The sequence below is a fragment of the Papilio polytes genome, unplaced genomic scaffold, assembly GCF_000836215.1.
Source record: "Papilio polytes unplaced genomic scaffold, Ppol_1.0 DF823879.1, whole genome shotgun sequence".
NCBI lineage: Eukaryota > Metazoa > Arthropoda > Insecta > Lepidoptera > Papilionidae > Papilio > Papilio polytes.
The window spans coordinates 993,038-1,063,429 of record NW_013525325.1 but is presented as its reverse complement, the minus strand read 5'-3'; the positions used below and the strand labels follow the sequence as shown (position 1 = coordinate 1,063,429).

Here is a 70,392-nt window from a genome sequence, read left to right as displayed (position 1 = left end):
CTCTACACGCGCTGTCTCATGAGGATTTTTATAAAAGAATAAGGCAAAGAAACGGAGGGGACAATAAGGTGAAAAACTCCACGGAAACCCGCAATAATAAAGCATTGAAGAGATGGCCCGCTTGCTTCTTGAAAAACCCTGACTAGTAAAGGTTTGCTAAGGATAAGACTAAAATGGGGCATCCGATATAAAACACCTCAGAGTAAAAGTAGAAATATATTTCTATTGCTCATGTCTCCTGTGAAGCAATGGTATGTCACCGGTCGTAGCCGCCTAATCGTGTAACAGATGTTGCCTCTGCGAACGACATTTATTCATCTCATGTCCTATACTACTATGTAAACATTTTCAACAAAAGATAGTAAGTTAATCTGTAGATTCCTCTTGCGAAATAAGCATAAAGGGGAGCCCTTTGTGTACCTGCATGTAGTAAGTAAACTGTTGCGTTCAAAGTCGAGGCACTCCATTACGGTTTAGCTTCGCATATAAATGATGCGTGATTTGAAAACATCCTTGTACGCAAGTAGAATTAAGTCTCGTCTCTAAGATGACATATGAGCTTTAGTTAAAATCACTCATGTTATATTCAGGTAACGTAATGCTAGACAGCTTCCGTAGTATTCAGTGTAATAACACGTCCGCATGCGACGATATCGCGACCGCAACATGTTGCTGTTTCCATTGTCTAAAGAAAACATACAACAACTTGTTTCGCTCTCTTTGTTGCTTCATAGATAATTAGGGATTTTAAACATGTACAACTTTAAATGTTTATAAACTCGGTAACACTGTGTTTCAAGAAGACAAAGAGATCTTCTCTCCTAATTTAATAACTTAAACAATCTCCTGTCTTTCTTTAAATTAAACATATATATAGCTATCAACATTATAATAATATTGTCTTAGACGTAATGTAAAATCCGTACAAGCTTGGTACAATTAAGTTTAAGGAACGGGCGGACAATGCGAGTTGATTTGATGACAATCTCTGCTAGAATTCCACAGAGTGCTATGTCTGTGAGTACGTGACTGGCTACGGAACAGATACTGAGCTAGAATCACAACACTGCCTATCATTTACCTTATTAAATGAATTTTACACAATTTTGTTCTTTAGATTTTAACGACCAGAAAACTAGATCGAAAATTAGTAAGAGACTATTCGTAACGCCATAGACATTTTCTAAGCGATTTGTCTGACTACACAAATATGATAAAAAAATCACTCCATGGTGTATTATTTATTTACATTCAATTTTCCTATGGTTTTTGTCATACTTTATTTAATCTATAATTTGCTTGTCGTTAGTACACTTGTAGTTCACGTGACTTTAGATTATGTATTGACAAATCTTGTTGATTTCTATGTAATTAGCTATTTTTATATGTGAAAGGGAACTTGCAACGGGTACAGGAATCCAGTTCACACTGAAAGTCGATGATAGTTTTATTTACGTTAATGTTGGCCGGGCGATTTTTCAAGATTTACGAGAAGACGACAAATTGAATAGTATCTGTTGTGAAGCTGGATCGCCGCCAATGTCCCTCTCGTTTTAGTCTTTGTGCAATCGCCCTATTTTTTTAAAGTGTTACACTTGCACGCGACACAGCCGTGCGTCGATCTAACGCTAGCTTCGAAAATTAATACAATAGGTTTTCTTTCACATATTCTAAATTTGCTTCTTTATTTTCACGTGTAATGTTTTTAATTGTTCAACTTTATAAGAGGCTTGATGAGCCACCATTTATTCATATTACGACCACTTTTTTCGACTAAATGTGTGTAAATACGCATTTTATAAATTAATACGTTTAAATTAAATGTGAATGAATAAAAATAGACAATCTTTCTATTGAAAAGTCAACTATCGTAAAATTTTAAAGACAGCTAATGAACTAACGATTTGCTTTATTACTCCAAAAACAGTTATTTTATTGATTAGTTAAATACGCGTTTTAACTCTTTGATTGCCGTCAATTGATATCATAGATTAACGTGGTTCACTATAAATATGTGTCACAACACTAATTTCGGTACAAATGTTATATTCATTTATTATTCTAGATATTTTCATAATAACCATGTTTGGTCATGTTTGTTTGTTAAAGCCCTTTGTTTAACAATATAAGCAGCAATAGCTATACAGAAATTAAAACAAAGCCACGGTTCATTAAAACATGCCAAGATATAATTGTACACTTCAGTGTCAACTCATGACCATAAACAGCAAGACAATATCACGTCTCGGAGCGTTCATTACTGCATTAACACTAATTATCCCCGGCCGGCGTCTCGGTCGCGTGCCCTCGCTTTTGACTCACGCTCTCCACTAATGTAATAAACAGCATAATAGAAAAAAAGCGGATACTCTAATTGACTGACAAGTGCAAGACCCTGACCGCTGTGATGAATATTGAACGGAATTAGTTGCCTCATCGAAACTATAAGACGTTACGACGTTCCATTTGCAATAACCTTGTCTAGTGGTATTGTGCCCCACAGAACGTACTATACCATGTCAGACGGCAGACCATCAATCTTTTATTCATTCGACAACCATAAAACACTTCAACGGCCATCGCAGTATGGGGCAGTTTGATAATAATCATGATTTTATTTAAATGTTCTGCTAAAATCCTACCATTAAGCCGGAAAAGTGTGCCAGTAGCTGGCACACTTTTATGAAAGCTAGTCATGCCAGCTACAGTCGTGTGTAAATACTACGAGATATGCAAGTAGCAATAGAAGCAAGTGCGTGGTCTCTGTCTAGTTCTGTAAAAATTATAGGCGCCAGCGATGCTTCCTGCAGATGCACCGTTATTATTCCAAACGCGAAACCGAAATTCAAAGTGACCTCTTTCGCCAATAAAAGTAACACATCCGTTGTGTCTTTAACGATGTCGGACCACTTTCGATGACCTTTGAACTCGCACTTTCAGTAACCAATCGACTCGCTGAACTGCTTTCACACAAATCTTACCGCTCCATTTTTTGCCCGCGCACGTACTAACCGGAGAGGGTTTCGAATCTACCCTCCTTTGCGGGCGAATAACTATAAGCACGGTTACCCGTAATAACCCGGACCACGAAATCTAGACTATATGTTTGCCACTAAGATCCGTATAGAAAACCCGCCTTTAGTTTACACTGTATTTATATTATGTTCCTTAAGTGATCGCAAGTAACGTTTACGACGTATAGCTGCATCAATCAATTTTATTTTTTTCCAATTAAATTAAATGTGACATTTACAAATGGCATTATTAATTTGGGTATAGCAAAAATGTAGTGTCTGTAATAAAGTTTTGAATAAGTGCACATTCTAATAAATATTTCAATTCGGGTGTAATAACTGTCACCTTGTTATATGATTGCCAGGTGGCACGGTGGTAACATCTGACACATTTTTGGCTGGATTAGTGGACGATCGTTGTGTAACGATATTCCAAATGTTTTATTAGGTCAATAAAACCAACAGAGTTTGTTTAATTTATGAGTTTTACTTTTTATTTCGGGAATGAAATTTTTAAATGCCAATACCACACCTCTACGTGAGACAATATTTGTTAACTCGTACATACATATGTGTACTCTGTATTGCAACCGATGTTAAATTTAAATTTTATTTACATATGTGTAATTTATCTTACATGATTAAAAAAAATAAAGCACATGCTGATCAATTCAGCGATGCCTTTCTGTGTGAAGACACAAGTATCTACCAAGAGGAAACATATGTACCAACTATAAGGTTAGATTTTTGTAAACATCCGATGATGGTATAAAAATTGAAGCCACGAAACTGAATCAGATTCTACAATGAACTAAATAATTGCAAATGTGCAGCAAGAAGTAACGTCAGCGCAATCACAACAAAGCTGAAGGTTTGGTGACCGAGTTAACGGAGTGAGTCACGGGTTCTCTGGCGAGTGGTGTCCTATATCGCTCATTATTTATGGGTTGCAGAGCAGCAGTAATTGCGGTCGGGACCTCGCAGTACACCGTTCGTTTATCTAATTAGCGTGGCCGGCGCGCCCGTCTGAATGTCTGTCTGCGCGTGCGCATGCTCTGCGACAGCATGCTTACTCGCACGATTGATTCCCGACCCGCACCATACCAGATGCTAATTCACATGTTAAAAACGCTAATTTTACTAAGTATATTGCTAAATTTTTTTAAGATAAATCGAAACTACAAATACTAGCAAATTTCATCAGAGAAAGTAAACATTTTGAACATGTCAAATGTTTATCGTCCTTAGAAAAAGATAGATATAAAGAATGAAGAAAAAACAAACTATTCTACAACCGAATATCTTGGTCGCAGTAGAAAATACGGTAAAAAAAACTCTATCAGTTAGTTTTCTAATGGTTCCTAATCGAGAGGATATTTTTAATATGTTGATAAACTAAGCACAGTAAGAATTTATCTAATCTTCAAGGATACTACTTAAGTATCATTCAATTAGAACTAATTGATACGACACTTGATCTGAACGACTTTCAAGTCAATAAATATCTATTTGATTTTTTTATTACTGAATTCCATTCGGAAAAAATCGAGAGACGTTAATAACATCTCTTCGTTGCTTGATTATTACGGGTTCTTAGAATTAACTGAAAAAGGTCATTCTATATAATCCCAAAGACGAATTAGCTTCGATATTAAACTATGTTAAATTATCCCTGCGAAAGTTGAATAAAGCTTATTTACAAATTAAAGTTATGAATATAGGTTAATTAGTAGAAATATACATGAAACCTTCCATAGCTTCACCAAACTAACTCAGTTGGATAAATAAACATGCAAGTACCCTAATTATTTTTACTCTTTATTAATGCCTGTCATAAAATCAACTTTTTTCATTGTTTACAATAAATCTTTGAATAAAATAGTTACTAACTTTCGCCTGCGTGGAAATAAAAATCGAAAGAAAGTTGCCTATATGATCTTCCAAACTATGCTATATAACTATGCCTTTTATCGCGATCCATTCAGTCCTTTAGGTAACAAACTCTAACAAACCAAACATGCATCCATCCAAACTTTCACATTTATAACATTAATAAAAAATAAGATTTTAGCATAATGGCATGTTTTTTCTTATAGCAGCCCCTTTGTACACAAGGCAACGGAAATCTGAGATTTTAGTGTCTAAGTTGCTTACGCAATACAATCTTGTGTGTCGCCGTCGCGAAACTCTATGATAGACCGCCAGATACCATCATCCACAACCGCGTTGAATGTTCATTCCTCGGCGGTATTTCCAAACTATAACTATACTAAGCGTCCTTTAAGAAACGAACGACACTTTCCCAAAGGCCAGTAACATATTTGCAGTTCCTCTGTTACACCGATGTGGACTGATGTTCACCTCGCTGTTCCCGTTGCTCGTTTCTTCTTCTGTTATCAAGAAATATGATACCATCTTACCACAAAGCCGAAAAGACAAACCATAACCGAAGCGACGAGTAACGTGAAGATATAATAATGGTTGTCCATAAACTCTTATAAAATGTTGTAAAGCGCTTCAATTTATTAGAAACTTCTTGAGCTATTTCCGTAACATAAATCGAAGAAAATTTGTATAATCCACGCCGTTTATGAATTAATTCTAAATAAATAGCAAAATAACATTGACGAATATATTTATTCGCCTACAATTTTAAGGAGAAACGTGTTTATAAACATAAATGAATACTAGTAGCAAGTAAGTAGAAGTATCATCATATGCAGCCACAATCAGGGTCAGTTATGGTGAAATGCAGATTTCTTATATGACTAGCTGTTCTCGTGCGACTTCATCCGCATATAATTATAAAAATTTATGTTATTGTTTACATGTGTCGTATTATCAATTGCAGATGTCAAAATGACATGACATGATGACAACCCATAGCAACCTTGCTTCCTTAACGTTGGCAGCTAGTTCATGGTCCCTTTCCCACATGAAGGTTTTTCTAATTTATTTTTCCCCTAAGTTAAATAGCGTAAAAACATTTATATACCCTAAAACGTGTCGTAAGTGTACGCCTTTTTATTAAAGAAAGCATTATTCAAAAATATGCTGCGATTGCTGACATCCTACGCCACAAAGTAGTGTGTGTTTACGCTTTATTACATTAGTATAGAAGTTAAAATATAGATATAGATAAGGGATTCCCATAGTGGCTAAAGAGCCTGACTGCGGCAGTTGGACAATTTTAAACTAGCTGAATGGGTACAGTTGTATCGTGTAGGCGATAATGTCAATGGTGTACTGTAGGCGGGAAGGTTATAAGGCAGTCACGGCAAACCAGAATAGATCATCGATTGTTAATAAACGTAGTGGTGTAAATTGGTTTCTAAGACAATGCCCGCAATAAACATGCATTTGAAAAGTTAGATTTACTACAACATAAATCATTGCACCAAACTAGAGAGAGTTATGAGAATAAGCCTTCCTAATAAATATGATTTTGAGAGAATAAGCTTCTAAAGTTCAAAATAAATGTACATAACTAGAAGAAAAAGAATTTTAGATTAGATCACTTCGCAAGATTATATTGAAGGCAAGTTTGCGTGGGCGAAATTTCCTAATACGTTTTAAAGAAGCATTCACAGGTTTTGGCCTCAGTCGCTACGCAAAACTCACATGAGCGACAGCTGGCAGCAGCCGGCAGATGGTAACCGTTGCGTGTTGGCGGCAATGCTTCTAATCCGAACCTGCAGACCTTACCTTGACTCCTACGTACGCTTCGCTGTGCCTTTTACTGAATGAAAACAGCATCCGCGCCATAATATGCGCATAACACTGTCGTGAAGTTCTTTTGGATTTTAATATTTTTTTAAACTTAATATGTCTATTTAAAACATTTCATAGGATTTATTATTGTCTTCTATAATATTAATTAGGGTTTCTGCTTCAAAGGCTTCTTAAATACTTTGCAAAGGACTAAAAATAAACTTATTAAAAATGTTTCCATTCAATTAACTTTCACCAACTTCTGAAATTTATGAAAAATCACTAATACATTTAACATGCATTCTTATAAAGATGAGACAATTTCAAAACAGTTATTACATAAAAAGAGCAAATATGAGAAAATAGCACTCATAGATATCAAACTAGAAATAAAGATAAAATAAAATTATCGAAACCCCGAACAAATTATGATCATAAAAGTATTTGCAGGAGTAAAGTTATCTAATACTTTTGGTAGATGTAAACAAAATGTCATTATTTAAAACTTAAAAAAAAATGTAAGGAAAACAAAAACTTAATATAGGTTTACGTACCCAAATATTTATAAACTTAAAAATGTAAAAGACTACTGGTATAAAATATGTATAAATATTTTGCCTCATAACTGTTTCTCACGCAGTGAATTTTGTAAATTCTTAGATAAGTATCTTAAAGCACAGTTTAGTTAGTTGTCTAATTCTTAAGTATTACATAGCGTATGTTTGGTACAGATCGCACGGGTTCGCCACATTCGGTGGTGAAGATGTAGTTTAAATTTTGCAGCCTGTGTTAATGCGGGTAACCGGGCGCGTTTTTACTCTCCCGCACTTGTGGGTTCGAATCACAATCGGGCGCGGGGCCTGCGGAAGGTGCGAAAAAAAGAGTCATGTGCAAGCTGCCAAGCGAGTCGGTCGGTTACAGAAGTGAGAGAGAGAGAGAGAGAGTGGAGAAGTTCAAAGGTTATCGGAAGTGCTTGTCGAACATCGCAAAAGATACAAAGGGCGTGTCAATTTTGTTAGCGAAAGGAGTCGCTTTGAATTTCGGTTTTGTGTTTGGAACAATAACGGTGCATTCGGGTGCATCTGCAGGCAGCATCACTGGCGCCTATACTTGCCAGAACTAGACTTGGTTCGATTGACACCAACAGAGACCTGGCACGTAGGAGGTGAGGCAGACATCGAACTGGTGTGTATCATTATATCCTCCTTCACTCATGTTTACAGTATTATGTCCTCCGGTGCATGCGTAGTCTAAGGGTAGGTTGCGCCGCGAGACCCGAACCCAATTTGTACGGCACTCCGTATTACTCAAATAATCTATTGCACACTCGAATCAAAATAATGATTTCGAATAAAGTGTAGATTCAATAACTGGTGACATGTCTATGACTATAAAATAATTATTAACCAAAGTAAACATTAAAAACCTTTGCGTTGTATGTTAATACAAACTCATGTCCCAATCAGGTTTACTGTATAATTAGTGGTACAGTTTCCTTGTGTTATTATTCATGAGCAATGGCCTCTAAGCTAATGAATGAATGAATGGAGCACGCTTGCGCCGCCCACTGCGGGTTCATTCATACGTAGCCGAGCGCTCTACCAGCCTGTCAATGTCGACTCGACCTACAGTGTGTACGAACCATAATGTCAATATTGAAACCATAGAGCATACAAGTATTCTCTTTTAAATTGTCTAAGACGTAAGTAAAAAAGTTAGAAGATCTGTATTCTTCAAGAGCACTGTAAACAATAATTACAAATAGTTATTTGATATCATTCTCATTCCATGGCTAGAATAACGTTTGAAACACTTTTTATTTTTTACAGTTTTGGATTTATAGTCTGTTGTTGTTGTTTGTTCATCGTTGTCTTAGTTAATTTGAAGTTCCACCAGAAAACGTATTCTAAGATCTTAACATCATTAAACCTTGAACTTTTTATAAAATTTGAGGAAAGTAAAATCAACAAGTATGAGGGCAAAGGTCGTGGTCGATAGGTAAATGGCAAAGTTGACGATACACTTTATACGGCGGCGGTCGCCGGTTGCCGAACGATGAATGGAAGTGAGGGGGAGGTTGGGGTGGGGAGGGCGAGTGAGTTTGGTTTAGTGGGGTGGGTAGGAAGGGTTTTCGTGGCCATGGCCACAAGATGACGTTGAGGGTAGCGCACGCGCGGAGAGTGCGGGTTCAAGGACGCATCATCGATCAGTAGCTAGACGCGGCAGTGGCGCGCCGGGCCGGCACGCGGCGGAACTTCCGATCGATGTCGTCGCAATGCCAGGGTTAAGTGCTTACCCAGGGCCTCTTCACACACAGACTGTTTAAAGATTTCGGAAGTAAATTGGGCAGACGATCAGCACGAAACGTTTGCTATAAAAATAACATTGTACGCAAACTGATAAAAACTGACTGTATTTAGTGGTATAAAATTCATTTAACTTCCTCTAAACTACTGGACCTACTGGTAAACATTAGGTCTTGCTACTTACAAACAAATAAAACATAAACTCGCAAACAATTTTATTCAATTAACCGTAAAGTGTATTAAGAAAGCATAAAGTACAAAGTCAAGATACATAATCGTCTCGTTAAAACAAACATAAATTGGTATCATGGCACCGTATCGAATGGCGGAGTTACAAATGTGATGTTTAAGACATAATGGCACGTTATCTTGTATGTAGCACAGGCGACGTGTGCCACACTAGTGCTTACTTTTCTGCGAGCAGAGACTTGATTGCGAGCGTAATCCGCCGTAAATAAGAGGCGCGTGCGCGTGCCCTTCGCTGATTGCATTACTGCACTACCCGCACTACGATGGCCATAGAGTCGCTATATTTTTTTAAAGTAAATACAATCAACAACAATAACACTTCTGATTAGCTGATACAACTATATTGGACATATACCTACATATTGGAAAAGAAGAAAATTTATTGATTGAGTTAAATTGCATAACTTATTTGGTTGTCATTTTATTGTCAAATCTTACATACCAATTGTTTACTTTCATAAGGGAGGTCCACAAAGAGTATAAAGATAATTTGGTATGTTTGTATATTGCATTATGCACAAACATTTTTTATTTGAAAGTTCAATGCAATATTGTGTTTGTGTATTATATAAGTGTAGAAATATAAAATAGTCGAGTCAATGGTTTCATTCGCTGATTTCAAATGCAAGTGTCGCAGGCGCGTGTCAAATCGCGGCGCGCCCACGCCACTCGGTCCGTATTGCCCGCGCCTGCGCCTGCGACTGCGCCTGCGCATCCTATTCCCCATGCTTCTATTATCTTCCGGATATTCCCATCGCAGTATTGTAAAATTATACGTATATGGAGTTGTTTTGTAAATGCATTAACGACATGACTAACGCACAACTAAAGCTTTATTAAATACAATTTTAATAACTTTATCTACATATCATAATGGAAAAATGACATTTTTTTGTTATATCCACGTACAATAATTTATCAAGCAATTTCTGTTATACGTTTTTTCCTATCAATAACTTTGTCTTATTTTGTATGCACGCTGTAATGGTTTGTTTTAAACACGAAACATTGTCCTTTAATCCAAATAAAATTTGGTCACCCATCGGTGTTGGTTGCATCGATAATAATTTTGTTTTGCTTCTTTGTGTTCGCCTATTTGTATCATCGTTTAATTTAGTTTAGAAACCACATGTTCAAGTACGACAGTGACACTCGCATTCTTAAGACTGTAGTACACAGCCAAAGCAAGTCGCAAACGCAAAACGTAATGCTTGTAACACAAACAGAAAATACAACGCAGTATTTGCCCTCAGTTCACTTTCGCGATTATCTGCCTTATAATTCGGCGAAACTGATCAAACCAAAAATAACAACTCCTTTAAATTAATAAATCCCTATTATTTTGCGAATCAGCTTGATCTTTTCCGTCCGCATTATCTCTTCTTACCTCTTTTCTACACGAAACGTTATTCAAGTAAGCGATGTGCCTTTGACATTTGAGTTGTGCTGTGCATGTGTGCGACCGCTAAGTGTAAACAGTCCGCGGTGGTGTGTGCGCCATTCATGAAATTTCCCACCGGTTCACGGAACCGAAGCTGTGGTGTGAGGTGCTGAGGTGGTGGAGGCAGAGATAGGCGAGGGGGATGGGGCGACTCCCCATTTATGAATGAGGCCGTACGTCATCAACATCGATCCGCGCCGGTTGCGGCCGTGGCCGCGCGCAAGGCCGGCTCACTAAGAGCCACAGGTGTCGGTTGACGCAAGCCGCTCAGGACTTTTCCGCAAAACTAATTTTTGTCACTTGTGCAATGTCGTCATAGCAATTGATAATCGACCACAAATACGTTCATACTTTCGCGTTATCTTTATAAGCTCCAGCGATAAAAGTGCGCTTGTCTTTATTGACGCAACCGCTAGCGCAGCTGACGATTTGTTGACTCGATCTGTACGCAAAACATTCGCTTCTAACCTTTTCAGAACAACGTTCCGCAGCACCTTTATGTATTTTTTACAATGTTTCCCAAAATTAGCTTTCGATCTAATACAAATCTTGCTTTTAATGTCATCTCGTAACAAAGTCTCAACATACCTCCTAATCCTCCTGGGTAAACATATGCTAGGTGAGTGCAGTATTTTGTTTGTATTTTAGTAGCAATATTATGGCGGTAAACCTGCACATATCTGCCAAAGAATTTGGACTGGGCTAGCATGGCTGACTAAGATCTAGTAACCCCTACCTATCTTAGGCTCTGAGCCACTCAGCGGCGATGAATGGCATGGCGTACACGGCGAGATTCGAACCCAGATCACAACTCTAGTGTTCAAACTGAATCTGTTACTCTATTCCAATTGCCGTGAGTTAGATGTTAGATGACATACTTATACTTATGTTTGGCTTTAAAGAATAGTAATTTGCCGACTTAAGTTAACAGGATTGTAATTTATATATTGTTGACAATAAGCAAGTCAGCTGAAATGTATTCGGAGGAGCGGCGTTTGTGCGTCATGAATACTTAGCAAGGGGTAGGGATGGGGACTTGTGGGGATGAAGATCACCGCGTCACGTCACGCCACTGGCCACCCCGTTTCACTCCCGCCCGCAATAAATTACGCTCGATTGCTGCCGTTAAGTTAAGCAGGGAGGTTGTTGTTTTAACACACACTAGGGTTTGTAATATTGAATGAAATAAATCGTCTGATTTGGAGATACTAACAAATTAGCATTATAACTTTTGCGATAATAAATAAAAATGTAGTTTGGAAAAGTAATACTAGGATAGATTTCCCTTTTCAGTTGTGCTGTTTATCGCCGTACCTTACTCCGCCGCGGGCAATCTTCTCAAAACTACGTAAGAATGGTTACGTAGCCGCTTCGATTACACAGATTCTAAATGTGGCAATATAAACATTTGCAAGCTTTTCCGAGCGCGACCCACGTCATGGGCTGATGTATGTGTTTCGAGATTAGTTTTCGAGTGTCCGTGTAATTATAAGCGTGACAGCGTGACGTGCCTCGGCCTGCGTCACGTCGCTTGTCCGATGAGCCGCGCTAATCACGTCACGTCATGCCATTTTAGCAGCAACTTATCGGTCATCTGGATTTTTGTTTTCAACTTTCACAATATCGACAAAATCGTAAATAGCAATGAAAGTAAACTCAGTATTTTAAACGACTTTAAAAAGAATATTATCAACTCGGTTATTTTTTTCTTAAACTTGGACAACCTATTTTATAAAAAAAAATCTATTTCGTTTATGAATTTCCACTGTCTTCATGTATAAATTGTTTAAATCCTGCAACATTTCCTTCGATTATAGTATCAAGTCAGAAGACACTCAGAATCTAAGGGATCTACACGAATAGTGCTACAAACTAGGCCTCTGTAGATTAATTACATTTCTAGGCCGCAGTTCTTACTGCGTCGTAAATCATGCGGCAATGAAATTTGGGTTATGATCCACGCGTCTCACCGTTAATGAATTTAGAGATGATATTTATTGAAATACATTCATCAAAGCTATATTTATCATTAGAGCATCGTCAACTCGGATTGCATTTGCAATGTGAGTATTATTAGCGTTGCTTTAGCCTCGCCACCTCGCCAAATGACCCACCGCTAGTTATTTTGATACCACTTTCTATGCGTTAAGACACAGTTACAATGTTTATTGTTTCAAAATTATACTAACTAACCGAGAGTTTCCAGTGATTAAACATCTCAAAAACATGTATTTATGAAAGGGTAGGAGTGATTTCAATAAAGAACTTAATGTATGGTGTATCTGAACCTAGATAACTTTTTCAAAGTTAGTTGAAATACATATATCTCGAAACTCTAACCAATCTAGCCGATCTACAGCTTAAATAACATCTTAGATACATTTAATATGCAAAATATTTTTGCAGTCTTCAAATCCGGATACCTTTTTCAATGATGAAAAACATGTTTACACGACTTATGTAGCTTATTGGTAATTACTTGATGTAACGGTAAATTACATTGAAATTAGTACTCAATTGCCTATGTCAGATATTTAGCAGTGTTTTGTTTATAAACATAGCCATCGTTGATGTCACTGAAATAATCTCTTGTGAATTCTTGACAGTTTCAATTGCTGACAAGATCAAGTTACGATATGAAACCTATTATAACAGTAATAACGTCAGTGGATAATAGTAACAGTAAATTCAGTTACGATGCGTGCGAAAGTCCCAGTCTGTGACATCCACACACCAATAAGTGTCTCTCGGCCGTGGGAAGCCGCCCGTACGCCGGCGACGCTACTCGTGGTAAATAGTAAACACTCCGAACATGTAGGTTGTACTTCTTCCACTCCATTACCACCAATATGATGTCATGACATTTTTGACACACCGTGTACGAGATACCCTCGATTATCATATTGTCGACTTTGCTTACCTATACATTATTGAAATTGAAGAAGGTAACTTAACTTTGTTTTTTTTTTTAGTTTCTGTAGAAAAGAAATGTTTCTAAATTATTTTCATAGCATACATAATTTTGCGCTTTAACCCCTATGCTAGAAGCTACTCACATAACCTAATCTATTTCGAATATTTACGCAATTTAAATCATCAAATAACTTGTACAAGTCGATAATATTAATGATTCCTCAAGAAACTTAGCAAATGACGTTCAAGATATCGTATAAAAATGTAGACGAGATTAAACACTCGCGCGTTACAAATAGACAACGCGCATTGAGGTAACGGTCGGAAATAGAACCCCGCCTCCGGACTCCGAACCAAAAGTAGTCAAGTTAATTTTAGAGCGATCCCAGCTGGGACGTTTCGGTAGTGTGATTCACCTGCTGAAGAGTCGATTGTTCGCGTTGCACGTCAATCGGCCGCGTGGTGTTTACGCGCTCGTCAGCTGACGGCCGGGAATAGCCCTGACGCCGCGGCCGAGCAATGCGCCGCGTGCGCCCGCGCCGCCGCCCGCGCCCGCGCACACGCAAATAGCGCGCTATAATTAGATGTCGGTGAAATCGTGGGTTTGTTATTTTTCTTTATCGTGTCCGTTATGCGATAATTGGGTTAGCGGCTGCCGGCTGCATGTGGGCCTGGGCGCCGGCGCCGGCGTCGGCGTGTCTCGTGCAGCGAGAGTCCTGGCGCCTGCGGTCGTCCTTCCTCATCGCACTTTGCTAACACTTTTGTCATGACGCAGTCTATTTCAATAGTTCGTTATCTGCCAAACTATTTTTGTATGCGTCACGTACGCCGCATAAACGGATTCTACTTTAGTCTTTAGTGTTATAATTAAAAGTCATGACAAACTATGAGGAGATGGAGTCATTCCGAAGTCAATTTATTTTTGGTTTAATGATGAAATGCGAATTTGCGACATCTTGGAAGAAAATTAAATTACCATATGATTTAAATCTTATCTATACTAATATAATAAAGCGTAAACACACAGTTCTTTGTTGCCTAAGATGTCAGCAATCACAGCATATTTTTTAACAATTCTTTTTTAATAAAAAGCCCTGAACTTAGGTCACGCTTTAGGCTATATATTTTCACGTCATTAAACTTAGGGGTAAATATTTTGGATAAAAACCCTAATGTGGGAAAGAGACCATAAGTTGTTCCCAACACCAAGGAAGCAAGGTTTTCATGGTCTGACATCATGTCATGTCATTTTGACATTTGCAATTGATAATTTGACAAATGTAAACATTAAAATGAAATATTTATAATTCTATGCGGATGAAGTCGCATGGGAACAGCTAGTTTAAGTATATTCAATGTTTTAACATTGATTGATATTTATATCAAAATAATCTTTTGATAGATATTGAAGAAAAAACCGGTTTACATGTACATAAAACAGTAAGTGGTTTTAAAGTTTCTATAGGAATATAATTTAGTCGCTTACAATTTAGCGATCAAAGTGGAGCGAGGCGGCTCCGTTTACCTAATTAAGGATATTTGTATCCACTGGACAAGGTTATTTACTTCATGTAGACAATGATAAAATATTAATATTACCTGTATTTAAATTCAATAAATTCATTTTACTCTCGTAATATAAAAAAAGCCTTTCAAACTTGATATTCTGTTAGACCTTTTTTTGCAGAACTGTTTTCGTAACTTTGATTTAACTTCTTAGGTAAAAATTTTCTTCTATAGCAGTAGAGTCTGGCCACTGATGAGGTTTTAGTGGATTCATAACCCTGTGTTCCCTCAGAAGGCAGGGTATACTCGTATTTACAGATTCAAAGATTAATATTTGACTTATTTGAATTTTTTTATTTTAAATCTTCAACTTAATAAAAAGTATCTGTAAGTACATTATGAGTTTGTCTATCGTTTTCAATATATTTTTGTTTTTCATACTTATTTGCGTCATATCAATCAGAAAAGAAACAAACTGTCTTACTGGAAGTGTTCATATTTAAATTATAGGTGCTTACTAAAATAGAGAAGGAAAAGCACAAAGAAGAGTTGTAGTTGATTACACATCGTGTCAATTTTTTTTGTACCTGTCACCTATCTGATTGGATTATATTAGTTTGTTATTATCGCAAAATAGTCATCGTGAACGACGGATTTTAAATATAACAAACGATATCATATTATTATTAGATATTACCGTCCTGGGTCACATATGGTTTGGTAGTTTTGGTGTGTTCAGCTAACCAATGAAATTCGTTTTTTACTTATGGAACGATTAGGCAATAAAAACAAATACAATTTATTGTTTTCTAGATAATGTGTAGCAGATCCTCTGACCAACTGGTGTAGGTTGTTATTTCGTGCACAATTTTTATTTTCATAATTTTGGTAGAAATAAACTTACGATAAAAACATTCAGTAAAGTAAATATGAAAGCACAAAAACGAAAAGAGACTGCCGCGCCACCGTAGCAACTAGCGAACTAATCAATGACTTCAATATAACATTCAAACTGTAAAGGCGTTCAAAACAAACAAACAGAAACGCCGGTCGTCACAGAGCAGTGTGAAGCGAAGCAAGCCCGAGCGCTTGGCGCGGAGGCTCGCGGCGAGACGGGCGTGCGGCGGCGGCGGCGAGCGGCCCCCGAGGGGGGCGAGGGTGGCGGGTGGCTCAGGGCGGCGGGGGCGGTGGGCGGACCGGGCGGTGACGTCACGCGGGGGGGCAACCGCCGTGCGATTGGCCGGCCTGCGCGCGCCGCTACCGAATATGGGACCGAGTCTTCATTGATAAAACGGGCGCGCGGCACGCGCGGCGCCAGTCCTCGTCGCGCCGGCCGCACGTTCGGCTGTTTTCACACTGGCGCTGTTCGTGATACCGCTTGGCCCGTGGGCCGAGGAGCAGGTGGTGCCGGACGGCATGGGCACGGACGCGGAGCCGCCGGCCGGGCCGCACCTGCTGTCGCTGGCCGACATGGGCGCCCTCGGCTTCGACTGCGCGCTCAAGCCAGCGCCCGCGCTGCCCGGCGGCATCGGCGGCGCGCCCGCAGACCTCAACACGCCCGTCTCCACCTCCGACCTGCCGGCCTTCTTCCCTAACCTGCTGGAGCCGCCCCCCATATCAGGTGCGCCGCTCGGCTATTGTTGATGAGCCGCTGCAGTGACAACGTGCAGTGTATCACCCGACGGTGCGTCGTCGTCGTCCGGCTCGCGCCCGCGCGCTTTCCAGTGTTCTTTCAGTGATTGCCATTGTCATTCATGTTCAGTTTACTAGTGACGTAATGAAATCGAGGATTCGGTAAATATATCTATGCATTTCATTCAAATGTTATCATTCTACTACGACGACTACTACTAGAGAGTTAATGCTGGCTGATGAAACTATTTTTAATTCATTTTAAAGCCTTATAACAATTATGAACTTATAAAAAGAAATGACGGTCTAATTTAAAAGTAAATTTATAAGATTGCATTATTATTACAGTGCATTAAGTAACATCTTCTTGCTTCTTCTTGGTAGCGTAAAAATAACTTCTTATGTAAAGAAATAAATAAAGTGGTATGTTTCATGATTTCCTATTTTACAAAATTAGGTATTTATCAAATCACAATAACAAAATTAAATATAAATAAACATACTTACCTATCTTATTACATTTGAACGGCAAAATTATGTTCCTGTCATTATAAAGACATAGAAACGTTAAATTTCATAAGTAGTGGCCCATAGGCTGTTGTAATTTAGGCAGAGAAGCGATGTAGTATAATTTGGACAGTTATGTTATGTGAGAAAAAGTGTTTTACCGGAAGAACTTTATAATACATGGCTTTACCATAAAAACATAGATAGTGTTTAAAATACATTTTAGGTGAAACATACGTCAACTCTTTGAACTTGATACCGGGATTCTAGCGCCCGGCGAAATATTTTAACGAATCATGATTTTGAGACATTAAGCGTACGCTTGCGAAATGCCATTTTACATACATATTTATGGTAGCAATCAGTCCGAGTCAAACAATAACACGATACATTAAAATAAAATAAAATATAGGATAAAATATTAGTAAACAACACTTGCATCTTGTAGTTGTAGATATTTGATTTCTACTAACATCAAATAACAACAAAAATAAACAACTGATTTTTTAAAATAAAGGTACGTTTTTATAATTCCTTAGCTTTTCATACGACTAATTAACTTCTTGCAACTTAAATTAATTAAATGCATTAAGTAAACATGGCATTAAGATTTATTGTTTGAAACTCTAAGCTAAATAAAGAAATAATAATCTTCCCGTTTGTCACTGAGGTCGTTGATCTCATTCTCAAAAGCGCGAAAACTGCAAACTACAGTGAAATTGGATTCGCCTGTATGGTTGGACAGTAGTGCTCAAAACAGCGCTGGCATACAAGTAGTATAGTGTAAACGCTATTTGGCGACAGTAAACCATAACAAACCATCCCAGGCCAGCTCCAATGTCATACTAACATGGTATTAACCAGAAATTATAATAAAAATGAACATCCGCCGTATAGATTTACAAGATTTTGCCCGCGTGAAATTTGAAAGTAATAATAAACAAATGAAAAAATATATCCTATGTTACACATAGAAAAATTAACTTTCTAACGGTGAAAGAATTTTTAAAATCGGCCCAGTAGTTTTTGAGTCTATTCATTACAAACAAACAAACAAAGTTTTCCTCTTTTATAATAGCTATTAGTATAGAAAAATGTAATGAAAACTGTTCACACTTATCTGTTAGTATTATAACCAAGTGGAAATGTTAGTACTTGAGTTGGCATACTCTTTTATATAAGTTAAACTTACTTTGTATCCATAAGTAAAGTACGTTTAACTCAAGTTAAAAATACAAATATCCGATTATGCCATAAAAATTATACAGACTCTTATTAACACACATTGTGATATCTATATCTATACTAATATAATAAAGCGTAAACACACGCTAGGATAGATGGCGTAGGATGTCAGCAATCAGCGCATATTTTTGAATAATTCTTTTTTTTAATAATAAGCCTTACATTACACTAACGACACGCTTTAGGCTATTTTTACATGCTATAAACTTAGGAGATAAATAAATTGTAAAAAACCTTTATGTGGGATAGGGACCATAAACTACAATCTGCCAACATCAAGAAAGGCAGTTTGCCAAAATTTGTCATTTTGACATTTGCAATTAATAATTTGACAAATGTAAACAATAAAATTACTTTTTTATAATTCCATGCGGAAGCCAGACGGGAATAGCAATTCTTTTTTTAAAGGGAATGTTAAAGATGATATACACAACCAACTGCTAAGCCCATCATAATTTATTTATAACAAGCATTAATTGTATCGGTGATGGTCGGAGTGCATTGGTAACCGCGGCACCTCGTACTGATACCGGCTATCGGCTTCCGGACACACTTATCACCGTTTCCCGCACAACGCTCGGCACGCGAACGACTACAACAATTACTAAACACAGCTAAAAGTATACATAACTCTTTAAAATTAAAGAAGAAGGTTAAAGAATTATAAACCCGACATCGACTTGTCAAACTACATTTATTTTCTTGTTTTTATTGTTATAACAATAGCCAGTACCTTACTGAATAAACTCCTAAATGGAACACTAAAAATTTGAAATTACAAAGAATCTACCGAGAAATACAAAAACATGATACTCTCGTCATGTTCATTAACAACTCAGCCTTTTAAATACGGCTACGGAGGATGTTTCTAATTTTATTTAAAGTAAATTATTGCATAGCGCTGTTAAAAACAGTAAATACATAATTTAATATCGATGTACGAATACTAAAGTTATTTCATAATCTAAATAAGGCTTTATTTATAATAGAGACTTGCCTATTATTGATATATATATATATATATACCTTGAATAATGCAAGAGCCACGAGAGCGCATTTTTAATAATTTTTTTATATTCCTCATCTTGTTATACGTTTTCCGCATAGAGTCAGCCGATAATTAAACTCTCAGTCAGATTATGACATGCTACGTACAAATTAAAATGTAACAACAGGTTTGACAACAGGTTAGGCGACAGGCTAACGTTTTATATTCAGGGCATAAGAGCGATCGTGTACACATCACGTACTATAGCGCATTAATTTTGGTGGAGATGGTATCTGGCACCGCGACGCGAGCATTGAGCCTAATTAGCTCACGCCGGACGTTAGACGAACAATGACTAATGAGAGACAATGTACGGCGAAAGCATGTTCCACAACGAATCTTACGTCTTCATTTGCCCCTTTCTAATTAAGATTGATGAACGAATCAAAAATCTGCATCACTGTTGGGTACACCGAGCACTAGTTTGACATCTCTGTCATCACAAATCCGGGCAGCCCTTCAGCGCGTTACAGTCTGACGGAAAAAAATTCTACTAAATCGATAGAGACGTTTTCAACACAAATGCAATAAATATTTTACGATACAACGTTAAAACTTATAAGTTTTAATGATTTTACCTATCATAACTTTGAAAATGAATGTACCGACCTGTACAAGCTTTCAAATGGCAGAAATATTGTATACGATTATAAACGGTGTCGATACCAACTATAATATGCGTGTTAAATTTCCGGTCATAATCGTACGCTAGCTGGCACGTAGTAATGTGGGATTTTCGCTTGTTGCAGGGTCTCTAGCTGGCGACGAACTGTCGCTGGGGTGTTCCCCGCGGCGCCACAAGCACGAGGCATCGTTATCCCCGGGCGCGCGCGCTGAGGACGCCAGTAACGCATCTAGTGCTAGCGCCAGCGCCTCACTGTACGGCCCCCCGACCGCCAAGCGTGCGCCCTCGCCGCCGCTGCAATGGCTGCTGCCACCCGGCCCCGGACCCGGCCTCGACAAGTACTTCCAGCACGAGTACGAGGAGCGCGTCGACCTGATGCCGCCGGAGTGCCAGCCACCGTACTGCCCGCCCCAGCCCTGTGCGCCGCAGCACTGCGAATACCGTCCGCCGCCCCCGCATCACGCCCAGCACCCGCCGCATCAGCCACACGCGTCTCACCAGCCGCACCCGCCGCACCCGGTTCAGCAGCACTGGGAGGCGCAGGAGTACTCCGCGCCGCCGCAACCCGCGCCCGGCCCATCCGGCGTGCCCAAACGCGAGCCCTACCCAAGTCCTGCGGGCGACCGGCCAGTGCAGCTCGCCGAATACAACCCTTCCACGAGCAAGGGCCACGAGATCCTCTCTCAGGTGTACCAGCAGAGCGCGCAGCCTCTGCGGCTCGTCGCCGTCAAACCGCGCAAGTACCCTAACAGGCCGAGTAAGACGCCCGTGCACGAGCGCCCATACGCCTGCCCTGTAGACGGCTGCGACCGCCGCTTTTCGCGTTCCGACGAGCTCACGCGCCATATACGCATCCATACGGGCCAGAAGCCTTTCCAATGTCGCATCTGCATGCGCTCCTTCAGCCGCTCCGACCACCTCACGACGCACGTGCGGACGCACACCGGTGAGAAGCCGTTCGCGTGCGACGTTTGCGGTCGTAAGTTTGCACGGTCCGATGAGAAGAAACGGCACGCTAAGGTGCACCTCAAGCAGCGGCTGAAGCGCGAGCGCGGCTCAGCGCCGCCGCACGAGCCTCTTTAGCGCACGCGCCGCTCCGCGCCCCGCGCTCCGCCGACACATTCCACTCGCGCCGCGCCATCTCCCAGCGGCAACGGCACACGTTGAAGTTATCAAATAATTTCATCGCTTAGGTGTAAGCACGGTCTTAAATGAAGCTTTATTAAGTCTACATTTGTAAATTCACTGAAATTTATATGTAGGTATATAACTTTTATACACATTTGTTATTAATATGTTGGATGTGGTCGATCCGAAGTATTCGTTTGACATCAGATTTTATCGATCTGGACCGGGAACAAGTGTAGACTGGAAGCGGTGCGGCCTAAAACTATGTTGTGATTAAACGCATCGGAAGTATTGTATAGGATGGTCGCCACGGATCCTCTGCGCAGCATCCTCACATATCTAGATTGAGCGGCGCGCGCCTGACGTAGTACGAAACGTGTTTTATAAACTAATTTGTTTAAATTCGAAGTGAGTGTGACATGAACTGAGCCTTCACATGAATAGTAGAAATGTGAAGGGCAAGTCGTCCGGGTTGGTAAACTTCAGCCGCGAGTCGACACCCGGTCGGCAAGCTTTGTTTAACTTTGTTAACTATTTAAGTATTGTATTAAATATTTATTAATCTTATATACTTGACTAAACTAACGTGAAATTGTGCCATTCGTTTAACTTTATTCCGCGTGCCACGGCAGTTTGAATGATACTAAATGTAACACGACTGCTATGTAAGTGATAGGTGTAATGTTATACCTGGTGTAAATGTAACGCTACTTGTTTTATTTTATAATATTTCTAGTCGAAGATGTGAACGAGCGAATGTCGACTATTGTTTTTCTTCATATACTTTATTTTATTGTTTTATTTTTACATTTTATATTAATTTTCGACAGTCACTGTCAACCTTTATTCTTGCTCAATTGATTTGTTTTAACAAAATTTGCTCAAATCTCTCTTACACAAACATTATTGCACTAACGCCTGTTTTAGTATAAAGCCTTCTTCTCTATTTTCTTCGTTTCAACATATTAATTGTCTTGTTTCCTCCCAGTGGCATACAGTGCTTGTATCGTCGTGCGTTTAGACTAATCTAGCAAAAGTAATTAACATGTAGGTTTAAAATTATGATCTCTTAATCTTTATTAATAATTTGCAAGTATGGTCCTCGGAGAGATGGGCTTTTTATTTATAATACTCATAAGTTCGTGTACATGTAATTACTTGTAAGTATAATTTTGTATTCATATTACAGTTACTGTGATTAAGTTACGACTTTTCAAGTCACCGTCGCATGTTGCTCGGTGTGTACGTACATCGAACTGTTGTTACAGAATGTTCACGATCAAATCTTTCTAAGATTGTTTATTAGTACAAAATTAAGCACAAATAGCCTAACATGTAATGATGAAACGTTTAATATTTATAAAATCGTCTTCAATAAGTTAGGTGCATTATCAGTTGGAAATTTATATTTGTTATATATTTAATTATGCGTTGCATTGTTATGTAAATCGTTTAAACATATGTAATTTAAGAACAATCAAGCGTTCCACCAGAAAAAGTGTTGTCATTGTTTCAACACATATATATATACTGACAGGGTGGTATTTCGAATGGCGGTGGTCTTTATGAATTTAGAAATTCGACAATAATATTTCTGACCCTCGCGCCAAAATTCAAAATAGTAAAAGAAATCTGAAACTAAAGCGATATAAACTGACATGAATTTGGTTCTTTTCCGCCAAATGGTTTAGCAGAAAAACTCACTTGGCAAACATGCAGTTTTCGCTTTAGTTCCGTTCGCTTTCGCGACAAGCGTACAAGATAATGCCATTGATGTATAATCTATTAAAAATCAAACCGCTTTTTCTTAAATTGCAAGAGAAAATCACAAAACACTGTCCACGTGTGTATTAAGTTCGCTTTATAATTGACAAATATTACATATCGCCGTCTAAATTGTTTTTTAAAAACCATTATTGTACAACCACAGATCCAGTTAAATTATTATAAATTTTATAGATACATTTCACACCATCCACGATGCCAGAGCTCGTCAATTAGAATAAGCGCCAAACGATAAACACATGCGTACAACAAAATATTTGATAAAAACGTTATACGAAATATAATGTACGCATTTACAATGTTTTTACTATATTAAAGGAGACAAAGTCTCTGTTAGACAATGCTAGCGTAGATAGATATATATAATTATTGCATGATAGACAAACGAGTGACGATGGAAACTGAGAAGACTAAATTCTTGAACTATTTACGTAGTGTTGCATCTCGTTGTTGGTATACGGCAAGGCAACTGCGATGTTCACGTCGGTGCCGAGCCCTATTTGTGATCGGTCTGTGGCGGTGCTACGCATTATTACTGTTTACGTTCACGTTGATGTTCTAGTTCTTAGTCGATTTTCAAAGTGAAACAAAACTATTTCAAGGTGTTCACACTATAGTCAGTAACTACGATTTTCATTATGAGAGCTGTTTAAACGAGTGCGTATGTCGCAGTCGCCAGTGCTGCACTCTACTGGATGTTTGAAGAGGTGTTGTTGATGTTTTAAACATATTGTAATTAGTTTTTAATAGAATTTAAGTATATTGTTAAATCTCACTAATTTTTACTAAATACTATTTAATATATTTGTAAATACACTCTGACTAAATTTGAATTTAATGTGTATATAAGAGAAAAAGAAATTTTTATTTAATATGAAATCACCTAAGGTGCGAAAATACAAATTGTTGAAAACTGATACTATATTGTTTACCTTTATCCTGCTAACCTTGCCTGTGGTTCCTTTTATGTCGTTTAATTTTCCCGATAAATTATTATTATTAAATACTAGCTTTCGCCCGCGACTCCATCCGCGTGGTATTAAAAAAAAAAACAAAAATAAGCACCCTATGTGTTCTTCCATACTCTGCTCTACATCTATGCCAAATTTCATTCAGATCCGTTCAGCCGTTTAGGCTACAAACTCTAACAAACATCCATCTATCCATCCATCCATCTAAACTTTCGCATTTATAATATTAATAAGATTAGTAAGATAACAAACGTATTGAAATGATTGCGTTTAGATCAAGTAGTGACAACCACGGATTACACTGTCGAAATTAACAAACAAAAATATTAATTTGTCAGAAAAGAATGACACTGTTTTCTATAAGCCGTGTAACAGTGAGAAAAACAACGTTGACGGAACATTCCTATGCTTTTCAAATCAAAGTAAAGTTCATATCGAAATAACATGCTATGTTTCAACAAAAGGGCAACACGTTAAATAAGACGACTTTGTTTTTCTAATCTTGCATAACCAATAAGAAAATCAAAGAGCTAAGGCTAAATAAACGAAAACAAGTTCTTTGCGAGCAAATAGATATAAAAACATATATTTCTAGAGTAGGCATAGTTGACACTTGAATTCACTAACGCTATCTGTAAATAGTTACTCAAAGCCACATGACATTATTGTATTTATTTTGTAACTAGATGGAGCTTAATATCATTTCCTAGAATGTTTTATTAGATGTTACTACAAAACTTGACAACTGATATAGTACCTTTCAGAGAAAGTACCGGTGAGTCTATTTTCTTTACATTTTTTAAATAAATGTTTGCGAGTAATTTTTTTAAAGAAATAAAGATTTGCTAGCGACATCTGTATTTGATTTTGTATACTTTGCTCTTGGAAGAAATTATTTTGAGAAGACCGTACATAGATGGCACTTAATACATTTTTTTTTAATTTCCAATTACAAATCACCTTCGAGCAAATACTATGTCCCTCTGTTTCCAAAGCTGAGTAAATGATATGGATCTTCGGCACTGAATTAAAATTATTTTTAACTAGCTGTTGCCCGCGACTTCCTTCGCGTGGATTAGAAAACATACGAACTATATAAATAACAAAAGCTACATATCCCTCGGGAACCGGACATTTCTCGGGGATGAACCTTATCCCATGTATACTCTAGACTTTGTATTATATCTGCCTCAAATTTCAATAAGATATGTTGAACCGTTGCAGAATGATCGAGTAAACATTAAAAAACTAAATTAATGAATCCCACGGGAACCGTAACTATTCCCGGGATAAAAAGTAGCCTATGTGTTCTTCCAGACTATGCTCTAAACCAGTGCCAAATTTCAAAACATTTCTTTTACCATAGATACTGGAACATTACAAATAAAAGACAAACTAATATTCTGGCACTTTATTATTATAAATATTTTGTTTTTACAACTTCAAACATAAAAAAATTAGGAACATATAAAATCAAATTAGAACTGTAAGTATAAATAAGAAATAATTTAATTATTACCATGTATTGTCTTTTACAACAAATTATATTTTATAAACTATAAGTTCGGCCGAAACATTGTTACAAAAACATATTATTAACTCTTTTGTGTTGTTATAATTGTTACCTCTGTAAAACATGTGCGTTTTATATATATTTTGTTATTAGTTTTAAAAACCATATTCTTCCGTTAGTCAACAATTCATATGTTCGGTTTATATTATTCCAGTCCGAATGGCGCTCGCCCGGTGAAATACCACGACCACACAGAAGACAGGCGTGAAGTGGAAGCAATTCCACGTTTCATCTGATGAGTGTGGTGCCGAAGGCCCAACTTTAGTACTATTTCGTTCACATCCTATTTCTTATAAGAAAAGAATGGGAAGGGATCGTGGATTTGATGATGGAGGAGACGCATAGAACGAAAAAGTGTCCTGATTATGTGCGTACCCTCTTTCGTCAGGGTAGTGAACGCATACACTATTATGAATATCTATGGGCAGCGGTCGCTTCGCCATATAGTCAGATTTAGGTAGCTGCTTGCTCGTTTGCCACCTTATGATATAAAAAAGTCCAGCGTTGGATAACTGGAATGTAAATCCGCCCTAGACAACACAGTGCAATCCTGCGCTGGACTAGAATAATGTAAACCGGACATGAATCGTTCTAATGGTATCTATTTAAACAAGAATAACCAGTCTTTACATGTAAGGTGAATATTAACACCATGCTATGGAAAAATCGACCTGTATTATGTGAGACTATATCATCATATTGTATTTATTTTGATAAAACTAAACAATATTAAACCATGACCTATTTAATATGTAACATATGCTTCTGAAAGCAAATTGCGAATCTTATAGGCCGAAAGTTGAAACGATTCTTTAACATTTTTTAATTTAGATATAAGAATCGCTTTATTTTTTTATTCAGTTAAGCAGATAGAAGCAACTTTTATGTAACATTTTCAACATTAAAAAACACAAATTAAAAAATAAAAATATAACATAAATAGATAATACAAAATTTTATAGACCATTCCATCTTTAAACATATCACGTTTGTGTTTCGAGTGCAATGAACTTGATCACAGATATTGTCATCCCTCATATTCCCTTTGAAAAGAGAAAGACAGCGATATGTGACCACGGCATTCAAAACACAGTTGCTTTGTATTTAGTATTGTCAGTATACGACTAGATGAAATGAATCCTATGAGAGAGACAGAGATAGTAATATAACATCAGACACTCAAATCAATATTAACAACTAAAAAAAATATACGAAGATCAACAAATTTTAGTAGCCGGCATTTGAGTTGGCACGTCGCTAACGTGAGTATTGTTCTGTTTGACGTGCCAACATTACAGTCGGCTGCTTAACACACAAGTTAAATAACATTTCGTAAGGAACTAAAAAGAAATACATTTAAATTAAGTTGTTATCAATACAAGATGAATTTATGTAATAAAAGTCAAATTGCTTAAAAACAATCGATACAAAAGAATACTTCATGGGTCTAATAACCTAAGCAGTTTATTTTTTTAAATTGTCACTCAAGTGATAAAAGAAATGTGCTCATAATAGCGAATACATTTGTCTACCACTCATCGCAAAATCCACTGCTATAAACAAAAATATGTCATCTCTTTCACACCAACTATCATTCTAATTAAAAAACAGAGACAACCATGTTTTTGTACACTACATCCGCAGTAAATCACCGACCGTAGACAAATCTGTATCTTAAACTGTATTTAACTTGGAATGTATTTCTATTCTAAAATCAATGTGCATATGAGCATTTGTCAATAATTTTATTAAACAGTTCAAATAAACAACAAAGTATGACCAGATTTTGTAATTGTCCGTTTGACTCGCTTTGAATTTTGAATGGCCGTTTTGGTCACAAATGAAACCATTTATAGAGACCTGCACCAACTGCTTTTTTATTTTCCAGCTCAAAACAATAAAATAAATTACCCCTTATTCCAAAAAAACGTTAGCAAACTTATTAAAGTTATGTTATCAAATTTTTTAAATAATTTATATTGTCAATGTTTTACTATTAACTATTGATTATACAATTTCATTTGACTAAATCTCATAAATTGCACAAATTTACAGCATTTCCGACAATTATTACTAAAGCAAAGGCCGTCATGTATAATATTTAATATTTGTATGTTCACAAAATTTGAGGTTATATTATCAGATATCAACTTTTTACTTCTTTTCAAATTAAAATGCTAATTAAATTTAATATTGGCAATTCCATACAACACTACTACGGTCAGCATCAAATAAAAATCAAATTAAACACAAACCAGTCGTATATTACAATCAAATATTATGCCTGGTTTACACTTGGCCAGCAGTTGGACAGTGCACAATAACTGGACTGACTTTTAACACTATTACATTGTACCAGTTGATTGACGGTCCAGGTATTAAGTTGTAATGGCCAAGTGTGAATCAGACATTAGTTGTTTGAACATGCCTGTACAATATCCTGCGATGCGGTGTCAGTGTGGGGCGTGCGGGGCGTGTGGGGCGTGTGGGGCGTGTGGGGCGTGCGGGGCGTGCGGGGCGTCATCCGGCGTGGCGAGGTTAGGCTCGGAGTCAGCGCGGCGCTTGAGGCAGTCGGCGTCGGCGTCGCGCGGCCGCGGCGGCGCGGGCTCGCCCGACGCACACTTTATGTCCGGCGCGCTGCGGCTCACCTCCGCCTGAAATTACACAAACACATTTAACGGAAAACAACATCAATTTTTGCATATTTATAACTTGTATGTTAATAACCCAAAGACATTTATGAAATACTAGCTTCGCCCGCGACTCCGTCTGCGTGGATTTAATAAAAACAAAAGTGAGTAGCCTGTGTGTTCTTCCAGACTATTCTCTTCATCTATACCAAATTTCATCGAAATCCGTTCAGTGGTTTAGGCTACAAACTCTACAAACCTCTAACCATCCGTCCATCCGTCCATCCATCCATCCATCCATCCATCTAAACTTTCACATTTATAATATTAGTATGAAGTATGAAGTATGACATAGACTTGACATAGTGAACAACATTTTATTCACCGGTAACTTCTTAAAGGTACTCTGTTAGTTGTTAAGATTATTGTCACACTTAATATCTTATGTTGACATGTTACCATATTCCAAAATAAAATATAAACATTTAAGTATGATTTAGTGACATCTATTGGCAATTCATTTAAATAAAAATAATTTTTGACATATAATTTTGAGAATCTATTAATAGATAGCGTTAGTGAGGGTCTTGTGAAAAGTAACTCGGCCTCCTCTATACATTATTTGAATCTCTTTGAATTCGGGCCACCTATCTAGCGGTAATTCGAAGCCCGATATTCGACTATTTTATCTATATAAATATATTTTTGTAAAGTATTACCAGTTCCGTATCGAGGAAGTCTCCCGATTCCTGTTTGACTTGCGGGTTCATTGTGTCGTTCAAGTAACACACGCCGTTTAAATCTATGGCACTATTAGAGAATATGGCGGCCGCGCCCGCTGACGCGTACACCAGCGGCTCGCTCTGAAACAATTATAAGTACACAATCTGTATAAAAGCGTAAAAAAAGTTAGTAAATCATTGTCTATACTAATATGATAAAGCGTATACACACCTTAAGTAAAATTTCAACAATCATAATAGTTGTATATTTTCAAGCTATTTTTAGGGGATAAAACAAATTATCATAATGGAAATGACAAAAACTACAAGCCAATAGCAGCAAAGAAATAAGAGCCTCCGCTGTCTTTTGTGAATTCGAATTTGAAAATTTTACAGATGTATACAATAAAAAAGTTATAATTTCATGCAGATAAAGCCGCTAAGGACAGCTAGTCTTAATATATAAATATAGATACTAACAATGACTACGTCTTCTGGGATCTGGAACTTGAGCTGTACAGGTTTCTTTGCAAGTGGCACTTCACACTCCGGCTTACTAAACAATATTTCCTTTGTAACTTCTTTCGGTTCTCTAAAAAAGCATAATCCAGATAAACATAGAACAAATATATCTAGTTTATTAAACTATACCATACTAATATACCATGCAATGGATGGATATTTGTTAGAATTTGTAGCCTAAACAGCTAAGCGAATTTCATTGAAATTTGGCATAGATGAAAAGCATAGTCTGAAAGAACACGTAAGTTACTTGCATTTGTTTTTTCTATTCAGAACGGACGTAGTCGCGGGCGAAAGCTAGTTTGGAAATACCTTTTGGGTGTTGTGTGATGGCTGTCATTTTTATCCATCTGATGTTGTGAGATGAGCGCACACGCCTTGCCCAGTATGACTATGGATATCAAAACCCTCACCGTTATTAAGCACAAGTAAGCCAGAATTATTAGGAACATTGCTGCAAATCTGAAAATAAGAAAATAATAATAATTTCCACTGAAACACCAGTGAAGAAACAATTTGTCTTTGTTTTCTCTACCAATATTATAAAGAGGAAAGATTTGTTTTTTGTATGTATTGAAATAACTCAAAAACTACTGGGCTGATTTTAAAAATTCCTTAACCATTAAAAAGTTACATAATCAGTGAGTAACATATGCCGCGTTTTTTATTATTTTTTTAATTTCACGCGTGCGAAGTAGCGAGCAACAGCTAGCTTAAGATAATAATAAAGAATAACACTTTTAAATATAAAATTATTTAACCAGAAATATAAAAACTGTTGGCATATTGCTAAAAAAATAAAACTAATTTCTTTGCACAATAGATGCGTTATAAGGAAACACATTGATGCATTCTTAGACCAGGAATATTTTAGTTTCTTCTTCCTAAGCTCTAACGCCCTTTGCAGGCCTTGGCTTGGTTAAGTAATATTTTATCTTGATTAGGCTATAACAAGTTTAACATATATGAAATATTCATAGTGGTAAACTTATAATACCCACCCATCTACTTTGACAGCATGAACCAGAACTCTTGTAATGACAACTCCCAGTGGTAGAGGAATGAACCCCATCCTGCGAGCCACCAAATCTGAGTGGTCACTAAATGCATACTTCTGCCTTGTCTGTGCAACATCGTAAGCCAGGCTTACTGTATATTCTCTGTACACTCCATATGGAATTTCATTAAACCTGAAAAAAATGTCATCAAACAAATTAGTAAAATGAAATGAACTTATTATGAATTATTGAAATCATTTATTTATGACTAGCTGTCGCCCGGGACTCCGTCCTCGTGGAATAAAAAAAAAGTAAGTAGACTATGTGTTCTTCCAGACTATCCTCTACATTAATGCGAAATTTCATCAAAATCCGTTCAGCCGTTTTGGCTACAAACTCTAACGAACATCCATCCATCTAAACTTTCACATTTATAATATTAGTATGACCACTAATGATAATAGTGTCAGATTAATAATTGATAAAAAAAAGATTTAACAGTCATGCTTACAGATTTAGCAAAATTGATTAAATGATTAACTAGTTTAAATAAAGAAATACATACCTAGTGATAAATGCATGTTTAACCCAGTCAATTATAACTTCAAATGTCAGCACAAGAATGCAATCCGGAGCAAGTATCCAAAAACGATCTTCTCTCCATAAATACTCTTTCATAGTTTGCAGAACAACTATGAAGAGAAGGACAGAAAGATGCAGCCTCTCTCTTACATCACTGCATGATACTTGAAATAAGTTGTTCTTGTCAAATTTCTTAAAAACACTCCCTTTTAGCTCTACAAACTGTAATGCATTAAAAAGCACATTTTTAACAGTTGTAATGTATTTTTGAATATCTGGGGTTAACATTTTTATAATTGTTATTTTAAAAATCTAGTAATTTCCATCATAAATGATTTCATCTATACTAATATTATAAAGAGGAAAGATTTATATTTTTATCATTTTTGTATGTATTGTAAAAACTCTAAAACTACTGGGCTGATTTTAAGAAATCTTTTACTGTTAGAAAGGTATTTTATTCGTGAATAACATATCTTTTATTATTTTTTAATTTTACGGGGACAAAGTTACAAGTAATAGCTAGTATTTGATAATTCTCTTACTTACATTATTAGACATCATAATCATAAGAAGGCTTTTGTTGTTAGAGTTGAAAGCAACATTTAATGTGGTAGCTTGAAACAACACTAGCAGACTATGAAGGACTGTTCAATATTATTAAGAAAAATATAAAAAGAATAGAACATAAAATACATAGAATATATTTCCATCATTTTTTCTCAATTAAAATATATTATAATCACCTCAGACAAAAGATTACATTTTCTTGCAATCTCTGTTATATTAATTAACAGAATAAAAAGGATACACACATATGTCATTGCAAAAATGAAATGTGGGATAACTCCAAGGTGTTCTCTTCTCCGATCCCGAGGTTCAGTGGCCGTCCAGAACAAAGCATCAATTATATCCTGGCCAAATGCTGAGAACAAACGGTCCCCAACTTCCAACATATTGTAAAATATGTACAACTTCATAACACTCTGGCTTTTAACCAAATGGTACATCATATTTGTGTCAATATAACACATTAATATGCTACATATTAATAATATAAAACCTTTGAGCACATCACAAGTCTCAGCTGGCTTTAGTATACTTTCATGTTGATGTGAATTAAACCTGAAATATAAGCATAAATACATTTCAATTGCACTCTTCTTTATTTAGGAAGGAAGCTACAATCAGGACAACATTGTATTTATCTAACTATATATATCTTATTCCAAATCAGAAGCTCAATATTGCCAACAATGACATTTTAAATATCAAATCATCAATTATAATTTTAATGAATTCTCCTGTGGTTTATGAGCATGAGTGATTATTTGTAAATAATAAAAGTTACTATACTCACCGAAAACATCTTCTAAATAATCTATTAAAAAAAGACCAAAATGCCATTATAAAACGTAATGGTAAAAATGTGTACACAAACAGGAGCGAATCGGCGCATTGAAAAAAACCGTATGCCATGAACTTCTCTAATTCCTGGGGAATTTTGATGAAGGAGTACACTTTCTCCCTTCTTGCTGAGAACCTTTCCTCATCATGCTCCAAAAGATATCCTCGAGTCAATTCAACGTGCAAAAATGCGAATAATGACGATGACTTGTCAGGCACTTCTGGAAACATTATATTTGTATTAACTTTATAATGTACTGAGTTCATTATTATACTTCGTTAGGGGACCGTAGTAAATAAAAACAAACCTTTTTGTTTTGCAAACTTTGAATCTAAATCACCAGAACCATGAACATTTGTTTTAAATCGTAACCTTTTCGTTTGTTCTTGTAGCTCCTCATTTTTTACCACCATGTTTAATAATTAAAAGAACTAAAAATCATGACATATATTAAACGATTATGAAAGTTTAAGTCAGAATTTTATTAGTAAATATTCTATAAACTTAGATGAGCCGAGTCCAGTGTGTAAATATGATTGACAGCTGACAGCTGTCAATGTCAAAGGATTTTTTTTTAAATTGAAAACCTAAAAAAATGTAGTAATTAGGTGTTTGCACGACAAGTTTAAAACCTTAACCACTTCAGCCACAACCATTCGAACAATAATATAACCAAACTCAACTTAATAAGTTCAGCAGAATTAGACGACTGACCAGCAGAATATTTATTTGGTCACACTGATCAGTTCAGTTCTTATTGTCAAGTCAAATGTCAAGTGTTAGATGTCAAATGAATGTCATTCACAATCACATTCGTGTCTTGGTCGTTTCGTGTAGTTTCGTAAATCGTGAAACGTTTCATTCGCGTCATGATTGTTTATTTACCGAAATTCAAATAGTTTCCGAGTATGTTTTAAAATACATTGAAAAATATAAAATATGTTGTGAAATTAAAACAAGTCATTGTGAAAACATTTAATTGAAGATTTTATTTTAGAAGTAATCAAATTTACGGAATCTAGGTAACTATGTCGCGACAGGTCGATTCCAACATAGCACTTTTGTTAGATGGTTTAGGACTCGAAGGAGAAGAAAATGACTTTTGTGATTTTACTATAGCAGACCAAAACTCAGTTGCAGAAGCTCAAGGTATTACTCCAACTACTCCATCAAATTTTAAGCCTGTGTTAGGTAAAAATGTAACTTACGTTGTCGCATGTGTAATTCTTAACGAACACAATGACTTACTTATGATGCAAGAAGCTAAGGAAAGTTGCGCAGGTAAATGGTATCTTCCTGCCGGCCGTATGGAGAAGGATGAAACAATTGTCCAGGCAGCATGTAGAGAAGTTTTAGAAGAAACTGGCTTACAGTGTGAACCTAAGACTTTATTAACTGTGGAGACGGCTGGTGGCTCTTGGTACAGATTTGTTTTAACCGCTGATATTCTCGGCGGCGAACTTAAAACACCTGCAAGAGCAGATAAAGAATCCTTGCAGGCAAAGTGGATATCCAATTTGCAGGAGATATCTTTAAGATCCAACGATATATTACATCTTATTGATAAAGCTAAATTGCAAAAACAAAGTAAACCTGGACAAACATGGCATCAAAACATTCTACCAGCTTTGACACCACACTCCAAAAATCTTATGAGACTAATTGTTGTTATAAAGAAAAGAAGTACAAATAAAATGCATGTATTGTTAAGTGAGAAAACTTCAATACATTTCCCAACTTGTGAAATTAATCCTGCCAAGAGTGTACATTCTACATTGAGAAGGTTTATGGTTGAAATGTTTGGTGCCGATGTGGGTCAACACCGACCCTTGGGCCTGCTTAACCTGGAGGCTGATCCATCCACAGATGGATGCTGTATCTCATTGCTTGTGGTATTTAGGCCACCTCTGGAAGAAGTGCCAATCATTGGTAAATGTGCTTGGCATGAAATACCCAGAGATCTTGAGAGTAAATTTCTTCCAATGATAACAACTAAAAATTCTACAATAGAACTACATGTTGTTCGCTGAATTTGCATTATCCATCTTTAGTTATCTACATTCTCATATAAACTTATTAGCTCTCTAAATTATTAAGAGAACCTTAACACTATTAACAATTATCTAATCATCAACTTACAAACAATATATTTTAGTATTATATACATTCCACATTATTTCATAGCATAAAGCATAGCAAGCATACTCTTAATAGCATAAAGAAATCCATAACCCAATTTCAAATATATCTTATCTTTCTTGACTTGGAATTAACTCAGTGATGTAAATCTTATTTGCTGTAGGTGCTATTTAAAATAACTAGCTATAGTTTATAGATAATAAACTTCATTAATATCCATATAAAGGATTTTTAATGCAAAAACTATGCGATAGATTTGTAAAATGTACTGACAACACTTCTAAATATAAAGTGATGTGCAAATTTTATTATCCAAGATAAAGTGCCTGTTTTAGTTATAGTAATACTAATTATTTTCATAATATATGTAGTATACTAAAAATCGCTTTTTAATGTAATTTTGCAAAACATGATGAATCTCTTCTAGTTTTAATTTTTTTTTGTATACAATGATCTTATATCAACCCTTTTCTTGTTAGTGTATCTGTAGAGATACATCATTTTTTTTTCTAAACACCTTGGGTCATCAAGGTTAAGTGCTATCAATATTATTTTGATATGCGAAAAAATAAAATTCTGCCAAGTTAAGGGTTAAAAATAGATAACAAATCATACCATTGTAATTATATTGGAACATTGAAATACCAATTTTAATATTTGTAATGTAGTTTTACATTTTCTGTATTACAATTATTCATTTGCTCAGAAACAAGTTACTTTATTGTGTAAATGAATCAACAAGCCAACTTCAGCTAAATGAATCTATTTATGATTTCCATCATTTATTTTTTTTAATCAAAGATGTATAAACGTTTATTTAGATTATAGACTATTTTTTCTTGTCTTGGAACTAATTATTTTATATATTTTTACTATTGTATGTTTTGATTTATTTTTCTAACAATTTAAGTAAATTAAATTAGATAAATTCACGACATGAAATGTCTAAGTCGATGTACCTTCAATTTTATTATATTATTTCTTTAAAGGCTTTAATAATTTTATTTTCACACTTTTGTAAGTTATTTTTCTTTTGTTATTGTTTTTATTCATTTCCAGTCAATCATATTATACCAATTACTTATATCCGCATTTGTTTTATTTTATATATAACCTTTTTGTGTAATCGTTAATTTCTATAACCGAAATAGCTTTTGTTTTGTTTTATAAAATTAAAACATTAAAAAAAACACTAACTCTATGTTACTAAACAATCTGCTTAAATCTTTAAAGCATACCTAGCAGATCTTCTATTTAAGAGTTAATGTAGGGACTGCAAAAAAAGGGTAGATCCCAAGGAATTTGAAATATTTAAATTGGGGCTCATGAGAATTGATCTGATTTTATACCTAGATATTACATCGCTTTTCACTGCGAGTGAAAAAGGCGCCCATATATCAGGTTTTCCAAGTTAGTATGATTTTCACTTTCTTTTGGACGTTCGATTTAACGGGAAACGGGTTAGGTCAAAACTTGTTTTCAAGAACTTACACACATGGAATAATATACTTACGAAGTAATTTATGAGACTACTGCATAGAGCTGGGGTCTAGTAGTGATACCTACCTAAAGGTATTTGATATCCGAAACAGGTATAGGTGATTCATACCGTACTGCGCCTTCACATTCCATTCATTTCAAATAAGTTTATTATCTATCCATAGCGCAGAATGTAATAAACTTTTATTTTCATGTAGAGTTGGTACTTAGTTTTTATTATTCCAATGTAAAATGTAAATCTGAATGGATGGATGGATGTTTGTTAAAGTTTTTAGCCTAAACGGCTGAACGGATCTTGATGAAATTTGGCATAGATGTAAAACGTAGTCTCGAAGAACACATAGGCTAACTTTTCTTTTTTTTAATACCACGCTGACGGAGGTATATTTAGCGCGGAAAAAGTAAATAAGCCTGTAAAGTAAACAAAAGTTTTCAAAGGCATGCGTCGATGTCTTTTATATGCCTTTAGTTAGTGTGCTGTCATTACGAAGTCCAACTTGAAAGTCTGATGGATTAATTACCAGTTCTCTTCACAAATATAACAGTGATAAAAGGATTAAGATTAAAAAGGAATTCTGCCTTTAAAAAATTAAGGAATTAAATTGACCATAAACGTTAATATCGTATCAGTAATCTAAGATTGCGTGTTCAACATAAATTCTGTTGTTATTTAATTAGTATGTGTAATACGCTTTCCGAGTTATGGCCTTCATAGCTTGGCGTGGCGAGACTTGGTTAGATTTGAAAACATGTTTATTTCAACCTTTGTATCGAATATCTAACTTTATGAAGTATCTATTTATTTTAAGACCACTACAACAAAGCTTTATTAAAATGATTAAAATTCAAACTGTTGTAACATCAGCATAGAAAGGTTTTTACTGATATTTTTATTTTACCGAGACATTGTTATTAAATTTTTCTCACGACATCGAAAAAGTACAAGTCGTATAATAACATTGAAAAATAAAAATGCAATTTAAATTTTGTATGATTTATTTAAGCGACATAAAAAAAACTTCGCTCTGACTAGAAAAATCCAATAGGCAAAAACAAGCTACGAACTGAACGAGTCTTTGTACATCATTTCATTTATAGAAAAAGTACTACATTGTTAATTGAATAGCTTTAACATTATTTATGTATCCATAAATATGAAAAACTAAATCTATGATTTCTCGAAAATCAAAAACATGTAATATATGCACTAACTTATATAAATACAAGAATTGTATTCATCGCTATAATTTTTAAGCTAAATTTCTATATATTATTGGTGATTACAAGTAATTTTAACTAATTCATGTCATGTTTTACAAGTTTTCGGGTCAAATTCATCTTTTTTACTATACTGTTGTACATAAACCAGAAAGTACATCGCCAAATCTACAAAGAGAACTCACCAGATATTTGATTTAAATTTCATTTACTAAGCAATTGTTGTAATAACATCCAATTTAATATTTAAAATGGGTAATGTCAAATTTTTACGATAACTTAACCTATTTTAATACTGCTAATTCTAAAAATGCTTGTGTGAAAGACAAAAAAAAAATACCAGTAAAATTCAACTAAATTTGACATCTATATACATTTTATACAAACGATACATATAATATAAATAGGGTCTTTAATTTTTCATTGTTACTTGATTATTTATAATTCGAGTGTTAAATATTGAGCGTCTTAATTTTATACAAGGAATGCGTATGGAGTATTTGTCAAAAGTACATTTCCAGAATTATAACTCATGGTAATTGTATACATAATACAAACATTATAATTTGTCTCGAAGCTTGATAAAAAACACTCATTGTAACACAATTTAGTTGCCAATTTTCGATGAATTTTTGTAATTAAATACAAAAGATTACTGTTAAATGCAATGTCAATTCATTGTGACCGCAATAAACAAGTATAGGAACAAAATCACAAAATCTTTGGCTCTATGGTTTGAAGGCCATTAAACAACAACTACAATAAATAATAAAAATTGTAAGTGCATTTAGTACTGCAGTTAAACACTGCCTAGCATATCACTTTACCTTGTAAAGAAACAAAATAACGGATCCTATGGACCAATTTCATTCACAACTTTCAACATACAAACAAACTGAACAATATTTATCCTAATTGTACGCCTTGTATCCATGTGTTCAAGTCAGCTGTTCCGGGGCAGTCCAATGTGTTCTCCGGAGAGTCATCCGGAGCCAACAAGCGCCGGGCCGCCGTCTGGCCCGACAGATATGCGCCGTGGACTGTCGAGTAGAAACTACTGTGTGTGTGCTCACCCGCAAACAGCAAGCTAGGCTGAAAATAACAATCTTTTATATAATAACAATAATAAAATATGAAAACACACTTCTTCATATAGGATATCAGTAATCACAGCTTATTTTTTAATACAAAGCTCTGCACATACAATATGCTTTAGTTTTTCCGTTTTCACCCTATTTAATTAAGGGGTGAGTAAATTGTAAAAAATTGTTAAGCAGGAATGGGACAGGAACTACAAGCCAGTTGTATACCAAGATTACAATGGTAATGGTGATTGTTAGCAAATAACTAAGGCCTTTTTGTCATTTAAACATTTGTAGTTTGACATTTGCAAGAAATATTTACAGAATGTAAACAGTTAATTAATGTTTTTATAATGTCACATGGATGAACCATGGAAATAGCTAGTTATTAAAAAAAAAACACAAAAGCAATAAGATGAACTGTTTGAGTTTACATATTAATATAAAGGATTCCAGAAGTGATCCAAACCACTAACATCCAGTTCATAATGCTGTAAAATTAAATTGAGGGTGAAAGTTGAAGAAATGCAGGGTGAAGTGTACATACCTTTTTATCATGAACATTTTTAAATAATGGTTGTGCCAAACTTTCAATATCACTTTGACTAGCACCAACAGCAATTGCTGTATATGACCCCCTTGTGTAAGGCTGCTTCTTCCAACTTGTGCTGGAAAATATAAACAAATACTTAATAAAATAATTGTAAAATAAATGTAATTACAAAACATGTAATGTGAAAAAAAAAACATATTGAAGAATTGAGTACCTCCTTCTTTTGGGAAGTCAGTCAACAAATAACAATAAAAATGTAAGTAACATGTAATAAAAAAATGACTTTATATAAAACTATATTATATCTTGTGCCAAAGTCCAAATTGATTGTCATGATATTGAGTAAAATGACTAAATGGCATGACAATACAGCTGGCATCTTATCAAAAGTGGGGCGATTGCTTCCTACTCTCTAAATCATCATTATTTCGCATTGCTTTAATTTTTTTCATATTACTTTATGGTATTACTAAACAAAGGTGTATCCAGCCACATACAATAGGGTCTAGTGAATGTTCTAGAGAGACTGGTAGTATAATTTTTTTTCAAAGGGAACATTTATCTATGTATGGTCTAATTATTCAATGAATAACTGACAAGAGGTATTAGAGTTATCTATTTAGGATTGTAAACTTAGAAATTTCAAAGTAGTATGTCTATCCAATATTTATTTATTTTCCATGGAAAACTTTTGTCAGCAAATGACAAATATACATTTATAAGCTATGGTTAAAAAATTATGATGTTTGAATAAAATATACTAACCAAACACATGTTTGTGGCTCTGGTACAAATGGATCGTTCAAAAACTTGCGTAAAATTTTTGTGCATGTAACAGCTACTTCTTCCATAGAGAGTGTTTCCATATACTCTGCTTCCTTACCAGAAACCCAGCCCAGTAGCAGTGTTTCTGATACTTTACTAAAAGAGTAAATTTTTTTATACCAAGACTGTGCTAAGTCTTCTTGACAAGATGGCGTTTCCCAAAGAAGCATAATTTCTGTTATATCAGGATTCAAAAATGGCCTCTCATATTCTAAAAATATTTTATCGACAGCACTAAAAAGCAGTCTGTCTAAAGATTCCATTTTGTACTGTGGCAATGCAGGCTCAAACATTGTATTAGCAGTATCTTTTAAGACACCCAAAGGCATTGTACATATGACATGATTTGCATAAAAGCTCTGTCCATTTTCACAAACAATCTCAACACTATGCAATAACTTTTTCTTTGGTTTTAACGGTGTTTCTGTAAGTGTTTCCAACACATCAGGAGTATTTGCTTTTTCAGAATTTGCTCTTGAAATGTCTTCAATTACTGTTTGATCAGAATCTTCTGATTCCTCACCCATATCATCTAGTTGCCTTGCTGCATTGTGTTGTTCAGAATCCCAGATGATCCTTTTTACTGGATGATTGGTCAAGATTTTTTCTGGGGCTATCAGTCTTTTCAATGGCTCCAAAATAGCACTATAACCCGAGGGAATCATTATGTTCCCTCCTTGTAATTCTGTATAACTGCCTAATTCTAAAAGATCAATGTCATCCATATTATTGCATCCTGATATACAGGTTTCTCGCTTCAATAGGCAGTCAAATATTAGGCGTCTCAATTTCTTTTCTTCCGATGATGGAAGACGCTCGAGGTATATGGTTGCTTCGAGATTTATATGCTCTCCTACACTATTGATATCAGGTGGTGGTAAGTATTGGCACAAAAAATATTCTTCGCACCGTCTTAGAAAACAAACGTATGCTTCGTGTATTTCTTGTAGAACACCAAAAGGCACTTGTTTCCCATCCTCAGTAGCTGCTATAACTTTATGTGGCTTAGGTATGTTTATAATGTTTACAAGTCCATTTGCAGTAGCGATTTCAAATATTGGGTTGCCTAAAACCCCGTGGATCCAATTCGCACCCAATTCAACTTTGTGGTTTTTCATAGGTATTGAAATGATTCTTCCGCCGATACGATTCCTAGCTTCAAGTATAATAAAATCTTCCATACCATTTTTAATAAAATAATTTGCAGCAGCTAGACCAGCCATTCCACCTCCAATTATTATAACATTGTACCTGCGTGTTTCACATTTTATACTAGAATTTAATTCTTCGTCGCCCATAATATAAAAATATAAATTACAATATTGATTTGTCAGTGAGTTTTTGACGCTCAGCTGTTGGTTATAATTTGTTGTCTATCTTTTTGTCGTTTATTGTAAAATGCGTTGTCTATGGGCACATAGCTAATAAATATTTTAGTGACATTTTCGAAAGAAGTCTAAACTAAAATAATTTTGTGTTTAGAAATTATTCAACAGTATATTAAATCATTGAGTTTTATTAAAATTACACAAAAGAAAACAAAATGTTACGAAAAATGATGGCATTAGACGGATTTATTTAACCCAAGTCTACAATTTTAATCAAATATTGCTTCTATTGTATACCTTTAAATGATTTGGTCGTTATTTTAATGTAACTCTAATTTTAATAAAACATTTATTGATTTCACAAGCTTGTGCCACTTATAATTGGGATGTTTATATTTGTATAGTTGTTTGTCCAGTCAGACGGGCCCCTATGACGTCCCCTTCCCCTCTTCGAATGACTTTCGATATTACCTGTCCTTTTCCTTCCTCCACAAAATAAATATATCTATCTCATCCACATGACCTTTGAAATTGCTGAATAATAATACCTACCGTAAAATCTTTGTTTACTTCTCGACTTGTCTCGTGGTACTGTTTTTGTTATTGTGCGAAAATATAAGCGTTGTGAGCGTGTTATTCTTCGAGGAATAAAGTGTTAAACATTACCAATGTGAAATTAAAGATTAGGCATGTTATTATGTAACTTTTAGAGTATTTGGAAGAATTAAAATAGTACCTTGCCTTTGCCTCTATTCGATAACGAGTCATTGTGGAGAGTCAAGTGTTTATATTTTTCAATTCGTTGATTTACGTAATGCGGTTAAATAATGGATGTTATTTGTGATATCGTAATAACTTTTACTTGTTATTTTAATGCTGAGACTTTTGCGAAATAAATAGTGAACTGCGACACGTGGGTCTTAGCGTGAATTAAAATCGATAAAGGCGTGAGCGTGCGCCAGTCTATCAACGAGACGATTCTACGTCAAGGTCATCCCACACAACACGTGCAATGTCGGATTCTATTTACACGAATGATTTTCTTCTGGAACCTGGCATGGAAATAAAACAGGAATTGCCATACGAACTCGGTACAATGTCAGCTTCTGTACCAATTCCGCAGCGGCGCTCCGAGTTATGCGACTTCACCACAGATTTGGATATGTGCCTTCAGGATAATTTTGGATCTTCTTTCCACAGCGTACCAACAATGCAGTATAATAAGATGGCTTTCGAAGGAGATAATACCAAAATAGAACCATTTAAAATGGAAGATGATGATATTTTCCAAGTAGATAAAGCTGATTTGATTTTAGGGCCGACTCTTGCCGAGTTAAACGCTAACCCAGATACGTTATTAGACGATCTTAATTTTGATGACTTACTCTTGCCAGAAGAGAATGGATATTGTATTCAGATCGGCGGAGCAATGAGTGGCTCCCGTCGTGCCATTAACACTTTACAGGCTTCTAATCTAGCTCCTTCAGAGAGTCCATCTAGTCCATACAGTAGGACTCAACTTGCATTTTCGCCATCAAGCCAATATTCATCTGCTTCATCTAGCTTTGCTCAAACAAATAATCAGCTATCAGAGTTACTGTTAAGGATGGATGGTTACAGCGGAGAGATAGCACTCGGACAATCCGTTCCTGCTTCAACAGTTCTGCCTCCATTTACATCTACAATCAAACCTCAGCAGTCACAACTCTCATCATCAGCCCCTACTCATCTTACTATGGAACAGGTATATATGATTCCTAATAAATAATATGCATTTTCTATTTTCTTTTAATTTGTTAAGTCAAAATTTAATATGTTAATTTTCCTTGTTTTGCCTTTATTAGTTATATCTTTTGTGAACTAATTTAAATTGTTTCAATTAAATTTATGCTTTATCAAGATTATTTGCATTCCAGTAGTGACATGCTTCTTTTCCTTGTCTTATCTAGTTAGAAAATGTTTAAAAAAATTCCCTTAACTGTATTTAAAGAGTACATGTTTGTAATGTATTTAAATTCATGCTGACATTTTTTAATTTCTTTAAAAGTGTTTACAGCAGAGCAAGAATTTACTAATAGTATATTTTTTAAATTGGATCTTATTGATTACTTTCTTAAGATATTACCCAGGGTCAGTTTTAACTCTAGCACCATGAGCAAGATTTCTACAGCTCCTTTTTTACTATGACTGGAGGATCTGTTAAAGTAATTTGTAAACCTATAACACCTCATACTCTCAGGTGCTCTTCGCTGTTACTTTACTTTGCCCTACCCTAACACCAGTACATATTAAGGGTATTAAAATACTACTTGAATAGTGGAAGTAGAAAATTTAATGGCTGCAATGTATGAAATTCATGTTTGTTTCTTTGTAAAGCAATATGCTTATATGTACTTACATCTAAGTGAGAATTATTGGGGGATAGGACAGGGATAGGGAAGTGACACTTTCCCTTAGTGACATCATAGTAGAGGCACTATGTTAGTTAGCGAGAATCAAAATATTTGCCTTCTTAATTTTATATTCTAATTTATATTACAAGGAAAGTTATGCTTACCAAAGTGTAACAATACAAAAGATGTTGATGTTTGAATAATTTTTGCATAAATATGAATTATTCATAAAATCAAATGATGTTAATCATTAACATAACAATAAGGAAATACTTTATGCATAGTGAAGTGTAGAAAATTATATGGATGTTAATTTGGTGGTAATAATAAAGTGAAATAGTATTATGTATTTAAATATTAAAAATTCTGGGAATCCTTTTAATGAACAAAAAGATTACACATAAGAAATTATTATATGTATATTTCGATAGACCTTTTGTTGATGTACATGATAATCTTTTTTATTTTATAAAGTGTCAAATAAGCAAGCAGCCAGGAGAAGCATAGAAAGAGGTTATATTCACTACCTCCATCAAAATCATAATTTTTTTTATTTATTTAAACTTTGTAAACAAATGAAAACAATGTTGTAAATACAAATTGAAAGGTTGTAGTACAGGTGAGCTTAACTTTATAAGAGTTATCTTATAGCTAACCGTTCGATACAGAGAGAATGTTGCATGGTCTTGCATTTTACAGTATAAGATACTTAAGAAAAAAAGAAGTAATAGTATCTAAATAAAAAAGTTTACTCCATTAAGTAGACCTTTTAAAGTAAAAAAATGTTACCTTTTACATTGTTATATTTATATGTGTAAAATAATTACAGATATGGCAGCGCAGGGAGCCTCGCAAGCATTTGCTTTCAACAAGCTCTTTAGCAGAGGCGGGATCTGTTTCTTCTCTATCAGGAAGTCTGCTCAGCCCCGGCGCTGGTGATTTCTCTCAAGATGAGGAAGACAAGGATGCGGAATCAGATGAAGATAGTGACAGATATGAGGATTTTTCCTCTGATGGTAATTTTTAAACATACATAAATTATTCTTGTTTTTCTTATACATTTGTTGATAATAATGATGCAAGATAATAGAATTTTTCATCATATTATTTAGTTTTTTTCTATGTACTATCTCATTGGCAGATACATTTTTTTATAAATATTGCGAAATTTGAAATTCATGCGGATGAAGTCGCACGGGAACAGCTAGTCAAGTATAAAGTTCATTGAATATAATATTGGAGTATTCTGGAAGAGTTAAATTCAACTTTATTAAGATGATGCAATGAAAACATGTTATTAAGTGTTCTGTGGTGTTTGTTTCAGCTTTCAATTTGACTTAAAACTTGTTGTTTTTTAGAATCCAATGATGAGTGTTCAGAGAACAAACATGCGCGCAGTTCTAAAAAAGAGAAATACTTCTGGCAGTACAATGTACAGGCTAAAGGTCCTAAAGGGCAACGTTTGATCTTGAAGAAGAAATCGGAAGACCCGCATGTTCTAAATTTAGTTACAGACCCTGTATTTAGCCCAAGTTGCAGTGTCCGAGGCATCAAACACAGGTAAAACATAAATAATGCGTTTTTTTTTTTTTAGTTTTTTTTGATACTTTTTTGGGAAACAATTGTCATTGTAATACAAATAAAATACTTATTTTAGTGGGAAAGCAAGAAAAGGTGATGGCAACGATCTAACTCCAAACCCGAAGAAGTTATATTTGATTGGCCATGAACTGGATAATTTGAGTAAAGTCATTACTGATATGATACCAGTTAGTGAGTTGCCGTTTAATGTGAGGCCGAAGACAAGGAAGGAAAAGAACAAACTTGCTTCAAGGGCCTGCCGATTAAAGAAGAAAGCACAACACGAAGCTAACAAGTTAAAACTGTATGGGTTACAGAAAGAGCATAGTAAGTTCAATAATTAAGTGGTAATTTAAGAGGAAACCTGCCTGAAAATTGTATATGAAACCTCACACTTAAGCCAGATACTCTAAAAAAGAACAAATAAAAAAAATATAAAGTGTGGCCCTCAGAGGCAGGGGTGCATTTAAATATGTTTAAATATGTTTTTTTTTTTTATTTCAGAACGTCTTTTGAATGGCATATCGCAAATGAAGCAAATATTAAACAGTCGGATTAATAATCCAGAAAACAACGTTGATTGGTCGTCACATATCGCAAATATTGTGTCCACAGCTACAGGTATGTATTTACAATCAGAATTTTCTTTTTTAATTATTTTAATGAATCAGATTTCAAATCAAGACTTTGTACTTTAATAAAGTTCCTTTAACTAAATTAAGTCTTATATTTTATTACAGAGGTTAAAATAGCTGGGCAAACTTCAGAATTCGTCAACAAAATACTCGATAACGTAAAGGCTGGCCAAAATAACGGTGGCATCAATGACATTTAAAAAGGAAGCTGAGATAATAGAAAATAGTAAAACAAAAGGCTGTTCTATGTACCTCCAAAGCTATTTAGAGAAAAACTTTTTATGTATATCATATGAAAACTGTCGGAGTTTTATATGAATAGAGTTAGTCATTAGAAGCTTCGCAAGGCAACTAAGGGGTATGTTTAATTCTCATATATATTAATCATAACTTAATTTTAATTTGGTATCAGCACTAGTAAGTGATAAGTTTAAAAAAAAATCATATAGTTATTATACCATTGGGATTTTTAAGCTTAAAGCATTTCGTATTTTCGATATTACAATCATTGGGTAATAAAAAATAATAATAGAATTTTATTAATATGTATATATTTAATTTACACTTGTTAATGTTTTTGTTTGAATATGAAATTATATTTTTTTATTGTACAAAAAGTACTAAAAATGGTTGAATTTGAAAAAAAAACCGGATTTTTTTTTCACAATTTCTGTTTCTTCGGACAATGTTTGACGGTATAATTATAATATATATTTAATATGTATTTGATTATATACTCGCGATATACAACTTGTATGTCATAATGATAACCTTTTAAAATGGATTAAACATTCATGTATCGACCTCAATATTGCCTAATAATCATTTATATTGAAATGCTATCGATAATAATTTGAAATATAGATTTTACATATAGACTTTATAAATTAGATTTATTTATAAATTAAGAAGTTTTTAATAATAAAATTATTAACATGCATTTTTCATATCTAATACATTTTTTATATAATACATAATAATATTCATAGAGAGAAATACATTTTATAATACTTTACGAATAACCCATTTATACAGCTCAAATATTATAAAAAAAAAAAAAAAACATTTATATGCATACATATTTTATAAAAATTTTATACCAATAGATGTTTAGGAAACATTTGAAGTAATTTCATAATACATAATTTTTTATTGCAAAAAGTAGTGGCAACTTAAATTTATATATTTTTAAAAAATTTGGACTAAAAATTACTGGCTTGCCTAAGTGGACCAAATAATGAACGTGAAAAAACATGTGAAATAAATTAAATAAAGGATGTTTAAAAGACACGATTGAATAAAAAATGTAATCAACAAAATTAAATTGCCTTATAAAAAATAATATACACATTTACTAATAATAGTTACCTATTTATTACAGAACAAACTTTTTTTTGCATTTTTTTAAAGAAACGACTTGGACATGTAAACTTTTTTGTACGATATATTGCTTTTATTGCTCATGAAAAAAAAAAACAATATAAACACAACAAATGAATGAATATTCTTCAGAATTGTTGATGTTACCCATTAAAACTGTCCAATCTGTTAGAAATGTGTAATTCGTAAACTAAACCATTGATTGTACATTTATTTTGCAAAAAAAGAATATTCATTATAAATCAGATATTAAAGTTTTTTCTTTTTGGGCATTTTTCTCAATTTTTTTTTCGATTGTTACCTAACGTTATATTATCCTACAATCAAACTAAATTAATAGATAACCTAAATAACCAGTCAGTATTGTTGGAATAAGCTACGAATCACGATTCTATACAATTGTAAATACTTGAAACGAAACTATTAATGTAACCGACGGTAAAAGACACCAAAAGAGTAGTGCAAAAAGATTTTTTTTTATTGCAAATAGTAATAAAAATGTATGTGATTATGATTTATCATCAAATTTCGACCACATGTATTTATGAAATAATTAACATCAACTCTATTTAATCTCGATTATATTTAATCAACTCTCAATGTGGCAAAAGTAATAGTGTTTTATTCTCTTACCTTGTATTTCTGACCTTATGACGCCTATAGATTAGTCAAGATATATATTTTTGTATGTATTGTAATAACGCAAAAACTACTGTGACAATTTCAAAAATATTTTCTCATTTAAAAATCTATAAGGAACATAAGCTATATTTTTTTATTCCACGAGGACGAAGTCACAAGCAACAGCTAGTTATATATTTTTGATATGCCAACAGAGATACAAAGTTATTCATTTTTACATTTAAGAGAAAACTTAAAAAAACGCACACTTAGATGTGTACTAAAACTAAACATTAATTTAAATATGTCAAATTACTGCACTAAATGAAGAGATCGAGTACATTCTAAGTCTAGTTTTTGGATAGAAAAGCGCAGAAAACTTTGTCAGTTAAATAATCATATATAATGCATAATAAGCATGTTATATATTTTACATATTTACTGTAGAAAGTCTATTAACTTAAGGGCGTAAATTCATTAGTCGATAAGTCGAACGATTTACAGCACACGGGCTAACGACAAACTTGTTGGTCGACGTAAACGTATGCAGGTTCTAAAGACTAATGAATACGGTTCTCGAATGCTGTAAAGCGACTGATGAAATAAACTAACGAAGTATGGCATTTACGAAGAAAATCTTATCGGATCGGATAATGAAGGCATCTGTATACCATATTTTACACTAAGGGCCTGTTCTACCAACTTGTAAATTGTCTGATAACAATCCAACGTGTAAAATATGTGATGGAAATATCGGATTTTGTTACCTTAAGAAAGTGACGTCATTTTTAAGCTATCAGTCAGTGGTGGGACAGGCCCTAAGAGTTCATTCTATATTTATTAAAGTTAAGCAACTTTATAAGTGAGTTATTCTAGTAGTGATCTGTATGTTTAGTTTGTAGAATTCAATAATACACCATTATAACCATTTTAATATTACTATTTTTATGCATATGACTAAGTAATAATAAGTATTCATAATCTATGTAATGAGATATTTATCTGGCCTGGTGGGCAAAAATTATTTTATGTTTTCATTTGAAATGTTTTCGGAATAAGGGTACATCCCTTTAGAAGACATACTTTGGTATAAAATGTCGTTCATGATACGATGGTGGTTGGATGTAGGGCTTTTCAAATTTTCTCCACCAGACTAGATACATTTTATTAAGTCTATATAAAACTACGCATGTTATGGGAAATGACATTTTATTCTTTAATAAGCTTTTAATGTCGGCATTAAATAAATAGTCTCTAGAATATTCTAATATAAAAAGTAGGAAGATTATAAAACAGTAAAAGTTATATGTAACATGTTTAAGAATTATTCAAATTATTTTGTTCGAATTGTTGCCATTGTTATTTTTAAATCATATAATTTTATAAAAAAATATTGAAATTTAAAAATATGGACTATTTTCGCTTTTTAATATTGTTATAAAATTAGTATCATGTTATTTTTGATATTCTATTTTTAAAATAATAAATGAATGCCAAATAAGATTGTAGTTTGTTAAAGTGGCAATACATTAATTGCATGATTCCCAGCGTAATATAAAATTATAGAGGATTTCACAATGTAGAAAATACATTCACTAAAAGAAACGCTTCAATACTTATTGGTATTACATACTTATTTCGGAATTTCAGATTAAATGTTACATGATAGATGGGACAACTTAATATTTATGTTATTCCACTGGACAGGATATCTGACGTGGTGTTGCTGTTTTCTAAAAGTATAGTTTCTATTGACGCCAGATATGTTATGAATTGTTAATGTAAAAATGTCTATTTATAAAGCAATGAATTTCCGTATAGGAACGCATGTCAAAGGATACTTTTCTATCTTTGTTGATCTCTAAAACACCAGAGATATTGTGATTCTGTTCAGATTTTAGTCTTCAAGGAAAATTCATGGTTATGTTAGCAAAATTATTTTTAAATTTTATGCATTTTGATAGGAATTTGGTTTAGCCAGCACACAAAATGATTAAATAAATAAAGTTTGTTATTTATTATCATATAAATTAATATTAATACAGTTGTGTATAAAAAACAAGATATTATTTTTATACTATTCAAGACATGTTCTTTTCTCCGAACAACTCACTTAAATTAACATATGTCATTATTTGAATAATAGTATACAGCCAGTCTTACACTGCAAAACATCAAATAGGTTTCATTTACAACACATTCGACAATGTTTTTTGATCTTTTGGTTCTCATTAAAAATTCTGATGTAGCAAGTTTTAGTATATATTATATTAGTAATTGGGCGTTGAAGTTTGGACAAAATCATATCTTTTGTACTTTATAGAATAAGCTTAAGAGGTATGTAATTTAAGATGTTTATTTAACTAATTTCATGTTTATTTATATAAAAAAATGAAATCATTTCAAAGCGGGTCATCGAATTTTTATATGGTTACTAATGTAAGGTATTTTATAGCCATAGAAATGTAAACATTAACAATAATATTTCGAATCGTACATTTCTCATTAGCTCTTATGTTGTAGTGTATGATGTAAAATTTATTGAAATATTAAATATATAATACATTTCGATATAAACAAACTAGCTTCGTGTTAAAAAAACTTTTTCTTAAAAGATTTTTTTTTATTTTACTGCTGATTATAACAAACAATTCTAGCACACAGTGTAACAATTTTTTTTTAAATTTGTTTAAATGTATACTCAAAAATTTAATTTTTCTTTATTCATACCTTTCCTGAATAATTAAATCTGATATAAAAAAAATATGTTTTACGGGCAAGCTTTACCAGAAGAGTATTTTTTTGTAAAATGCTTAGTTTTTTTTCTAATAAACCAAACAACTGTTCTGCGATTCAATAGGCTGTGCTAATTTTGTATAAATTATAAGTTTCTTATGTTATGTTTTGTTAATAATTTTGTCAAATATTTTTTAAAGTATTGTGTTACACTGGTATTGATGTTAATTAAATATTTTTTAAGCTATATTGTTGTTATTCTTTTCTTGGGTAACCATTCCTATTGGTATAGAAATTATTGTCACAGTAAGAGATCATCACACTTCACATATTTCATTTTCATAATTTCATTGCGAAAACAAAATTGAAACGTTTTATTAACGTCATGAAAATAGAGTGAGAGATGGTGATATACGTTTTGCAACAGAAACTCATGAGTTTGTATAATGATAGTTACAGACTGAAATTCGAGTCGAGTTTGACATCAGATATATTTCCTGCCTTATAATATTTTGCAGTGTCTTTTTACAACAACGGTATTCCTACAGCTTATTTGTTCACTTTTGTAACCTTTTCTTAAATTGTAACAAGTACCCCACATTTAAAAACGAATATGTATTCAAAGTTATTAAAAAATCATTGAAGCAAAAAAAATATGATGGCATTAGCTTGTTAAATATGTAGTTTGGTATTTAAGGAACACAATAATATAAAATAGTTTATCATCATCCAACAGATTTTTTGTCCTCCACATAACTCTATCCTGTCATTTCAGTCATTACTCCTTTCCTGATCATGTCATCTTTCATACAATATATCCATCTCTATCTAGGTCTACCTCTACCTGTGTACCCTTCTACACTCACAACAAATTGTCCTTGTTACATACAATTCACCCTTCTCATAACATGCCCATACCATGGTAACCTTTTACTCCTTACCTTCTCTACCACCGGGGCTACTCTCGAACTTCCTCAAAGAAATAAAAAATACTTTATATAAGACAATATTTAATGTAAATCAAATATATAAATTAGAGCTAATTATATTATTAATAGTTGGTTTGTAAACTGACCCCATATCAAGTTTATCAAACAATTTTTGCAACTCTTCCACTTGATAGTCATCTGTATTCTCCATGTAACATATCAATGCTATTCCATTTTGATCCAATTGTTCCCTTAATGATATTACTGAAAAATGATAAATTATATAAATTACATTTCTTGCAAGAAAAAATAACTGTTCCTCATTGTGTCCCATTACAAAATTTTCTATAACAAATTAATGTAGACTCGCTTTTACCCACAATTCTGTGTGGAATTAGAAAAAAAATAGTAAGTAGCCCCTGTGTCCTTACAGACTATGTTCTAAATATAATTTATTTCATGAAGATCCATTTATCTGTTCAGGAGATATGTTCTAACAAAGATTATTTTAAAACATTAGTAAGAAGTAAGATTACTAACACTTTTATGGTGAAAATACATTACTTTATGTAATAGAGAATTTTGTTTCCTGACAAACTGACATAGAATTTTTCATTGAATTCACTTCCTAATCAGGTTCCTAACAAATTAAACTGAATTCAAATAACATAAATATGTCTACTTTGAATATATGAGTTTCTTTACCTCCTGCCGCAACACCAGATATTATATTAGGTTGCTCTAGTTTTGGAAATTTAAACTCTGTTTTATTTGTTACTGCCGATGTGTATAGTCCTCTGATAACACATGGATGTACAAGATGGCTACTTCGATATTCAGAAATAGGTATTGTTTGGATCATTATAACATTTTTGCAAGATTCCAAATATGGATGTAACAATTCAACAATTTCACTGCTTAATACAATATCATAATCTCTCATTGTACACAGATATTTATGAAGCAGTTTATTTTTATATATTCTTAAATTCACTTCTTTAATTTCATTTACTAATTGCAATTGCTGTGACTGTAGATCTATGAAGTTTTTTAAATATTTCCCATCAATAAAGTAGAATGTATCAATGTCATGGTTTATTTCGACTTTATTTTGCCACTGCAATCTGAAACAAAAATGTAACATTTTATATAATACATAATACAATATTATAAATGTGAGTAAACCAGTTAGAAATAAATTTTACTTAGAATCTTCGCTTTCTGGTAAAATATCATCCCAATCTTCCCAAATTGTTCGGCTTGCCGGTTCAACAATTTCGCCAAATGAACTCATTTTATCTTGTTTAATTATGTTTTTAAAGACTCATACAATTTTATAAAACTCTCGTATTCCCCCTCTATGATCAAGTTCAAAACATGAATGACAAATGTCAAATGAGTTAGCAGTTTTTGACATATTAGTTTTATAATTGCAAACGGCAAAAGTTATCATATCTTGCATCTTTTTGACGGTTTTCAATAACATAGAAATGAAAATATTAAAGGGTAATGCAGTACCTTTTAATTACGTAGTTTATTTAAATTATGTTCAAGTATGAGAATTTACTTCATTTTAAAAACATATAGAAAAAAAAATAAAATACTATTTCGTAAGAAGTTAAGTGGCTGTATAGCTTATTGCCTTGTCCTCTTTTGCAGCAACTTGATTACGGTAAAATCATTATATTCTCTATGGTGAAAAGTCATGAAAAATAGAAATAATACATGGTGAATGTATGTTATACGTTCTGTGATTTCTGTCGAAAAATACAAAATTCTTTCTATAAACCATGTTAAAGGTAAATATCATCATCAAATTCACATTTTGCATGTACACCGAAATATAAAAGATGTTATTTTCAGGATAGAGTGCAGATTACTTTTGAAGATAAATGGCCTTCTATGCGTCCGATAGTTTTGAAGCTTTTAAAACAAGAAACAGTTACCCAAATAGAATGGCAAGATTTATTCGGAGCTGTACATACGGTATGCCTTTGGGACGAAAGGGGCGCTTACAAGTTAAGAGATGCTTTGCAGCAAGATATAACGATGTACATAAAGCAAGCTCAGGCTCGTGTACTTGCGCAAAGAGAAGACCAAGCCCTTCTTAAAGCATACATAGCAGAATGGGGAAAATTTTTCACACAATGTAACTATTTACCGACACCTTTTCGTCAATTAGAAAATTCTATAAACAATGTAAGTAAAGTTACAATTACCAACACATCTAACGCACTGAAAAAGAATCACAATAACAATGTAGAGGAAAGTTTGGTTCGCAAACTAATGTTAGATTCATGGAACCAAAGTATATTTGTGGATATCAAGCAAAGATTGCAGGATTCTGCAATGAAATTAGTGCAAGCTGAGAGGAATGGAGAGTCCTTTGATTCCCAATTGGTCATTGGAGTTAGAGAGTCATATGGTAAGGTTATATTTATTTCAAATATATCTATGCTAAGTTCAATATATAGAATTTATAAGTGGGTTCTGCCAAGATTGCACTAAACCAAATGTAAATGTATCATATTAAAACCTCTTGAGTTTATTGGTAGTAGAGCACATTCATAGTTATTCATCAAAAATTATTGCAATTTACATAAACTGTACATTGTTTTATATTTCTTTAAAACTAATAATTCACTGCGCATTAAGCTTAGTGACCTTAATTTTATAAAGCTTTTAATTTGTTATAAAAAAAAAATTTGGTTTTCCCCTAATGGGGTTTCTTTTAGCCCAGGGATGACAAATTTTGATATATCTATTTGTCATTTTTCTAAATAAATATTTGCATAGACATGCCAAAAATAATTTTGTTGGGAACATTCTATAGCCCAGGGTTCAATTGCTTTAACTCTATACCTATCTGAATGACTCTTTTTGAAGTGCAGAATAAAATTAATTTTATGGTCAGTGGCCAAAACATCTCTAAATGTCAAATGCTAACAAAACAAATTATCTCGGTATTTATTTCAATAATTATTTTATGTATTCCAGTGAATCTATGTTCAAAAGCAAGTGATAAACTGCAAATATACAGAGAAAATTTTGAAGCAGCTTACATGCAAGCCACTGAAGAATTCTACAAATACAAAGCTAATGAACATTTGTTGTCTAATGGTGTACAGTCATATATGAAATATGCTGATCAACGTTTAAAGGAGGAAGAAGCTCGGGCACATAGATATTTGGAGCCAGGCAGTGGGAGTGTTTCCGCACTAACACAATGCTGTGAGAGAGTGATAATTTCTGAACATTTGCCTACATTATTGGCTGAGAGTGCACCATTAATTAAAGCTGGGGAGACAGAAAAACTGCAGCTTATGTTCCGCCTGATAGATAGAGTGCCAGGGGGAGTTACACTTATACTGAGAGACTTAGAAGCTCATATTGTGTCAGCTGGTTTAGCTGACATGGTAGCATCTGCCGATATTATAACAAGTGACTCAGAAAAGTATGTAGAACGCTTACTAGATTTATTCAGAAGGTTCAGTACCCTAGTTAAAGAAGCGTTTATGGATGATCCTAGGTTTTTAACTGCTAGGGACAAAGCTTACAAATGTGTTGTGAATGATACAACAGTTTTTAAACTAGAGCTGCCATCTTCGGCGCTCCTTCGTGGCAGTAAAGGTACAGCACCTGAAAGCAAGTGTCCCGAACTGCTCGCAAATTACTGTGATATGTTGTTACGAAAAACTCCTTTGAGTAAACGCTTAACTACTGAACAAATAGAATCTCGTTTAAAAGATGTACTCTTAGTTTTGAAGTATATTGAGAACAAAGATGTCTTTATGAGATATCATAAAGCGCATTTAACCAGAAGGTTAATATTAGACTCAAGTGCAGACTCTGAAAAGGAAGAAGATATGGTTGAGTGGTTGAGAGAAGTGGGGATGCCGGCTGATTATGTGAATAAGTTAGCTCGAATGTTCCAAGATATTAAAGTAAGTGAAGATCTCAATATTCAATTTAGAGGTGAAACGACGCGTCATGATGCGATCAATATCAAGATTCTGAATGCAGGAGCTTGGGCTCGAGGCTCTGAAAGGGTAACAGTTAGTTTGCCGTTAGAGTTGGAGGATTATATACCAGAGGTTGAGGAGTTTTATAAGAAGAAGCATTCCGGTAGGAAATTGCAGTGGTACCATCATATGAGTAATGGTACAATCACATTTGCTAACACAGTTGGTAGGTTTGATTTGGATGTGACCACTTTCCAAATGGCAGTTTTGTTTGCATGGAACCAAAGACCAATGGAGCGGGTGACTTATGAAAACTTAAGACTTGCAACAGAGCTTCCTGATCCAGAATTGAGAAGGACTTTATGGTCTCTTGTTGCATTTCCTAAACTCAAACGGCAACTACTCTGTTATGAACCAATGGTTCAGAATCCAAAAGATTTTGCAGAAAATACAGCTTTTTGGGTAAATCAAGAGTTTGCTCTGGTTAAGAATGGGAAACCTCAAAGGCGTGGGAAATTGAATTTGATTGGCCGACTGCAGTTGAGCACTGAACGTTCCCAGATTGAGGATAACCATTCAATTGTACAATTAAGGATTTTGAGAACTCAAGAGGCCATTATTAAAATACTGAAGATGAGGAAACGCATCACAAATACAGCTTTGCAGGTAAAAAAAATTTATAGTACTGTCTTTAATTTCTATTATGTATCATAATAGCCATCTTATGAAGTAACTGTATGACATGATCTTTGTTTCAGAGCGAACTCATTGAAATTTTGAAAAATATGTTCTTGCCTTCAAAGAAGATGATTAAGGAGCAGTTGGAGTGGCTCATAGAACATAAGTATATGCGACGAGATGACGAGGACATCAACACTTTTATATACATGGCCTAGTGCATTTATAAATAATAATGAAATAAGATCATGTAAATTATTTACTCGAAATCATCAAGTTTTTTTATTTAACAATGTACAATAATAATGGATTGAAATTAAAACCAGTTATTATTTCCTTTCAATGACTATTACAAGTTTGTTTTATCAATGACTGAATATTTTTACAACAGATAGCAAAATGTTTTTGTACAAGCGTTTTTGCAGTGGAAACAGTTATGCAACTAAAAACATTTAATGTAAGTTAAGATGAGAATAGCAACAAGGTTAGTGTAAAAATAAAACATGTGTTACATTTATTTTGTTTTATTACATAATATGACAATAGATAAATATATAAAAGAATCTATAAACAGCTTCAGTTCTTCACGGGGTCGATCGTTTCACCTCCTTGGATTTGTCCCCAGCCAATTAACCTGTTCAAATAAAATAAAATATTTTTAACAAATAGTAGCTTTGATATCATCGTTTGTAAGATCGTCCGCTTACAATTTTATGACACCACCTGTTAACAATTTATCTAGAATTGCAAAGAATCGTTAAATTGGATATTAATAGAATTAATTCACAAAGAAATGTATTTTTTCATTTTGTAAAGGTTTCAACTTACCGCCAATGGTTTTCCACTCGTCTGCTGAGTGCGACCTTTTCTCCGATCTCCGTACAGACGGGGTTGTTGAGAGCGATTTTGGCCAAATCGGCCTTAGTCGCGATAACTCGCCCGCCGGTACTTAAAGATCCAATGTTTACAAGCAACATCTGAAATTAATATTTTTTTTAAGAAAAACTAAAAATCGGCTACAGCTAACTTAACCAGAACACTAAGAAATACGCCTTATATATTCCGAGTTTTTAAACATTGGAAAACAATTTGCAGTTACAATCACATTTAGTCCATACAAATCTGATTTTTTTTAAATCAAATTAAGAAAATGTAAGTGTACCCAATGTGTTGTCTACTAAAGGGAAAAATAGTAAAAAAAAAACAAAACAATATTTTTAATTTTGTCTTTCCAAGATGTTGCAGAGAAATCCATACTCTCAAAGGTAGCAACATTTCGTGGTAGGCTCTTTTTTATTTTCTAATTTGAAGATTATCATGTTAGATTTTGTGGCCTAAACGGTTGAACAGATTTCGATGAAATTTAGTATAGATGTAGAGGACAATCTGGAAGAAGACTCACCTTTGTTATATTAATTTCTCGCGGACGGAGTCGCGGGCGAAAGCTAGTATTAAAATAATGTGGCCAATATGATTTATAACCCCAAGGCCCTTAGTATTTAAGGATGTTAGCGTTAACTGTTGGTATAAGCGGCGCTGTGGAGACGTACCTCGTGGCGGGTGAGTTTCTGCACCTTGGCGGCCTTCTTGTCGCCCTCCGTGCGCACGCCCAGCAGCCGCTTCAGCAGGTGGTACGACACCTCCAGCTTCACGAAGATGCCCGGCAAAGTGCCCACCGCGCCCAGCACCTGCATACATTTCATTCACATCATCTCTCCTACATGTGATTGTGACATGTCGCATTTTTTTTATTGGGCGCCTCTGCACCACCCTCTCGTACCCCTAACATAAGGATCAGGGATTTTTTGGGATGTGTACTTTTTATTTTCTTTTTTTATTAAGTAAAAGAGAATGTGTGATAGGACAGTGTAGTGGCAGAAGCGGTACCTGTCCGACGAGGCGGTCAGCGCGGCAGAGCGTGGGCTCGATGCGGGTGCCGACGCCGATGAGGCCGCCGGGCACCGCGTACTGCAGCTCGTTCTGCTCCGCGAACAGCGACACGATGCGCGAGAAGATGGGCTGGCACGTCAGCCGCCCCTCCGCCTCCTTGCTCACCAGCCCCGGCCGCACCTGCGTTAACATTTCTTATTCATTAAAATATGTATATAAAATCCTTTTCATTATTTTTTTTAAGATTTAAGAAACACATAGACTAAACAGGGAACAATATATTTTTACAGGTAACTTCTTTGTACGGTAATATCTTAGTTTCAAATTTGACACGTTGAGACGTTTCTCATTATATGTTTGTAATTTTAACTATCGGACACCAGGTATCGCTAGCTAGGTTCCTCTATACATTTTTTGAATCTCTTTGTAAGCAATATTTTTTTATAAATATTGTAGAGGTAGAGTAGTAGAGGCTTTTCCTTTCAACTCTTTTATTAACAGAAAAAGTGGATTTGACGGTGGAGGAGACACATAGGAAGGGAAAATATCTTCTTTTTGTGCGTCTCCTGTCGATTAAGGGTAGGCAACTCATCTGCAATTTCAAATTCTTACACCATTGAATAGCTACGTTATTTGTGAGTAAAATATCTTTGTTTATTACATTTCATATGTTATAAACTAAGCGACCAGTGGTTACACTTAAATCCTGTGGGTTTTTGTACGGTAATACGTTTTATTGTTTTTTTCGGTTTATGTATTTGTGGCGGTGGCTTCGCCATGTGTGCGGGGTACCTCGATCTCCATGCCGAGGGTGAGCACGCCCTGCAGGATGGAGCCGCCGGCCACGCCGCCGCGCAGGTCGTCCACCTCGCAGCCCGGCTTGTTCACGTCGAAGGAGCGGATGACGATCATGCGCGGCGGCGACGTGAAGTCCCGCAGCGGCACCGGGATCTTGTTCGTTATGTACTCGCACAGCACCTGCATTCACATATACTGGATTGTTAGCAAAACACAAAAATTAAAAATGTCAATTATAATAATAAAATGCGAATTCTTTACCCTTAAATACCTGAAGTTTCAAATTTGATAACGAGATTATAAATCGCATTGGGCACCAACAATTCATTTTATTTAATGGTGTAAATTTTATAGGCACTTTACGCATTTGGCTGATAAACTTCAAGTTAGAAATCAAAAAGGAGTCTATCACGAAAATGTTGCTTCTACCTTTGAAGTATGGATTTCTCGTCAACCAAGTTGGACAATACATAAAAATGTTTTTTATTTTTTTTTACTAATGTTCCTTATTAGTGATTTGAGTTAAGACAACACACCTTTGTCTAATCTATCGCATAAGTGTTTAGTCGCACTTTGATTCCTATAGCTTATATGAAGGAGCGCACGCTACTTGATGTAGAGTGCAACAAAACATTTGAACAGTAAAACAGTAGATTATGAATGTTACGCCCGCTTTAAATAATATTGAATTACCTCAATGTTATATTTAAGCTGTGCAGATATAGGTATGATGGGCGATCCCTCGGCCACGGTGCCCTGCACGAACTTGACGATCTGCTCGTGCTGTTCTTTCGCCTGCCCCTCCTTCACCAGGTCGATCTTGTTCTGCAGGATCAGCATGTGCTTCAGCTTCATTATCTCTATCGCCGCCAAGTGCTCGCTCGTCTGCGGCTGAGGGCACGACTCGTTTCCTGTAACAATGTATATTTCCTTGATATTTGATTGTTATCAGACAATTTACAATTTCATGGGACAAGCCCTTAATATTATAAATGCGAAAGTTTAGATGGATGTATGTTTGTTGTTTAAACCTAAAAAACTAGTATAAATGTAAAGGGCAGTTTGCAAGAATACATTGGTTACTCACTTTTGTTTTTAATAATTCTACGCGGACAGAGTCGCGGGCGAAAGCTAGTGTTCTATAATTCTTGTCTATCAACTGTTATATGAATAATTTTATAGACATATCCTCTTTCACACTTTCTCTATACAAAGTTCGGTCTTCCTCTATCCTTAAGCTATATATCCTTTTACTCTTTCTTTCATATGTAATAAAGACTTTTTTTAATCAACTTTTGGGTTCAGACATAAGTCTACTATTGTAGAGGATGCAACAACAGCTTTAATGCACCAGTACAGTTGGAGAGTTGTGATGACCAGTCACAGATTGTATGGATTCACTGGGGCCAGTTGTTTGACAGTCCAGTTATTGAGCGCTACTGACGAACTGTACTGAGCAAGTGTGAACCACGCATTATTACCTGCGATGAGTAGTAACGCCGCGTCCATAACCGCGGCTCCGTTGAGCATGGTTGCCATAAGAATGTCGTGCCCGGGGCAGTCGACGAAGCTGACATGTCGCACGAGTTGGAAGCGACCAGTACAGGCGGGTCGCAGGCAAGGGAAATTATCATCCTTGGACGAACCGCCGGAGATATAACTCGTCGGCCGGGGACACTTCGGGTTGTCGCATTTGTAGATCTTCGCATTAGCATAACCTACAAACATATAGTACATTGTGTTAGCTTTTTAACTTTGTTGATGTATTCTATATTCTTAAAAGTTATTTAGTCTGTGCTATAAATCAATACCATTTATTTTTTAAAATAACAATATAAACCTTGTAATTGTGATCCAACACATTAAACATTTATGTCATAATTTTTAAATGTTAGAATTCTACTTGTCATTTTAATAATTAGACAGTAATCAGATATCAGAAATAAGGGTGTTGTATTGGCTCGGCTACACGACGGCCATATTAGTAGTGACGGACAAGGATAGTTGACACATGTAGAAACGGGGTTATTAGTAAGATTATTCTGTACAAATTCGAAGACAGCATAAGAGCTAAAGACTATATTTTATTAAAGCATAACATGACTGTAGCTTCTATAATAGACACTTACCAATTTTTAAGTTTAGACAACTAAGGCTTTTTCGCTTAACTATTTCTCTTTTTAATGATAATGTTACTACCATACATAGTGACTTGTTTGATGGTTTTTCAAAATACCCTTGATTTAGACTTCTAATACAAAGGACCAAAGAATTACAAATGTAAACTATACAACAATGGTGTGCCTAATGGTAACTAAATAGTTCTACTAGGCACACAATAGTCTGAGTCTGCACTGATCAATTGCAGATTGTAACAAACAATAATTAAATAACTCCTAACTATATTTCTATAGAATATCTAATAAATAAATAAAAGTAGTCAGTTTACATTTATTGCATTTAATAATTAACTAAAGTATAGAAATACTAAATTATTAACTAAAACATCAAATAATTAGGTACTTAGATCAAATGAGGGGTAAAGGAAAAAATCTTTTCTAAACATAAATCTAAACTTAAAGTTAACAAAAATAACGTTTTTCAAAACATTAACCTAACAATACTCCAGTTAGAATGTATTAACAACTTAATACCCATACAAACATAATTGCAAGAAGTAACATGAACAAAATATCTAAGGATTAAATGTGTAAAATATTTCCATCAAAACAAATTAAAAAACTAATCTGACTTTGTGGAAAATAAGATATTAAAATGTAAATAAGGCGTAATATAAATACTACCCTCTTTGCTCTCTTTCATGATAAAGATCTTAGCAATATTAATAATATTGATTTCAATTCGAAACTCTAAGAGCAGTTACACACCTTTAACTAAACTATTGCAAAACTGTTGTGCGATATTCAATTGTTTTGCCAATTCGACTGTTTAGTTGCATAACTAAAAATCAAACAGTGTCACACCTTCATATGCGTCAAGGAATCAACGCGAGACAAAACAGTTTTAAGATAGTTTAACACTGATATGTTTTACGACTAAACTGTACTGCTCAGTTTTAATGTCAGTTACAATACTTGTAAATACAAAAATACGGAAGTGATTTTAAAGTTACACATTATTTAACACTTATTCATTCTTAAAAGGCACATTTATTTATTATCAAGTTAATAAATAGAAAAAGATTTCTTTTATTTGCACCAGCATCAAATATTTGATTTACATAGTATATCAAGTTCATTAAAAATCAAGATAGAAGGCACACAAATAACTTAAATGCTGAAGTGGCAGTGTTGATAAAGGAGTTGTCTTAGAATTATTAATAATACTTATATGTACAATTACATTATTAAGTAAAACAAAAATGTATTGTTTTTTTTGTTTTTGTATATCATCATCTCCGCTACCTTATCCTACTCAAGTAGCGTCGGCGTAAATAACAAACAAAAAAATCGATATCAACAACTATGACCAATTACTAATACTTAGCTAGTATATAAGATGACCATGGGCAAAGAGGAGCTGATTCAAGATCTTAGAACATTGTAATATCAGTCAAGAGCAAGAATCTACAGTAAATAAGAGATAAGAGATTGAGACTGCATGTAATGCACTAAAAAACTAACTACAGCAGAACCTCGATAAGTTAAAGTCCAAAGGAAACACAAAATATTTTAAGTTATAGAGGTTTTAAGTTATCAAGGGTCTATGTTTTAGAGATTTTGAGCTCTGATGGAAAAGGAACATAATATTTTTTGAAGTTATGGAGGTTTTTAAGTTACCGAGTTTTGAGTTGTCGACGTTCTATTGTAGTTTAAAATGATCATTAGAACACACATAGATATAAGCTGTGTAAAGGACTTCAATTGGACAGCAGTTAAGAAGAAACATAAGGTGATAATTCTGTATCATTAAATATTCTTTGTTAACCAGCATTAGATGGTTTTACCTTCCTGTGCCCCACATTAAGGTGTATAACAGTATCTTGAGCATTTACAGTTGAATCAACAGATTTTTGCCAACTCCCTTGCTCTTAGTACTGTATATTTGGACTCAACCTTACTAGAAGTTAATAATATACAATTCTTATTTATTACAAAGTCCCTTAGCAAAATGTGATGTTAAGATTCTATATAATAGTAAATTACAATAAATTTATTGTGTTGTACTCATAGTAAACTTAATTTATTTAATTTATGTAATTCCTCTTTCGTAAAAATAGAAATTAATGTTCTATTTTTGTTTTATGAAATTATCATACAATGAATATAATCTTCACAAATTGTAGGTATTCTGTTATATTCTTATGCCAATTATATTATATATAAATATTAGAAATTCGAAAGTTACGATCGATGGATGGATGTTTGTTAGCGTTTGTAGCCTAAACGACTGAACAGATCGCCATGAAATTTGGCGCAGTTATAGAGCATAGTCTGAAAGAACACATAGGCTACTTTTTATCCCGGGAATAGTTACGGTTCCCGTGGGATTCATTAATTCAGTTTTTTAATGTTTACTCAATCATTCTGCAAGGGTTTAACAATCTTATTAAAATTTGACACAGATATAAAAAAAAGTCTGGAGTACACATGGGATAAGGTTGATCCCCGAAAAAGGTTCGGTTCCCGAGGGATACATAGCTTTTTGTTATTTAAATAGTTAATATGATTTCTAATAACAACGCGGACGAAGTCGCGGGCAACAGCTGGTTTTCTATAAACATGTATAGAAAATATGTATATACTCTATATAAAAATATTTGTTTATTAGAATAAATTGTATTTTGTAGTACATAGATACCAAATTAATATATTCTGTCAACAAACAATATGTAACATGTTATTTACACAATTTCATAGTATGAATCCATACATTTTGCTAATATAACATTATTATGTTAATTGAGATTCATACTTGAAGTTGTTTATTGTAATACACAGTTATTATTTTAAAATAGATGGCTTTTATATCTGATCAGAACAAGTATTTTCTACATTTTAGGGCTCCACATTTACATTCTGTGTTTTTAAGGGATGTATTACTTTGTTGTTGAATTTCAAACCTTGTTCTAGATGGAGAACTAGGTGCAATAGCCGTACTTGCTTCTGCTGTATTCGGACTGCTCCTGTCAACATCTCCATTTACAGACCCATTGATATTGTCAGATATCCCTGTTGAATTATTTATTTCTGACACCTCACAATCTGACGATTTTTGTAAGTAATCAAAACAAACCTCCTCACCCGGCTCAATATCACGTGTAGCGAACAACGCTAACATGGGAAGATTGGGATCGAGACAATCTGCCCACACCGCCCACACACCCAAGTTTGGATCACAGGAATGATTTATAAAATGTGACACATTACCTAAATGTGCCGCATCAACTACATACGGATTTTCAACAGAATTAAAATCAAGGTCAAACAAATAAGTCAATCCATTAGCATCATATTCCCTCCCTCTCTTCTCTGCTTCTTCAAATGTTATGACCTCGCCTACATACTGACATAAAAATTGTCCATTTTTTATTTTTTGTTCAGCCCGCACACCCCAACCACAACCATTTGATGTTCGGAAAATTGTTAATTTAACATTTCTCCCCCTTTGAACTACTCTATTGGTGCAGTCTATTGAACATTTACATGCTTTATTGCACTCATAAATTGGTATGCCTGATGCAATCCGTAATCTTTTACTGTAAGCATATGCAAAGATACCACCTTGCATGCCACAACAAGACTTTGATCTACAGTTACATGATGCACACTCACAACCAATTGGTGGATTCTCTGGTATAACAACTCCAGCACCAGGAATGGAATGATTGATATAAGTGAAATTTTCCGGCGGCCCTGTAAAGTCTACATTATTTTCTACACTCAAACGCTTGCAGTCATCTACTTGATTTAAATGCTCCTCCCATTCCCGAAGTGCCATAATTTGTCGACATCTTTTCCTTGCTGCTACATACAGCTGTAAAAAATTTCGACCACTTTCAACCAGCTCTGCAACATGACACTCCTCACATTCCCTTAACAATATCATAGCAAGCAATTTAATTGTTAAATTCTGCCTCAAGTTTGATATTGAATCTTCTTCAACCTCGTCTATCCTTTTCAGGAGATTTTCTTCACTTAATAAATTATCAAAGGATAACTCTTTCTTAAGCTTTTCAATATTCTCACAATATCTGAGCTCCTTCTGTAGTAAAAAACTTTTCAATATAGCTGGACAGTTATGTAAGTGGCCAATGGGTTCCCATGTATTTTCACTATCAGGCCATCCTTTCCATTTTACATGAAAATACTCATTTCCAGACTCAAATTTGAAGCCAATTATCTTCTCAATAATAAACTCATTTTCTTTCTGAATACTTTTCTTTTGTTTCTTTGATGGAGGTGATACTTCACGTTCCAGTGACACTGCCCTTTTACCAGGCCTTCTTATTTTCTCGTAAAACACATTTTCTCTCTTTTCTTCAGCCAAGTCACGATATACTCTTATATAAGAATCCGACAGGCGCTCTGCAACATACCATGTGATTTAATTAATACTTGTTCTAATTTTCTTTTGTACAGTAAAGTAGCAGTATAAAAGGATATTCTAAACAATTTAATTTTATTCACATGGTACATTGCAAAGGTCTGTTTATTTGTAAAGTTAAGACTGGAAATCTTAATGTTTTAAAAGTTAAAGAACAACATAAATTATAACCAAATATCACTACTGAAACACCTGTCCAAAAACATGTTACTCTTTTTTCAAAGAGAATTAATGGAATTATGATTGGTGTATGAATGTATCACAATGGAAACCTATATTAAGTTATCACTTAGTCTTAGGTTTTTTATTAATTACTGTTGTTGGGTATCAAGCAAGAAAAGGCTATGCTGACATATATGCAGTAAACAAAATAAATACTTACACATAAACCATTATGTACAATACAAAAGTATAATGTACAATTAAGAAATGTGGATTTTTACTCATGTTAATAAATTCACTTAATTTAATTAACATATGATACAGTATAAAAGATATAATAAACACACAATATCTCCTTGTTTTTAAATGTTTCCTAGGTATGAATTTAATATAAATTATCATAAGATCTTACCTAATTTAATAGTAATATTCCTCTCTAGCTCATTTTTGAATCTAACAGTTTGGACGCCGGATATGGCCTTTACGACTGTTGACTTTCCATGAGCTACGTGTCCAATAGTACCAATGTTGATAGTCGCTTGTCTTGATATTACTTCTGGTGATAGAGCTGATAATTTTGTGACATCCTGCAAAGTAAAGTGTACTGAGTTTAGAAATGTACATGTTATGTTAGAATCGTAAGGTCAATAAAAGCAAAACTTTTTATTTAATGTAATCATACTTCATATTATAACATTATACACTTAAATATCAAAATAACAATAGCAAGCTTACAAGTTTGGTTAGGTCTTGCTGATGCAAGTTTGACTGTACACTTCGGCTCTCATTTGAAGCCATTATTGTATCATAAACTCAATTACTTTGTACAACGACGTTTAACTGCTTTCAAGTGAGTAAATCCAAGTTAATTTAATCCCTGAAAACTACATAAGTATTTTCACAAGATTGCACTCTGTAGCGTGGCTCACTCACATAGACATCGGACATTTACATTTTACATTAAATTGACATGAAAAAATATCAAATAGATCGGACTCAGTGTTGCCAATAAAAATTTTCACCCGGCCGTGTAAATCGTGTAAAGTGGTGGTGGTCATCGGTGGGCCGCAGCAATAATAAAATAAGGAAAACTTTTCAATTTTAGCTAAAGTTACAATTTTAATCTTTAATATCAATTGTTTTGCGTTATGTGCTTTATATTCTGTGTACCGGTATTTGACAGCAATCGGTCTGTCTCTATTACTCTCTGTCAGAGTCAGATATTGATTGAAAATCGTGTATATTTTAAGGAATAGAATAATCTACGATTGTTAATATGTCTCTGATCAAGACAAATATGCTTGTAATTATTTATATTCCCTTCAAATATACGAAAAAAATTAATTCATACTAATAAAAACTTGTTACGTAATATTGTCCTCAGGTGCGGTCGCTGAGCACGTCCTCCGCAGCAGCTCAACTTGTCAAGCCTCCAGTTCAAGTGTTCGGCTTGGAAGGCAGATATGCTACTGCCTTATATTCTGCTGCTTCCAAAGCAAAGAGCCTAGATACAGTGGAGAAAGAGCTGTTCCAGTTCCAGCAGTCTATCAAAGCTGATGCTAAACTAAAGGAATTTATAATCAATCCTACTTTGAAGAGAAGTTTGAAAGTAGACGCTCTAAAACATGTTTCATCTAAGGTCAGTCACATACAAACTGAAAGTTACATATTACAAGTTTTGTTATTTTTTACATAAAACTCTTGTTTATAGGTTAATCTATCAGCTACTACTAGCAACCTGTTGGGCCTGATGGCTGAGAATGGCCGACTCGGCAAATTAGAGGGTGTAATCAATGCTTTCAAGATTATGATGGCTGGACACCGAGGTGAAGTCACTTGTGAAGTTATCACTGCCAAACCATTAGATCAAGCTCAAAGACAAAACTTGGAAGCTGCCTTAAAGGTAATTCTATTCCATTGTGATAAACAGAAACAGAGACTTTCTTGTGATTCAGCTATTTATATGTTTAAATTCATATGGGATTATACAATTGATAATATTTGGTCCAATGCTTTTCGGTAGGCTTTCTAAATATATTTGCTGGACCATTAGGATTTTTATACAATATATTTTTTTACCTATATCTGTACTAATATTATAAAGAGGAAAGATTTGTAATTTTGGATGTAGTGAAATAACTTGTATAACATACTGCGCCAATTTCCAAAAATTCTTTCATCATTAAAAAGCAATGTTATCAGTGATATGTCACTATGGGCTATATTTTTTGTTATTTCATAATTTCAATCTTTGAAATAGTATATTTTAGGATACATGTAAATTAAAGTAAAAAGATATACAATTCATCTATACTAATATTATAAAGAGGAAGATTTGTATTTTTGTATGTATTAAAATAACTCAAAAACTACTAAACCAATTATTCACTGCTAGTAAGTTAGATTTATATGTGGGTAACATAAGCTGTGCTTTTTATTACTTTTTTAATTTTATGCAGGCAAAGTCGCAAGCAACAGCTATGTATAATAATTTTATATTTACAGAAATTCCTGAAAGGTAATGAGACCATTCAACTCACTGCTAAAGTTGATCCTTCTTTAATCGGTGGAATGATTGTATCTATTGGAGACAAATATGTAGACATGAGTGTTGCCAGTAAAGTGAAGAAGTACACGGAGATCATTAGTGCTGCTGCTTAAAGAAAAACAATGAAATAATCTAGAAGTTATGGCAATCAATCAAGTGATGGATTAGAAAATGATTGGTTTAAATTAAACAATTACATGTTACAGTCCATTTTTGTTTTATTTTTTCCTACTGGTATTCCTAGTTAACCTAAAATTTTTACATATGTAATTAATCTTTTGTAGTGCAACTAAGATCAGATTTAATCCCTCCAAGGATTAAAGTGTAACATTCTTGTGAAATAACTCTTTTGTAATTTATAATAGTTAAGGTGTGAACAAGAATTGAACACCTCATTCATGGGAAACAAAGATATTGATGGTAATTTACTAGTATTTAAAAGCAACTGCTAAATTATTATTTGCAGGTTAAAGCAAGCATATTTTATAAAAGTCATCATCTTCATCATCTCCTTATCCTACTCCCGTAGAGTCAGCGCATATTTTATAAGAGTAATAAACCTTTAAGCTGCATTAATAAGAGGGTAAGGTTTAAGGTATAGTTTTGCCTATTTGATTTAAATCTAGAAAAAAACTATTGATTGGAGTATCCTATACCCATGTTACACAAATTGGTCACAATTTTTTAAAATAAAACAGCATGAAAAAGAACAAAAATTTAATGTGCTCTCCTGCACTCAAACTTAAAACATACCTAAATTATAACGAAATACTCTGTGCACACAATAACTTTAAATCTTTAAAGGTTCAACAATTATGTTTTTGAGATCATCTATTGTGCCTGAGATCATTTGTACAATTGATAATGGAATATTTTACTTTACCCCTCCGCTGGGGCTGTTTCACCTTTCAAAAGTGCATTTTCCGCCTCTAGTTCAGCAATGCGAGCTTTAGCTGCTTCAAGTTCATCTTCTCCACCGTCAGTACCTAGATGTTTACGAACATATTCCAAGGCGTCTTCTGGTTTATCAGGTTCTTCATACAAGCTTACCAGGACTTTTGTCAATGCGTCCATAACCCCGGCTCTTTCTAAATATCGTCTGAACTCTTCTCTTTTAGAGTCAATGGGCTATAAAAAAGTACACATTAGACTAGGACTGCATTCTTGATAAGACAATTTTAACGGGCTTGCAGTCATTACGAATTTAGAAGTAAAGATAAGATGTTTAATAAACAAGGTAACTTACTTTGTAAGACGACATTATTGATAAATGTAAATGTATAATAAGAATTCTCTAATTATTGAATTTAAATCCGCAACGACAAAATTTCGAGCGCAATTTGACAACAGTTTGACAAGTTGACAGCATTTATTTTTCTTCAGGAAATTAACAATTTGTTGTTCTGTTTCATCATCATACAAGCCTGTTATTTTATAATTTTTTTTTAACAAATGTGATTATGTAAAGAAACTAAACATTTTTCTACTTATGAAATGTGAATTTTATTTTAAGTAAAGTGGAGAAAATTCGTTTTATAAATTTTGTGTTAATAGATGTAGCTCACAACTTTTCAAAATAGTAAATAGTAATATATATGCTACTCACTGATAATGTAGCTTTTTAACTTTGAAAGAATTTTAGAAATAGGCGCAGTATTTTGTGAGTTATTTGCATACATATTGAATTACAAATCTTTCCCATTATGATTCACAAATTCCGTTATGGCGTTAACATCTAATTATTTTTGACCGACTTCCCAAAAGAAGGAGGTACTCAAGTCGTCTGTATGTTTTTTTTTTTACAAACAGGTCCTTCTGTGCGCGACATTTCTTCCGCAGTAATATATAGAGAGAGTATATTAATTTCCCGATTAGATGTAAATTAGTCCTAGGACATGGGTGTAAAAAAATTCACTACACATTTTGTAATTATTTATTAGAGGTCTCATGACATGAACCAAAGATAGCTAGAACATAATATTAAATTCAATTAAAGCAAAGCTGTTTAAATTAACATATAATAAGGTTAAAACTATGTTAAACAATGTGTTTAAAGAAAAGGAAATATGTAAAGCTCTTACTCCACATTTAGAGCCATCTAAAAATTACTTAAACAGTCCTTAGTGTGTTTGACTTCCAAAATCTACACCAAAGGACTTCTAGCCAAATACTGAAACAATATTTAAATATGATGTAACAGCATCTTTAATGGTGCAGTGGTAGTAAAGCAATGCTTAGGAAGCGAATTGTAAAAGATTTGTTTCATTATTCGGCCATTAGTGACATTTTATGTGTGGCAGTTTGTGAAGAAATACTTTTAGAGACTAAATTTAAGATTCATCATCACTGCC

The 70,392-nt window shown here is 34.2% G+C and overlaps 11 protein-coding genes across 11 annotated transcripts in view; 5 read left to right on the top strand and 6 right to left on the bottom strand.

The window, feature by feature from the left end:
• The first annotated feature begins 16,463 nt into the window (after nt 1-16,463).
• On the top strand, nt 16,464-23,885 carry LOC106103066 (early growth response protein 2). Its single transcript, XM_013282728.1, has 2 exons — nt 16,464-16,761; nt 20,322-23,885. Exons 1-2 carry the CDS (start codon nt 16,557-16,559, stop codon nt 21,278-21,280), a joined length of 1,164 nt encoding a protein of 387 aa, XP_013138182.1. The 5' UTR covers nt 16,464-16,556; the 3' UTR covers nt 21,281-23,885.
• A 2,654-nt stretch (nt 23,886-26,539) lies between these two features.
• On the bottom strand, nt 26,540-33,065 carry LOC106103047 (protein TAPT1 homolog). Its single transcript, XM_013282692.1, has 10 exons — nt 32,824-33,065; nt 32,469-32,736; nt 31,920-32,233; nt 31,658-31,755; nt 31,092-31,330; nt 30,530-30,718; nt 29,841-29,990; nt 29,487-29,598; nt 29,004-29,147; nt 26,540-28,308 (listed from the first exon to the last, which is right to left on the bottom strand). The coding sequence occupies exons 1-10, from the start codon at nt 32,927-32,929 to the stop codon at nt 28,108-28,110; spliced, it is 1,821 nt and encodes a 606-aa protein (XP_013138146.1). The 5' UTR covers nt 32,930-33,065; the 3' UTR covers nt 26,540-28,107.
• A 255-nt stretch (nt 33,066-33,320) lies between these two features.
• LOC106103048 (8-oxo-dGDP phosphatase NUDT18) lies at nt 33,321-34,550 on the top strand. Its single transcript, XM_013282693.1, has one exon. It carries the CDS (start codon nt 33,545-33,547, stop codon nt 34,544-34,546), a length of 1,002 nt encoding a protein of 333 aa, XP_013138147.1. The 5' UTR covers nt 33,321-33,544; the 3' UTR covers nt 34,547-34,550.
• Nucleotides 34,551-37,133: 2,583 nt separating this feature from the next.
• On the bottom strand, nt 37,134-41,211 carry LOC106103069 (peroxisomal N(1)-acetyl-spermine/spermidine oxidase). Its single transcript, XM_013282731.1, has 3 exons — nt 39,774-41,211; nt 39,003-39,123; nt 37,134-38,465 (listed from the first exon to the last, which is right to left on the bottom strand). The coding sequence occupies exons 1-3, from the start codon at nt 41,129-41,131 to the stop codon at nt 38,280-38,282; spliced, it is 1,665 nt and encodes a 554-aa protein (XP_013138185.1). The 5' UTR covers nt 41,132-41,211; the 3' UTR covers nt 37,134-38,279.
• A 484-nt stretch (nt 41,212-41,695) lies between these two features.
• Nucleotides 41,696-46,307, top strand: LOC106102993 (protein CREBRF homolog). Its single transcript, XM_013282620.1, has 6 exons — nt 41,696-42,905; nt 44,384-44,570; nt 44,913-45,114; nt 45,212-45,462; nt 45,640-45,756; nt 45,876-46,307. The coding sequence occupies exons 1-6, from the start codon at nt 42,174-42,176 to the stop codon at nt 45,968-45,970; spliced, it is 1,584 nt and encodes a 527-aa protein (XP_013138074.1). The 5' UTR covers nt 41,696-42,173; the 3' UTR covers nt 45,971-46,307.
• Nucleotides 46,308-51,500: 5,193 nt separating this feature from the next.
• LOC106103004 lies at nt 51,501-52,826 on the bottom strand. Its single transcript, XM_013282632.1, has 3 exons — nt 52,642-52,826; nt 52,142-52,560; nt 51,501-51,700 (listed from the first exon to the last, which is right to left on the bottom strand). Exons 1-3 carry the CDS (start codon nt 52,728-52,730, stop codon nt 51,528-51,530), a joined length of 681 nt encoding a protein of 226 aa, XP_013138086.1. The 5' UTR covers nt 52,731-52,826; the 3' UTR covers nt 51,501-51,527.
• A 297-nt stretch (nt 52,827-53,123) lies between these two features.
• LOC106103023 (cullin-5) lies at nt 53,124-56,591 on the top strand. Its single transcript, XM_013282656.1, has 4 exons — nt 53,124-53,235; nt 53,300-53,861; nt 54,434-56,064; nt 56,157-56,591. Exons 1-4 carry the CDS (start codon nt 53,227-53,229, stop codon nt 56,292-56,294), a joined length of 2,340 nt encoding a protein of 779 aa, XP_013138110.1. The 5' UTR covers nt 53,124-53,226; the 3' UTR covers nt 56,295-56,591.
• Nucleotides 56,585-66,459, bottom strand: LOC106103024 (eukaryotic translation initiation factor 2 subunit 3-like). The gene is made up of 9 exons (XM_013282657.1): nt 66,229-66,459; nt 65,906-66,080; nt 60,246-60,482; nt 59,458-59,675; nt 58,759-58,944; nt 57,964-58,146; nt 57,627-57,764; nt 56,905-57,053; nt 56,585-56,710 (listed from the first exon to the last, which is right to left on the bottom strand). The coding sequence occupies exons 1-9, from the start codon at nt 66,289-66,291 to the stop codon at nt 56,653-56,655; spliced, it is 1,407 nt and encodes a 468-aa protein (XP_013138111.1). The 5' UTR covers nt 66,292-66,459; the 3' UTR covers nt 56,585-56,652.
• A 224-nt stretch (nt 66,460-66,683) lies between these two features.
• Nucleotides 66,684-68,249, top strand: LOC106103025 (ATP synthase subunit O, mitochondrial). Its single transcript, XM_013282658.1, has 4 exons — nt 66,684-66,796; nt 66,878-67,132; nt 67,205-67,396; nt 67,999-68,249. The coding sequence occupies exons 1-4, from the start codon at nt 66,770-66,772 to the stop codon at nt 68,152-68,154; spliced, it is 630 nt and encodes a 209-aa protein (XP_013138112.1). The 5' UTR covers nt 66,684-66,769; the 3' UTR covers nt 68,155-68,249.
• Nucleotides 68,250-68,743: 494 nt separating this feature from the next.
• Nucleotides 68,744-69,406, bottom strand: LOC106103007 (C-Myc-binding protein). The gene is made up of 2 exons (XM_013282636.1): nt 69,288-69,406; nt 68,744-69,169 (listed from the first exon to the last, which is right to left on the bottom strand). The coding sequence occupies exons 1-2, from the start codon at nt 69,300-69,302 to the stop codon at nt 68,921-68,923; spliced, it is 264 nt and encodes an 87-aa protein (XP_013138090.1). The 5' UTR covers nt 69,303-69,406; the 3' UTR covers nt 68,744-68,920.
• Nucleotides 69,407-69,960: 554 nt separating this feature from the next.
• The window catches only part of LOC106102984 (T-complex protein 1 subunit theta), a 4,789-nt gene continuing 4,357 nt past the window's right edge, over nt 69,961-70,392 (bottom strand). Inside the window, exon 5 of the mRNA XM_013282611.1 lies at nt 69,961-70,392. This exon is cut by the window's right edge and continues 201 nt beyond it. Within this exon, the coding sequence (XP_013138065.1) occupies nt 70,372-70,392 (21 nt within the window). The 3' untranslated portion in view covers nt 69,961-70,371.

Excerpts from the sequence above, each read along its gene's own strand:
- LOC106103066 (XM_013282728.1), top strand. The coding sequence starts at position 16,557 with ATGGGCACGGACGCGGAGCCGCCGGCCGGGCCGCACCTGCTGTCGCTG. Across the intron at positions 16,762-20,321 it reads GGAGCCGCCCCCCATATCAG|GGTCTCTAGCTGGCGACGAA; the intron begins GTGCGCCGCTCG and ends CGCTTGTTGCAG.
- LOC106103024 (XM_013282657.1), bottom strand. The coding sequence starts at position 66,291 with ATGGCTTCAAATGAGAGCCGAAGTGTACAGTCAAACTTGCATCAGCAA. Across the intron at positions 59,676-60,245 it reads GGCGTTACTACTCATCGCAG|GAAACGAGTCGTGCCCTCAG; the intron begins GTAATAATGCGT and ends ACATTGTTACAG. Across the intron at positions 58,147-58,758 it reads CCCTCGGCATGGAGATCGAG|GTGCGGCCGGGGCTGGTGAG; the intron begins GTACCCCGCACA and ends ATGTTAACGCAG.
- LOC106103023 (XM_013282656.1), top strand. Across the intron at positions 53,862-54,433 it reads TGGAGTTAGAGAGTCATATG|TGAATCTATGTTCAAAAGCA; the intron begins GTAAGGTTATAT and ends TATGTATTCCAG. Across the intron at positions 56,065-56,156 it reads TCACAAATACAGCTTTGCAG|AGCGAACTCATTGAAATTTT; the intron begins GTAAAAAAAATT and ends TCTTTGTTTCAG.
- LOC106103025 (XM_013282658.1), top strand. The coding sequence starts at position 66,770 with ATGTCTCTGATCAAGACAAATATGCTT. Across the intron at positions 66,797-66,877 it reads TGATCAAGACAAATATGCTT|GTGCGGTCGCTGAGCACGTC; the intron begins GTAATTATTTAT and ends TATTGTCCTCAG. Across the intron at positions 67,133-67,204 it reads TAAAACATGTTTCATCTAAG|GTTAATCTATCAGCTACTAC; the intron begins GTCAGTCACATA and ends TCTTGTTTATAG.
- LOC106102993 (XM_013282620.1), top strand. The coding sequence starts at position 42,174 with ATGTCGGATTCTATTTACACGAATGATTTTCTTCTGGAACCTGGCATG. Across the intron at positions 42,906-44,383 it reads CTCATCTTACTATGGAACAG|ATATGGCAGCGCAGGGAGCC; the intron begins GTATATATGATT and ends AAATAATTACAG. Across the intron at positions 45,757-45,875 it reads TATTGTGTCCACAGCTACAG|AGGTTAAAATAGCTGGGCAA; the intron begins GTATGTATTTAC and ends ATTTTATTACAG.
- LOC106103047 (XM_013282692.1), bottom strand. The coding sequence starts at position 32,929 with ATGGTGGTAAAAAATGAGGAGCTACAAGAACAAACGAAAAGGTTACGA. Across the intron at positions 31,756-31,919 it reads TTTTGCAATGACATATGTGT|TCCTTCATAGTCTGCTAGTG; the intron begins GTATCCTTTTTA and ends AATATTGAACAG. Across the intron at positions 30,719-31,091 it reads AAACATGCATTTATCACTAG|GTTTAATGAAATTCCATATG; the intron begins GTATGTATTTCT and ends CATTTTTTTCAG.
- LOC106103048 (XM_013282693.1), top strand. The coding sequence starts at position 33,545 with ATGTCGCGACAGGTCGATTCCAACATAGCACTTTTGTTAGATGGTTTA.
- LOC106103004 (XM_013282632.1), bottom strand. The coding sequence starts at position 52,730 with ATGAGTTCATTTGGCGAAATTGTTGAACCGGCAAGCCGAACAATTTGG. Across the intron at positions 52,561-52,641 it reads CCAGAAAGCGAAGATTCTAA|ATTGCAGTGGCAAAATAAAG; the intron begins GTAAAATTTATT and ends TTTTTGTTTCAG. Across the intron at positions 51,701-52,141 it reads ATCTGGTGTTGCGGCAGGAG|TAATATCATTAAGGGAACAA; the intron begins GTAAAGAAACTC and ends ATCATTTTTCAG.
- LOC106103069 (XM_013282731.1), bottom strand. The coding sequence starts at position 41,131 with ATGGGCGACGAAGAATTAAATTCTAGTATAAAATGTGAAACACGCAGG. Across the intron at positions 39,124-39,773 it reads GAGCCACAAACATGTGTTTG|CACAAGTTGGAAGAAGCAGC; the intron begins GTTAGTATATTT and ends TATATTTTCCAG. Across the intron at positions 38,466-39,002 it reads AAAATGTTCATGATAAAAAG|CCTAGCTTGCTGTTTGCGGG; the intron begins GTATGTACACTT and ends TGTTATTTTCAG.